This window comes from Chenopodium album, chromosome 3 (assembly GCF_948465745.1).
Source record: "Chenopodium album chromosome 3, dcCheAlbu1.1, whole genome shotgun sequence".
NCBI classification, from domain to species: domain Eukaryota; kingdom Viridiplantae; phylum Streptophyta; class Magnoliopsida; order Caryophyllales; family Amaranthaceae; genus Chenopodium; species Chenopodium album.
In genome coordinates this window covers 65,582,544-65,654,632 of record NC_137836.1, presented here as the reverse complement: position 1 = coordinate 65,654,632, position 72,089 = coordinate 65,582,544, and the positions used below count along the sequence as shown (strand labels likewise).

At 36.4% G+C, this 72,089-nt stretch overlaps 1 protein-coding gene and 2 long non-coding RNA genes across 3 annotated transcripts; all 3 read left to right on the top strand.

Annotated features, from left to right (window-relative positions):
- Window positions 1-24,378: 24,378 nt before the first annotated feature.
- On the top strand, window positions 24,379-25,806 carry LOC145614870 (uncharacterized). The gene is made up of 3 exons (XR_014107177.1): window positions 24,379-24,699; window positions 25,466-25,512; window positions 25,599-25,806. It is a non-coding gene; the product is annotated as an uncharacterized LOC145614870 (long non-coding RNA).
- A 4-nt stretch (window positions 25,807-25,810) lies between these two features.
- LOC145614875 (uncharacterized) lies at window positions 25,811-29,304 on the top strand. Its single transcript, XR_014107178.1, has 5 exons — window positions 25,811-25,867; window positions 26,123-26,237; window positions 26,338-26,382; window positions 27,346-27,419; window positions 29,122-29,304. It is a non-coding gene; the product is annotated as an uncharacterized LOC145614875 (long non-coding RNA).
- Window positions 29,305-40,908: 11,604 nt separating this feature from the next.
- Window positions 40,909-44,554, top strand: LOC145614860 (SAGA-associated factor 29 homolog A-like). Its single transcript, XM_081669927.1, has 4 exons — window positions 40,909-41,175; window positions 43,280-43,373; window positions 43,451-43,557; window positions 44,287-44,554. Exons 1-4 carry the CDS (start codon window positions 41,058-41,060, stop codon window positions 44,394-44,396), a joined length of 429 nt encoding a protein of 142 aa, XP_081526053.1. The 5' UTR covers window positions 40,909-41,057; the 3' UTR covers window positions 44,397-44,554.
- The last annotated feature ends 27,535 nt before the right edge of the window (window positions 44,555-72,089 follow it).

The window sequence follows — 72,089 nt, the reverse complement described above, 5'->3', positions numbered from 1 at the left end:
AAATTGTGTTTGATCTAGGGATAAACAATTGACGACACGTTTATTCCTCTATCAAAATGGCATCGTTGCCTGGGAATGGTGTCTATGTTTTAGTGTTTTTGATTGCTTGAGTCTAGGTCTTTGTATATACTTTTCTTATATTTGATTTTTGTTTGTTTCGTGAAAAAAAAATGGCATCTCTATCATTTCCTCAATTTGACAATGAGCCTTTTTGTGAATATTTCAATAGACTTGAGGGATTTTTGGACTATAATTGTTGTAGTCTTTGGGAGGCTTGTGAGATTTGTTATTTTGGTTTGAATGAGAAAACTAGAAATGAAGTTGAATGCATACATACTGGTGAATTTAGAGCATTGTCAATTGATGATGCTTAGGATTTTTATGTTTGGTTTGCTAGGGATGTTTGTAATAGGGTATTCATGGTTCTAATATTGATGTGCAATGTCTTGATTCTTCTAATATTAGCATGAATTCCCAAGATTTGTCACATGATCCCTTAAGTGAACCTAGAATACACGATTTCAACTTTATTTCTCCTTTTGTTCATGATGATGAAGTGCATGCTCAAGTTGATGCTTATGGTGTGTTTCAATATTCTTCATTATTTACCATGCCTTAAGGTGATGTTCTTCATTCCCTTGATGATGAATCTCATGTGTTTGATTGTGATCCCACTCCCCAATGCGATTTATATGCTCATGACCTTAATGCTGATTCTTTCAATCTTGGTTGTACTTCTTCTTCTTCTCTTGTTGAGACTGAACCTTCTACATCTTTTGAATCTCTTGTTCATATATTTGAGTCTCAAATTAGGTGTGTTGAGCTTGATAATGAGCTTGGGCCTAGTAAGGAGATGATTCTTAATTCTATTAGAGGTCAATTAGAGATAATGAAAAAGAATGAGGAGCATATTGAGGAGGAAAAGAGAAGAGGAGAAGAGTTAGAAAGCAAATTGTCATCCTTGATGCTTGTTTGTGAAAAATCCCAATTTAATGAGTGTGTTGAGGATGATGATGATGATTTTGAGCAACCAAGAGAGTGTGAGGATCCTATTGGTGAGCATTTGAATGATGGTGAAGGAGTTGAAAATGAAGAGATTGTTGATTTTGAAATTCCTAACCCTTCTTCATCTTGATGAGCCTCAAGTGCATGATTGTGATTCTTCTATCCATGAGTATTTGGACTCGATTGAAGTTATGACCAATGTGTTCTTTGAGTGTGATTCTTCTATCCATGATTATTTGGACTCGATTGAAGTTATGACCAATGTGTTCTTTGAGTGTTAAATGAAAACCCATAGCCTTTTGAGTGAGTTCATTAAGAATTCTTAATGGGAGAGAGATGAGTTTGAAATGAATTTACTTCCATTCATGCATAGCTTTGAGACTTTAGGCTTTAAGGAAGTTGAGGGAGTTGTTTTTCATGGTTGTAGTGAAGGGGATTATGTAGATCCTCTTGGAAGTTGGATGTTTGAGGGAGATGATGATCTTGAGTGTTCTTCTTTTGAGGAATATATGATTGATTTTCATGCTCTTATTGGTGATTTGAGGCATGGTGGTGAAGAAGAGTTCATTTGTGAGACCACAACCCCTATTCCCTCCTCTCATGTCCCTATTTCATGCAATTTCAACCATATTCCCTACACTCCTATATCCCTCCCTTCCTTTGTCAATGAGCCTATTAGGACCTCCCTTTTCTATGAGGATTTATATGTGGCTCAGTTGTCCCAAATTGAGGAAAAGGGTGATGTTGTCACCCAAAATTATTGTGAGGGGAGTTTGCCTTCTTCTTCTTTTTCTTTTTCCTTTTCTTATTTTGTTGAGTTTTCTTTTGATTCTTCTTCCTTCTCTTGGCATCTCTCTCCTCATAGGTGTGCACTAAGCTTTTTGCATGCCTTATTTTTTTCATGTGCACACTTGCTTTCATATGAAATGTTTAGTAGTGCATTTGACAAGCTCTTGTGTTTGTTGCAATATAAGCAAGCCTGGACCTTAAGCAAGCCTTTCTTGGGAAGTAACCCGTGTTTTATTTCTTTCATTTTCTTTTCTTTTTAGAATATATTTTATCTCATGGAAATGTTTGTGTGCCTTTTTCTAGGTACATGACTTGATATACTTTGGTGCTTCGATTTGGATCAAGAATCAAGGAAGATTGACTCCTATTTCGCTAGCATATGGAAAGCAAGGCTCAGTTCTTGAGGAAATTAGTTTTGAAAGGTTTAATTGGGTCATTTGAAGGTATTTACACCCACCTAATATCCGGTAATATCCTTCCTTGCTCTTTCTCTAATGGTTCATGCCATGTTGGACACATGTTGGTTGGTTGGATTGATCTCCTTGTTTTCCCCTCTCATGGATTATTTGATTTATGTTTGAGTGTATAGTCTCATTCAATCTTGGGGGAGGATATTATATCATGTTTGATTGGGTGTTGATTCATATATGCCATGCACCTTTGTATATGCTTTTCCATGTTCTTTTATTTTGAAAACTCCAAAAAGATTTTTGTTTCTATCAAGGCAAATTTGCAATGTGTCTTGTTTTGTTTTTGCTTTGGACATAATAACATTTTGACTTGTAAACTTGAATGCTTTTCTTCCTAAGTGGTAGTGGTGTGCACGGTTTGAGAGTACGCTTGGTTTATTCTAGGATAAAGCATGCTAAGGTAGTTGTCTAGAACTAGGGGGATCATGAAGCCGGATTCTACTTGTTTGTGGCATGTTTGGTAGTTGCTCCCTATCTTCGATTTGACACCCTTAGTGAGTTTTTGCTACATCCATGTGAGGTTCATTTTTTTTCAAGCCATCTACATTTACTTGCATGAGCGGCATGGATCCTTGACTATTGCGGACATAATCTAGAAACTTGACTTGTGGTTCCTAAGACCGAGACCGAACCACCTAGGGTGGACAAAGGCATCTTTTCGGGGAGGTATTTTTCCTTTTTCTAGGATAGTTTCCTTAATTTTACTTTTGGGTTTAGGGATACATTTGCCTACTTGCTAACCATTTGAGCCTTTTCCCTTTTTTTCAAGCCACTATCTTTAGAATCTTGAGCCTTTTTGTTTCATTTTCGTTTCCATTTTTGGCTTTGGTGAAGTAATTGTTCCATTTTTTTTTTGGAGTTTGTGGTGGAGGAGTTTGGATATTTGGTTCTCTTGAAAGCAAGTTTGTGTTGTGTATATTTTGTGGATAATGGCAAATGAATAAATGAAAAAAAAAGCCGTCCAAAGTTACAAAAAAAAAAAGGCAAGGCAAAAGCAAGTGCAAAGTTGTAAAAGCCGTCCAAAGTTAAAAGAGGCGAGGACAAAGCACTAATAAAGAAAAATGAAAAAAAAAAGTGAAAAATGAAAAAATATTTTTATGTGAGTATTCTTCCTTTTTGAGCATTGAGGACAATGCTCCATTTAAGCTTGGGGGGAAGCGTTCTCACGTTTTTTGTGTATATGTTTGTGATCTTAGCTTTGAATAAGCTTGGGGGTGTTGGTATTTTTTTTGGTGATTACTTGGTTATGGTGTAAAGAAATGTGCAATCTTTGCTTCACAATTTAGGTGTTAACCACCAAATTTTAAATTTAGCCTACCTTAACCCTTTTTGCCTTACGTTACAACCTTTGGAAGACCTTTTGACCTAGGGGTTGAGTCATTCATCGGTGCAGGGAATCATGGGTTATAGCCTAAGGAAAGGGGATGCGAAGTCAAGATGTCGAGTAGCCCAAAAATTTGATCTTTTTCCGGTTCCTTCGCGGAATCTATGAGATGCTCACTAAGGGGAGATATGAGATTAGTAGGGGGAACGCGGTAAGATCGTTTGGGATGAAAGTGGAGTGTGACAACTAGTTCCTATGCTTAGCATATTTATGTTTCAATCAACCTTAGGTATCTTATAACGTGCATACCATGATTAACTTTAGAAAGATTGTTATTCATTTAAATTATAGTCACTTTTTAAAGTCTATTTCACAAAGATTTTTTGATTAATTGTTTTTCAAAATTTGCTTTTTATTCTTGTATTTTGCCTCATTTTTGCTTCTTTTGTTTTGCTTAATAAGAGTTATAGGTTATCTCTAGGAAACCTTTACGAGAGCATCACTCGTCCTCTAGGGCGATCTAGGGGTTTAAATGGCTTGTCTTTTGTTGCTAAAATTGACCGTGATTCCTACGAAAGTGAGTTAGTGTATATTCTCACCTCCTTCTTTTTCTTTTTATTTTGAATAAGCCCTTCTTTTTCCTTTTTAGCCTTTGTTTTGCTCGGGACGAGCAAAAGTCTAGCTTGGGGGAATTTGATGAGTGTCATTTATGGCACTCATAGGGTAGTTTTTAGGATGATTTCATCCCTTTTTCATGCTTTCTTATCTTATTTTTGGTCCTTTTTCCTTTATTTCTTCTCATTCCTTCCACTAGGTGAAAAAGGGCTTTGGCAGCGGTTCAAACCCGATCTAAGGCACCGGTTTGAACCGCATCCTATGTGGGGGGTGCCAAATACCCTCCTTTTTAGCACCGGTTCAAAACCGGTGCCCTATACCTGATTTGGCATCGGTTAACCGGTGCCTTTAACTATTTTGGCCACCGATTAACCGGTGCCTAAAATAGTCTCCCGCCTTTTTTTGGTGGTAGCTAGTTTTGGCACCGGTTAACCGGTGCCTAAAATAGTCTCCCGCCTTTTTTTTTTGTGGTAGCTAGTTTTGGCTCCGGTTAACCGATGCCTTTTTACTCAATATTTTTTTTTTCCATTTTTCGTGCAATAATATTTTTTTAAAAAAAAATCCTGTTTCCAGCAATAATATTAACCTGTAATTCCAGCAATTATATTAAATAAAATAATTAATAATATTATTATTATAATTACTAATAATAATAATATTATTAAATATTATAATAAGATACAAAATAATATTAAAAACAAGAATTCATATATATATATATAGATATAAATATTCCCAAACACAATACAATAAAAAAAAAGTGTTATATATATATACAAATGATAGTAAGTAAATATATACTGAATTATAATATAGTTCAAAAGTTAACATAAATTTACAATTAAAATGCCATTTACATGTTGAAGGTGATAAAAGATGCCAACATGTCATGAACTTCATTAAGCTCCTTGATTGTCAACGGACGATCCTTTTGGACCTTGCAAAACTTGAAATACAAAAAAAAAAATTATGTTAGAATTAATTAATTAGGTAAAAAAATATGTATTTTATCAAATATTACCTATATGACTTCTATGTAGTCCATTTCCTACATTACTTATCAAATGAACTATTTCTTTCTCATAACATGTCAATGACACCTAGTTTTATGTGTTAAAGCCCTAAATTGAATCAAAAGAGCATTTTATTAAAATTTAATACGCTTTTTACTCAAAATGGCCCAAATATGGCCTATATGACTTTACTTTGCCCATTTCCTACATTTCTTATTAAATGAATTTTATTTATCTCATAACATGTCAATATTATCTAGTTATAGGTGTATAAGGAAAGAAATCACATCAAAAGAGCATATTAACACAAAATGGCCCAAATATGACCCATATGACTTCTATTCAGCCCATTTTCTACCTTTCTTGTCAAATAACCTTTTTAATTCTCATAATATGTCAATGTTGGGTAATATTAGGTGTCTAAGGCTAAAAATCACATCAATATATCATTTCAATAAGTTTAACAACGCATATTACTCAAAATGGCCCAAATATGGCCTATATGACTTTTATGTAGCCCATTTCCTACATTACTTATCAAATGAACTACTTATTTCTCATCATATGTCAATGACACGTAGTTTTATGTGTCTAAGCCCTAAAATTGAATCAAAAGAGTATTTTATTAAGGTTTAAGACGCTTTTTACTCAAAATGGCCTGAATATGGCCTATATGACTTTACTTTGCCCATTTCCAACATTTCTTATTAAGTGAACTTTATTTATCTCATAACATGTCAATATTATCTATTTATAGGTGTACAAGGAAAGAAATCACATCAAAAGAGCATATTAACACAAAATGGCCTAAATATGGCCCAAATGACTTCTATTCAGCCCATTTTCTACCTTTCTTGTCAAATGACCTGTTTTATTTCTCATAACCTGTCAATGTTGGGTAATATAAGGTGTCTAAGGCTAGTAACCACATCAATATAGCATTTCATTAAGTTTTAGGACTTACCTTATCAAGCTGTTGAGTGTCCGTAGAATGAGTCACAATGTCAAGCATGAATCTCATCACATACAAAGCACAATCAAGTCCATTTTCTTGTTGTGCGCACTAGCATATGACAAACAAATCACATCAGTGAAACATGCAAAGGAAATTAGCAAATATTTACTAACATAGATTTTGAAGATAATCACAATATCATGTAAAATACCAACGGTGACTTCCATGTTGGACCCTTTGGAGCACGACAATGTAGCTTCTTCATAACATTGTAGTAAATAAAGTACTGTAGGGAATGATTTCAAGCTTTAATCCCACTAGCTTGAACCCCACTGTGATCATACACTAAAGTACGGTGGCGTCCAAAAAGGAAAAAGATAGAGCAAAAGAGTCGCCAACAAGTTTTTTTAGGAACTTGTAAACCGTTCATAGGATGAAGGTTACACCCCTTAACGATCCAAGAGATCGTAAACTCCATAAGGTATAGACAAATAAGGGTTCGGGGATGACGGTACAAATCCAACCTAAAAGAGATTGAACCTGCCCTAATAATAGGCCTCTACTTTATTCTGATCGTATTCATGTGCGCTTTCTAATTAACATGCAATCAATAGGATTAACCCTAAACCTGTTTATCTATGTTGGTTGAATATTAATGTAGAAATAAATCTATTATTGGCGATCACTTGAAATTATAATCATAATTACCCTAACAAGATTATTAATATCTTATTAAGCGTGATTACAAGTACAAATTCCCTTTAAACATGCAATAAAGGCGTGATCAAGCAATAAATATAAAATAATCAAGCAACATAATAAATAATATCATGATAATAAAAATCATAATCATAATCATAATCGTCATAAATAAAATAATAATCAGGAAATTTTGACAATTACCACCTTCTGTTATGTCCATTTTAGCAATTACCACCTTGTATTTTTTTTTTGAAAATTACCACCTTCTACTTTCAAAAACATCAAAAGTTACCACCTTCTTGCCCCCCAACTATCACATGACTTCATTTTGGGCTCATTCTTTCCCTTCCCTCCCTATTTCCCTCACATTTCTCATTCTTATTTGGATTCTCATCTCCCCTTTCACTTTTTTTCCCCCAAACCACCAATAATTGTTCGTCAATTTTGATTTGGAGGAGTGAATTGAAGTGTTTTTGATTGTTTAGGGGAAAAAAAGTGAAAGGGGGGATGAGAATCGAGTTAGGAATGAGAAATGTGAGGGAAATAGGGAGGAAAGGGAAAGAATGAGACCAAAATGACGTCATGTGGTAGTTGGGAGGCAAGAAGGTGGTAACTTTTGATGTTTTTGAAAATAGAAGGTGGTAATTTTCAAAAAAAAAAAATACAAGGTGGTAATTGCTAAAATGGACTAAACAGAAGGTGGTAATTGTCAAAATTTCCTAATAATCATCATCATAAATTATAGTCATTAGAATCATAATCATGTTCATGTTAATATTAAAGCATAATAAAAATAGCAAGATCCTAGGCATGATACTAACAAGATTAATAACAAACCCTAGCATGTCACTAAGCAATAAAAATCAAATCTTTAACCCTAACATGATATTAACAATCATAAATATTAGGAAGAACATAGGAAGCATCGTAACAATCATATTTAATATTAAAATTACCCTAGACATGATACTAGGAATATCATAATAACAATATAAACATGACTTCTACATCATAAATCAATTAATCAATTAAAGTACTTACTTTGATGCTTCGTACCTCTTTCTAATAACAAAATACACACATTAGTAACTTCAAGGAAAATAATAATCAAATAATTAAATTAAATAATTGAAAGAGAGATTTGGGACCAAACCCTCATAAATTAAACCTTTCACGTCTAGGGCGAAGGCAACTTCGAATATGGCTAGTGTTTCTAGATCTTGCGAATGCGGAATTTTGTATGTGAAAACAAAGTTTAGAGGAAAAGATGAATAATTGATTAAAGAATTCTAATAATTGTAGATGAGAACTTGTGAATAAGGAGAATTGGTGAAAATTCGTGAATGGAAATGGAGCTTTCAATACGATATTTATAGAGAAAATTAGCCAAAAAGATAAAATAAACAAAACAGAGTCTGACGCACAAAAAACAGAGTTGGCGCCAACCCTGGCTAACTAGCGCCAAGCGCCAGGCCTGGTTCCGGGCGCCAGAGCCGGGGGTCAGGCGCCAAGCCTGATTTTAACACGTTTTCGAAAATCAGATAATTTTTCCACACTGGAGGATAAAATCATATAATTTCCTCAAAAATGCTATTTGATTTTAATTAAAACTCTGAAAAGTCAAAAAGTCAATTTATCAATGCTAATTGAATTAGGAATTAAAAGAACCTTCTACAAGAATCTAGAAGACTAAAACCATTCCTAATTGCATTAGGAATGATAAATCCGTATTAGGCCCTCCCCTAGATCATTGGGCCGCATATAAAGCTCAAAACGGGCTCAGTTTAGTAAATTGGCCATAACTTTTTCAATATTCATCGGAATTGGTCTTATAATATATCGTTGGAAAGTTCTTTTCAAGCCCCATCCAACTACACTACTATTGGACCCATATCATGGAACAACCAAACTGGATTGGCTGTTTTCTTAAAATAAGTTTTCAAAAACAGAGAGAAAAGAAAAGAATTAAAACTATCCGCAACACTAAACTTTCCACACTTTCGCTTCATTCGATTATGATTCGACGTGAAAGGTACTCATCACTGGGTTTGGTTTTGGGGAGACACAAATGGGTGTCTACAGAAGCCCCCACTTTGACTGAGTTTGGAGGAACACAAAATTCAAAAAACGAAAGCCAAAGTAGCGATAGGGACGGAGAATGATTCAGAATGTTCTGCGATCCTAAACAAATCTTGTAACGCTGATACCTACAAACTAACGTTAGTTAAACAGATAAAAGAGTTAAGAAACGCGTATCTTGCACCGTCGAGCACACGTCTCTGAAAGTAACCGATTGTTGTCGCTTTACTGTTGTTTTGATGACCTTCTGCAAGCTAGAGAATGTCATCCCGCCTGAAAACTGCTACACCTATAACTGCTTCCAATTTGGAAGATTGCTTCGCCCGAAACGATCCTCCTCCGCTATGATAATATTCCACATCCAAGGGAATACTGTCGAAGATTATTTCTCTCGGAACAATCCTTATCCGCATTGATAATATTCCACGTCCAAGGGAATACTATCAAAGATTATTTCTCTTGAAACAATCCTCATCCGCATTGATAATATTCCACGTCCAAGGGAATACTATCAAAGATTATTTCTCTTGAAACAATCCTCACCCGCATTGATAATATTCCACGTCCAAAGGAATACTATCGAAGATTGCTTCTCTTGAAACAATCCTCAGTTGCTTTTTGACAACTTTCCACAATCTATGGAACGCCATCTTGCTGCTTGTTTTGACGATCTTCCGCAATCTAGGGAACGTCGTCGATCAATGTTGCTACATCTTGAGCCTTTTCTTGAGTCATAGTGACAACCTTTCCAATCATAGCAAAAGTAGTCGAAGACCGCCTCATCATGAACCGCTCTTCTCATATCTTGGTGACAACCTCCACAATCTTAGCGAACGCCGTCGAAGACCGCCCATCTCGTGCTATCTTCTCAAATCTAGGGTGAAAACCTCCACAATCTTAGCGAATGTCGTCGAAGACCGCCCATCTCGTGCTATCTTCTCAAATCTTGGGTGACAACCTCCACAATATTAGCGAATGTCGTCGAATACTGCGCATCTCGTGCTATCTTCTCAAACCTTTAGTGACAACTTCCACAATCTTAGCGAACGCTGTTGAAAATAACTTTACTTGAAGTCATCCTCAGTTGTTGCGATAATATTCCGAAGAAAATTACCGAAGACCAACACTTGTCGATCCTTAAAGCTCGCTTGAACTTTGCTTCCGCTATGCCTGTACGTCAGCGCTTTCGTTGCTTTGAACCTATACGTCGGTGCCTTTTCTGCTTTTGAGCCAATGCTTAGGCGCTTTAAGCTAAGTGAGACGATCTTTCATCAGGTCGATCACTTATTTGCTGTTGTAATCAAAGCGACTACTGAATCATGTCAAATTTCTTATAGGGGCTAACTGGCGTACCAGGAACCCGAAATCGCTGTATGAGGTTGAAATAACTGCTCTGAGATGCTTCAATCTCTGTCGCTGCTGAGATATCTCTGGCGCCAAGAATTGACTCTGTCGCCGAACGTTGTGATAGGGTCTTCCCTATTCTGCGGCACCTGTATTTATTTTTTACTATAGAACTTTGCCAATCTCTTTAGCCATCTTAGGGTTGACCTAAGGCTTAATGTTGCTTGACTCATCGACTTGACACGACTCAAGGTACAAACTTGATTCACTGTGATTGACTGACTCGAGGTTGACTCGACTCGATGTGACTTGACACATGTGACTCGTGACTCGTGTGTGCATTGTAATGTGATTGTGCGACTCGAAAACGCAAAAAAGCAAAAATTTTCCGTCATTTTTGTGGAGGGTACCGACTTTCTCCCGAAAAAGAAAGACACGAAAAAGAAAGAAGCTTTCGAATGCATGTTGAACGAGCTTAGTCAAATGTCATTTGATACTATCTCTCAAGGTGCAAGGATTAATCCATCCTAGGCTATCTAAACTTTTGACTTCATGATGAAAGTATTTGGGTAACTTAGGCACGGAGGCTAAGCACTTCATACTTCGTGATTCAATGACAATTATGATTGATGAGTGATTTTGACATGACAAGGCATGCTTCAACGGTGTGTTAAGATTTCATGACAAAGGTTTCCTAAGGGAAGTATATTTGGTCATGTATCTGTGCAGTGTGTGAAAGTGACACTAAAGCTAGGCCACAAGAGCTAAGTGTGTGGAAAAATATGTTGAAAAGAGTCAAATGGTGGTGACTCTTAGGCTAGGTAAGCTAATAATGTAGGGATCAAGCCCCCAAATCTAGCTCTAAATGAATAGGGATGAACATTGGAGATCCCTTGATATGATCATGGTGTAAGTGTGTGAATGTGAATATGAATGCATGTTTATTACGGCCGCACCTTGATGTGAGGTTGCCTACGTATCCGTTAGGAATCAGGCCGAACGTAGCTCTAGCCGAACCTCGCACAAGTGTGTATACCTCAAAAAGGTCTTTTTAAGGGTTGTAACGTGGTTAGGCTAAAGGTGAAGAAGAAGGGGATAAAAAAAAAAAAACTCAAGACCCTAGATAAGCCCCCAAGGTGTGCAACCTCGCTTTTGAATATTTGTATTTTTACGCTTGAGGATTTTAACTCTTTTTTAGCTCTTTCTTTTGTTTTAGCATCTATTGTATTTTTATAAGTGTGGGCAATCCCGATCATGCGGTCTATCACTCACTTGGCATTCATGTTTCTCAGGTACGGTACCGAGCACTCGATAAGAGGCGCAATATGAGATGTGTTCTTATCAAAGATATTTTCATATCAAAGACATTGGAACACTTACCCTTTTGTACACTTTTATTTATTTTTTGCTTTTTTTGCTATTTTAATCTTTTGAATTTGCTCAAGCTTTCTTTAGAATTGCAAAAGTTGCACACCATCCCATCCCAAGGTTAGATAGATGTAGGTTGAAAAAAGAAAGGTCTATCGTTAGACGAGGCTCAAAGTGGTTTATGAAGAAAGGATTGCATATTTGAAAGGTGAAAGGAGATATGACGTGGCTACAAGGGGTGCCTTAAATCATTGGTATACCTTGTGTTTAATTCGACATGGATTTTTTTTTTTTTTAATGCAATATAATGAAATGATCATATGTAAGGAAATAAATGCTCATTTTTATTAAAAGAAAATATATAATGATCCTACAAAATAAATCTAAAGAGAATAAAAAAGGTGCCTATGCTAGACTTATTAGGGAAAAGGGTAAATAAAAAAGAAATAGAAAAAAGGAGGTCGCGAAATCTTGTCGTTGAAGCTCGCCTCTTGTCTTGTGTTGTTTCCTTTATCATCACTCGCTCTTCTTGTTAACTGGAGGCATGGGAAGCTTGTTATTATCAATCAAATGTTGGATAGCCTCCTTTAGCTTCCAACAGCTCTCAGTAGTATGACCCCTACCTTGATGGTACTTGCAGTGTTCGTCTGGATTCCAACTAGGCAATCTCTTTTCAGGTGCGGGATCTTGAATAGGTCCAATGGGAGTAATGAGTCCTTTGGCATGGAGTCGATTGAAGGCAGTATCGTAGCTCATCCCAATGGGGGTGAAGTCTTTCCTTAGTTGCTTCTTAGATCCTTGGTTATCTACGGCTAAAACTTCACTAAGATCAAAGGTACTAACATTGTTACTAGAGTGGGCGTTTTCGGAAGAAGAAGGATTGTCGCTCTTCTTTCCTTTCCAGCCACCATGGTTACTATTGTTAGTAGCTTTCTGCTTTGCGAGGTCATCTTCGATTTCGATTCCGATGTCATAAACGGCCTTGAAAGTATTCAAATTGTGTTGATATTTTAAATGCTTCGAATACTTCTCTTGGAGATTCTTGATAAACATCCTCACGGATTCTATTTCAGTGGGGACCTCAATCATCTTGGCGGAAGTTTCCCTCCACTTATTAAAGAAAGAAGTAAAACCTTCATTCTCTTTTTGTCTTAGCATCTCAAGTTGCCTATGGTCGGTTTCAACTTGGATATTGCACTTGTACCTATCAACAAAAGCGTTTACCATCGATTCCCAGGTAGAGGTTTTCTCCTTGTCAAGGGAGAAGTACCATTGTTGGCAAACGGTTTCAAGAGATAGTGAGAACAGAGAGGGAAAAACCTTCTTATCGATACCCTTTATGTTCATTATAGTTTCGAAAGCTCTTAGATGGAAGTAAGGGTTATCTGTTGCCTTGAATTTAGGGATGTCAGTGGCATTAAACTTATGTGGAAGAAGTTCCTTGTCCAGCGAGACCCCTTGTGAACTCATGCCCTGAAATTTATACTCACTAGATATCTTCCTCAAACTTTCTTGCATGAGGTTCATTTGTTGTTGCTTCAGGGGATCATCGATCTTGAATGCGAGAAGCTTCAGTGTCTCAGTTACGGTAGCCAGTTGGTTCTTAAGATCATTAACTTATTCTTGAGCTTCCATTATCTTTTTAGCCTTCCTCTTTTGACGAATCGGTTTATCAAAAAGTGAGACTTGAACAAAGAGGTTGTCCTTAATTAATCGACCTTCTCTCCTCGACCAAGTATTGTGGAAAAGGAATTTGGGGATATTCATTGTTAATTATTTGACTCAAACTTTATTCAACATGTAATGAATGGAGGAAGTGGATAAAGATTGGAATAGAATGTGAAAGAAGATTTAGATGGAGGGATATGAAGAATTAGGAATAGAATGTACCCCCCAACTCAAATGACGGAAAAGACCGACTCATGCATGAACCTAAGACATGGTCATGGTGATGTGTACTCAAAGTGTATGCTAAGACTAGTGAGTGTAGGTGACATGTTAAGACTCTTGTCATGACCATGTGGCTAGACTATGTGACTAGACTCAAGCAAAGACTAAGTTAAGACCTCACGTATATGCACTAAACTGGACAGACTGTGGTATTTTAGTCATAACTTTTTATCTGTGACTCTGATTTGGATGAAACCAACGCCAAATTAAATATAAAACTCGGGGCTGCAGATCCATAGGTTGTAAGACTCGTATTTCTTCCTAGAACTCCGGCTATGACCAAAACAAGTTGACGTTTGTGCAGTATACGGGAATAAAAATCCGGGTTAACTTAAAGGAACTATGACTCGATTTTATGTTTATTTATTAGCTCAAATTAATTAATTAAGTAATTAATTAAACAAAGTCCTTTACTCATTAATCAGTTAATTTAGTCTTAACACAAGTCAAACAAACGGTTAGGAAAAATCACATAGAGTATGCATAACAAATAATGCACAATTAGTCAAGTAGGCACAATATGATGCAATGAGTTTGCAACCTAACCATGGCTCTAGTTCTCTAAAGTTCGGGATATGGTTTAATCAATAGAGGGTCCATGGTTAATTGTCCGGATGCACCGCGCGGAAGCCTAACCGTGAAGGGTTGGCGCGAGTGGATGGGACACCGCGAGTTTTAGAAAAAAACTCGCTTCCATGGTTTGGTGAATTCAACATCTCGGATGTACCCTTTGTTGCACGGAGCGTTCAATTGGGTAGATGGAGCATGAATTCCCTGAGGGTTATGTCCATATGTATAACACATATGGGTTTCAGAAAAGTGAGAAAAAATTCAATCAGGAAGTAGGATTGAGCAAACAATACGAAAAATCAGTCGAAATTAGAACGCATATTTCTGGCTCGGTATTGGGGGAAATTGGCGCTAGCAATCAGAGAATGGCGCTAGCTTTTAGCTGTAGCGCCTGGCGCCAATGCTGGCGTCTGGTGCTACGGTTAAAATACTGGCACCAATGCTCTGGCCCCTGACGCTACTTCCCACATGCCTCAGCAGCTTTCTATGCTCGATAAAATTTTCCAGTTTCGCGCGGTGTTATTTCGGTCCTAGTTGTGAAAGATATTTCTCAAATTTCCTATGTGTAAAATCCTATGTTTTTAACTCATTACGAATGGTCTTTCCAATGAGATCTTTTTTTATGCATATGACAATAATGTTAATCAAAATTACGCACATGAAATACTTAGAGCGTTTCGAGTCTCATCCACTCATTCTTAATCATTGCCGAAACAAATTCAGGAATTAAAATAGAAATCCTCCCCAGTGGAGTCGCCAAAAAACTGTAGGGAATGATTTCAAGCTTTAATCCCACTAGCTTGAACCCCACTGTGATCATACACTAAAGTACGGTGGCGTCCAAAAAGGAAAAAGATAGAGCAAAAGAGTCGCCAACAAGTTTTTTTAGGAACTTGTAAACCGTTCATAGGATGAAGGTTACACCCCTTAACGATCCAAGAAATCGTCAACTCCATAAGTTCTAGAACCAAATAAGCGTTCGGGGATGACGGTACAAATCCAACCTAAAAGAGATTGAACCTGCCCTAATAATAGGCCTCTACTTTATTCTGATCGTATTCTTGTGCGCTTTCTAATTAACATGCAATCAATAGGATTAACCCTAAACATGTTTATCTATTTTGGTTGAATATTAATGCAGAAATAAATCTATTATTTGCGATCACTTGAAATTATAATCATAATTACCCTAACAAGATTATTAATATCTTATTAAGCGTGATTACAAGTACAAATTCCCTTTTAACATGCAATAAAGGCGTGATCAAGCCATAAATATAAAATAATCAAGCAACATAATAAATAATATCATGATAATAAAAATCATAATCATAATCATAATCGTCATAAATAAAATAATAATCATCATAATAAATTATAGTCATTATAATCATAATCATGTTCATGTTAATATTAAAGCATAATAAAAATAGCAAGATCCTAGGCATGATACTAACAAGATTAATAACAAACCCTAGCATGTCACTAAGCAAAAAAAAATCAAATCTTTAACCCTAACATGATACTAACAATCATAAATATTAGGAAGAACATAGGAAGCATCGTAACAATCATATTTAATATTAAAATTACCCTAGACATGATACTAGGAATATCATAATAACAATATAAAAATGACTTCTACATTATAAATCAATTAATCAATTAAAGTACTTACTTTGATGCTTCGTACCTCTTTCTAATAACAAAATACACACATTAGTAACTTCAAGGAAAATAATAATCAAACAATTAAATTAAATAATTGAAAGAGAGATTTGGGACCAAACCCTCAGAAATTAAACCTTTCACGTCTAGGGTGAAGGCAACTTCGAATATGGCTAGGTGTTTCTAGATCTTGCGAATGCGGAATTTTGTATGTGAAAACAAGGTTTAGATGAAAAGATGAATGATTGATTAAAGAATGCTAATAATTGTAGATGAGAACTTGTGAATGAGGAGAATTGGTGAAAATTTGTGAATGAAAACGGAGCTTTCAATACGATATTTATAGAGAAAATCAGCCAAAAAGATAAAATAAACAAAACAGAGTCTGACGCACAAAAAACAGAGTTGGCACCAACCCTGGCTAACTGGCGCCAGGCACCAACACTAGCACCAGGCGCCAAGCCTGGTTATAGGCGCCAAAGCCGGGGGTTAGGCGCCAAGCCTGATTTTAACGCGTTTTTGAAAATCAGATAATTTTGCCATACTGGAGGATAAAATCATATAATTTCCTCAAAAATTCTATTTGATTTTAATTAAAACTCTGAAAAGTCAAAAAGTCAATTTATCAATGCTAATTGAATTAGGAATGAAAAGAACCTTTTAGAAGAATCTAGAAGACTAAAACCATTCCTAATTGCATTAGGAATGATAAATCCGTATTAGGCCCTCCCCTAGATCATTGGGCCGCATATAAGGCTTAAAACGGGCCCAGTTTAGTAATTGGCCATAACTTCCTCAATATTCATCGAAATTGGGCTTATGATATATCGTTGGAAAGGGCTTTGCAAGCCCCATCCAACTACACTACTATTGGACCCATATCATGGACCAACCAAACTGGATTGGCTATTTTCTTAAAATAAGTTTTCAAAAATAGAGAGAAAAAAAAAGAATTAAAACTATCCGCAACACTAAACTGTCCACACTTTCACTTCATTCGATTTTGATTAGACGTGAAAGGTACTCATCACTGGGTTTGGTTTTGGGGAGACACAAATGGGTGTCTACAAGTACATTCAAATTTTATTAGTCATATGACTACTAAATTAGTTATTATTAGCAATAATCATCACTAGGTAGCTATATATATTTACTTTTGCAATATAGACTTCACGAGCCACTTCTCCGACGATCGAGCTGAATCAAGGTGATAAATTGTGTTATTGGAATTACAAATCACCATGAGGCTCCAATGCTCCCTACATAAGTTCACAACAGACAAGAAAATTAATATTTAGGAGTCAACATATAATGAGTCCAAATCGATTGAATTTGACATGGTTAGACTTACTCTTTATAACATGGGGCGAATATGAACTTGTCTCCCGCACGCGCTGATTCCTTGATACTTTGCTCAACATAGTACAACACGTAATGGGGGTTTCCTATGATTCTAGTAGTGGATAAATGCTCGGGGCGTAACCACCCAACTTTACAGGAGAATCAGTTTCAGTAAAGTGCTCCTGTAGTGCTCTGCGTGCATGAACATTGAATAATTAATCACATGTAGGATAATAACCATAAATTTGAATAACTTGAAAAAAGTGTAGATTATGTGGGCATTGAAGTACCTCATGAATGTTTGAATAAGGGAAATGTTAAGCTTTGCACCACGTAGAAATTCCTTCACATCTTCTTTGCTGATCCATACCCACGTAGAAATTCATTCACATCTTCTTTGCTGATCCATGCAACTGCATCCTCATCATAGTGGAACATTACCTTAGGAAGTGCAACTTCCATGGGATCAACCAAATGACAAGCACGGTTGTGAAGAAAGGTCATGTTAGCAGAGAGCGATTGAAGAACAATGTCTTCAACTAGTGGTGTAGGTTGCATGGGTGAACCTTTCGAAGAGTGCAAATTCGACGCTTGTTCACTCTTAGACCTTTGTTCACTTAGCTTCTTCTTAGGTTGATCAATGGTTTTAGGCTTGTCCACCCTCTTTCTCTTTGAAGTTTTTCATCCATGCAAAATATGAAATAGTTTGAGGAAGAATAAGTTTATAAGTTGAGAAATGAAGAAAATAGGCATATTATAAGTTATTTCGGCTTAAAATGGCTTTATTTAGATGAAATGGGCCCAAAAACTTTAGAACTTTGCTTCTTTTATGTAATTTCAACTCACAATCACTTATAAATATGTAATTATGATATGGTTTGAGAATGAATAAGTTTATAGGTTAAGAAATGAAGAAAATAGGCAAATAAGAAGCCATTTTGGCTCAAAATGGCTTTATTTTGATTAATTAGACCCAAAAACATAGAACTTAGCTCTTCTATGTAATTTCAACTGACAATTACTTATAAATATGTAATTACAAGATGGTTTTAGAATGAATAATTTTATAATTTGAGAAATGAAGAAATTAGGCAAGTGAGTAGCCATTTCGGCTTAAAATGGCTTTAGTTTGATGAAATGGGCCCAAAAACTAAGGATTTTGATTCCTTTATGCAATTTCAACTCACAATCACTTATAAATATGTAATTATGAGATGGTTAGAGAATGAATAAGTTTATAAGTTGAGAAATGAAGAAATTAGGCAAGTGAGTAGCCATTTCGGCTAAAAATGGCTTTATTTTAATGAAATTTGCCCGAAAACTTAGAACTTTGCTTCTTTTATGCAATTTCAACTCACAATCACTTATAAATATGTAATTATGATATGGTTTTATAATGAATAAGTTTATAAGTTTAGAAATGAAGAAAATAGGCAAGTGAGAAGCCATTTTGGCTCAAAATGGCTTTATTTTGAAGAATTGGACCCAAAACCTTAGAACTTTGCTTCTTTTATGTAATTTCAACTGAAAATCACTTATAAATATGAAATTATGAGATGGTTTTACAATGAATAAGTTTGTAAGTTGAGAAATGAAGAAAATAGGCAAGTGAGAAGCCATTTTGGCTCAAAATGGCTTTATTTTGATGAATTAGACCCAAAACCTTAGAACTTAGCTTCTTTTATGTAATTTCAACTGACAATCACTTATAAATATGTAATTATGAGATGGTTTGAGAATGCATAAGTTTATAAGTTGAGAAATGAAGAAAATAGGCAAGTGAGTAACCATTTCGGCTTAAAATCGCTTTATTTTGATGAAATGGGTCCAAAAACTTAGAACTTTGTTCTTTTATGCAATTTCAACTCACAATCACTTATAAATATGTAATTATGATATGGTTTGAGAAAGAATAAGTTGATAAGTTGAGAAATGAAGAAAATAGGCATGTGAAAAGCCATTCCGCCGTGTTTTTTTTTTTTTTTTTAAAAATTGCTCTTTTTTTTTAAAAAAAAAATATGCAACTTCCGCTAAACCGGAACACCCTAGGGAGCCGCCCTCGCTGCCGGAACAGCAAAGGCAGCCCGCGCCGAGGCCACAGCAGCCATGGCAGCCGCCTGCCGAGGCTGCAGCAGCCCATGCAGGGGCTGCCGAGGCTGCAGCAGCCCTGCAACCTGCTGCATGGCCTGCAGCAGCCCCGATAGTGGCTGCCTGGGGTGCAGCAGCCCCGGCAGCGGCTGCTGTAGCCAAGACAACCGGCTGCCGGGGCTGTTGCAGCCACTGTAGCCACTCTTGGGGCTGCGTGATTCCAATGCCGGAGCAGCCTCAGTACTGGCTGCCGAATCCGGAGCTGCCCGGGCAGAGGCTCCCAAGATTTGAGTTACCCGGGCAGCCGCTCCAGAGGCCGGAGCAGCGCAGGGAGCACCAGTCGAGGCCGCCGCTGCCTGGGCATCGGAGATGGGGGCCGGGGAGTCGTGCTATTTCGGCGGTTTTATTTTTAGAGTGCCTAACGGTTATTTAACACTAAAAAAATTGAGAAGAAATTAATTTACCTCCTCATTAATCAACTTGACCCACGCACGTGGCCAATTAACGAAGCTACCTACAGCTTGCCAAAGCTTTGTTATCTCAACCTCCTCTATCGGTACGGGTAGTGGGATGTCTTCGAACCCCTCAACCACCGAATCGATCCCCACCGAATAATGATCTGGCCCCGCCGTAGCACTGGTCGTCGCTTGGGCACTACCATACGCCACCCAACTCAACGCCATACTATTTGCATGCCCCGGGGCTAGAAGTGCACACCGGGTGTCTTCCTACACGAGTATATATAAAAAGAAGATAGTTAAATAGGACCTTTACAACAGCATAGATAATATAACAAAATTCATTAAGGTAGAGGGTTACAAATCACCTGTAACTCTGGATATTCATGCGGTGTTGGATTATCAAGCTCCGTCGAGTCCGCATGTGTAGGAGTAGGAACCTGCAACAGTACATCAATCATGCCACCTTAGATCTCAATTAACTCATTATTTTAAAACTTTTAATAACCCAATAGATTTTACCTCAGGTGGCACATCTTCACCACGTATCTCATCTCTTCCATGTATATCACCTTCTCCTTGTCCTTTTGGTTGAAAATATGAGTCGACTGGGGTACTCGCGAGGAACGGCAAAGTCGGTAAGTTCATCTGCTTCGCCCAAGAATTGAATTCACCTACTAACTCGTTGCGTACTTGTTCCTTAATTGATGCCACCTTGGCATCCAACTCCCCCGGTGAGTTAACACTAGCTCGAGATCTACCCGATTTCATATATTCTGGACCCATCACCTTTTTCCATCCAAGCAATGACCTTCCCGAACCTACTACTCGTCCTGGATGGTATGGCCTTCCCAAAGCCATGGTGAAAGGGTCATTCTCCATACTTGGTTCAAATTTTCCCTCCACCAGCTCTTGAGTGTGCTCAAGCTATAGCAAAAGGAAAAATGAGGTCAGTAAGACAGTTAATGGTTTGTATAGTGATTTAGATGCAAAAGTGACTTAAAATTCAACAGTTCATAGGTAACTTACAAGCTTATCTACCATTTTTTTTGGTTTTCGGACCCTTGATGACCCATTTTTCGGTTTCCTTATCAAACGTATGGAGAGAACAAAAGAAATCACCAGCACGATTCACCAAAGTAGTGATCGTGGAAATAGAGGGTTCCTTCGATGCCACTAGAAGCAATTTGGGGTATAAACCCTTATCGACCCACTCAGGTCTCTTTTCAGCAAATGTCTTAGGCCCCATACGATGGACGTATTCTTTCATATCTGCATTCTTTTTATTTTGCTCTCGAAGTTCCTACATAAAAACAAATGTTAGTGTCATTGCAACAAAAAGAGTCAAGCTATTATTCAATTGAGATCAGATTTACACAAACTTACAATGGCTTTCTTTTGAGTCTTCATTCTAACGAACTCTTCCCAGTCATCTTTTGACACGGTCGGCCATTTTTGCCATGGGAGAAGGTCATCCTCATCAGCTTTCTTCTTATTTGATTTCTTCTTCTTCTTGTAGATCCACCCATTAGTCAAGTTGGTCTTAAAGCCTCTGAATCTTTCTGCTAATAAAGATTCAAACACCCTTCTATTCTCGGGATCATTAAGAATAGAAAACAGCCTCTGCAAGCACAAATTAAAACCGATTATTAGTTTCTATTTAGTAACAACCATAAGGTTAAGGTTTCTTAAATTGTCTAAATGTGCTAAAAACACACTTACCCCTGTATCATCCCAAAATGTTTGAATCAAACCCGGAGGTACTTCCCGCATTACAAGTGTAATGGGGATTTTCCGCGCACACATGCAAACCTGATTAGCATATTGTCGACGCCATTTGGGCCCGGGTTGGCCGTTGTTCTCATACTCCAAGACCATGGGACCGTCCGGTTTATTAAAACTTCTCGTCGGACCCCTTCCCTTTCTTTGAGCCAGTGCCTTTACCCCCCCTCCACCACCTGTGTTTTTTTTTATCTTGTCCTTGGCCATGAGTTTCAGGAGTCGGGTTCTCACCAACAATCTCATGTGCTGTATTTTCAATAGGCGGTGCACGTTCAGCTGAAATTTTAAATTCTTCAAGCCTACGCTCGAACTCATCTTGAGCCTGATCCTCTGGCTCACCCAAGTCATCCTCCTTATTTACATCATAAGGCTCATCATCGTCCTCGTCCTCATCCTTGAACTCGTCCTCATACTCATCATCGTCAATGTCTTCTACACAATGAGGGTCATGATCGTCCGCCATGAGATATAAGCACCTGTCAAAGCAATCATAAAACAATATTAGTGTATAGTAAAGTATGAGTGCAAATGAGTACACTTATGCAATTTCAAACTACAAACATGTTAAATATAATGAATATAGGTTGTTAAAATGAATAAATGTTAGTTCATATACAAAACAAAGGAGTTGGGTTAAGTAGAAGCTATTTAAGGCATTTTCACCTACTTATGGTCCTATAACCTTGTATATTCATGATAATGAGTACACTTAGGCAATTTCAAACTACAAACATGTTAAATATAATGAATATAGGTTGTTAGAATGAATAAATGTTAGTTCATACACAAAACAAAGGAGTTGGGTTAAGTAGAAGATATTTAAGCCATTTTCACCTATTTATGGTCCTATAACCTTGTATATGCATGATAATGAGTACACTTAGGCAATTTCAAACTACAAACATGCTAAATATAATGAATATAGGTTGTTAGAATGAATAAATGTTAGTTCATACACAAAACAAAGGAATTGGGTTAAGTAGAAGCTATTTAAGCCATTTTTTACCTACTTATGGTCCTATAACCTTGTATATGCATGTTAATGAGTACACTTAGGAAATTTCAAACTACAAACATGTTAGTTTATTGTCATTTTTGCCTACTGATGCTCCTATATACATGATAACTAAACTATATTTGCAATGAAACCATTACTAACTTTTAATCAAACTACCTAAATCTGAAATTCCTTCGTTGTGGTCTGATCGCATATAACCTGCTTCGTTGTCTATGTCATTTAGTACAATAGGTCTAGGAACAGTGAAAGGTGCTGTATCATCAAACGCATCATATTCTTCCTCATCCTCAACATCTCCAATGCCTAGGATTCTTCTTTTGCCAGCTAGCACTATACACCATTTTGAATCCACTAGGTCAGTTACGTAGAACACTTGCTTAGCTTGAGATGCAAGGATAAATGGTTCCGCACTATCATTCAAGTGGCCAAGATCTAAAAGAGTAAAGTCCTCATATTTGACGTTACGCCTGATATTATCAACCCACTACACTTGAAAAGAGCAACCGTGAACTCACAATAATCAAGCTCCCATATTTCTTGAATTCGACCATATTATGACAACTCTGCATCAACAGGTGATTTATCCTTAGAACTTGCAAACTCCCTTGACGATGTCACAAGCGTTACACCACTGTTTTGGGTGGAGGAAGATTTCAAATCACAACCCTCGGTCCAAAAAGTGTACCCATTGATGTCATATCCCTCAAATGAACGAACATCATCCCTAGGACCGTACACAAGCCACCGTACTATGTCGGTCACATTAGTATCATCCAATCCACTCATTACTCGATCACGAAACCAATTAAAAAACCTCTTATTATGCAACTACATAAGTTCCCTTTCACCTTTTGATGGAAATTCATCACGCAAACTAGCCATGTGCTCGTCTAAATATTGGTGCACATCTAAAACATGGTGCAACACATAAAGGTATGCTTGTAAGAACTGATCTCGGTCTGGTGACATTTGTTTCGACCCAATTGTGCCATGACCATCAAGTCTACCTTCATGTCGAGAAGTAGGAAGACCAATAGGTTGATCAAGGGCTATGTAGTCCACCACAAAGTTACCTATCTCCTCACCCACAGTCCCTTGCATCATACTTCCTTTAGGGTGAGCCCGATTCCGTACTTTATCTTGTAATTTACCCATGTCTCTTTCAAAAGGGTAGCACCACCTCATGAACGCTGGACCGCACAACTTAATCTCACGCACCAAATGAAGAACCAGATGAACCGGTTCAGGCCAAACCGGTGCCATATCTATTGTTCTAAAATCCCTCCCATTACTAGATCGGTTTTGGACACCGGTTTGGCCTCAACCGGTGCCATATGGGGGCTGCCTATTGTTATTTTTCTACTAGTGTTCTTTCTTTGTGTTTTTCGTGTTTTCTTTGGCTCTTTTTCCCTTTGATTCCTCTCCTTTGTTTGTTCTTGTAGGTATCTAGGACACTAGTGGAAAAAAATCTTATTTGTAACAAGATATTCGTATCGGACATATGATTTTCCATTACAATTAAGTCATTCGTAACGGGCAAATTCAATGTTCGTTACAAAAAAGTTGTGAATTGGGCAGGAAAAGGGTTATTCGTAACGGACAAATTGGTGCCCGTTACGAATAAGTGGTTATTCGTAACGGACAGATTGGTGCCCGTTACGAATAAGTTGTTATTTGTAACAGGCATTATTCTGCCCGTTACGATTAACTAACTAATCGTAACCAACAAATATTGCCCGTTACAAATAGAAAAGTCAACAGAATTTTGACCTTGTTATTTGTAACTAACATGGGGTGTCCGTTACGAATAAGGTTTTAAAGTAAGCCCTAAATTTTTAATTTCCCCTTTCTCACTACCCTCTGTCAAAAAATTTCCTCTTTCTCTCTCCAATATTGAAGCAGCTCCCGCGCGCAAGGTCGTCGTCCTCACCTCCCTCAACTCCATTGAAGGAGCTCCAAGCTCAGTTCAATCTTTTGCTCCTCTCATTCTCACTCTTCTCCTCCATTGAAGCGCACTTTGAGTTCTCCATTATTGAAGCGCACTCCGAGTTCTCCATTATTGAAGCGCACTCCGAGTTCTCCATTGAAGGGCTTTTTGAGTTCTCCATTGAAGCGCTGTCTGAGTTCTCCATTGAAGCGCTCATAGTTCTCCATTAAAGCGTACTCTTTCTCTCTCCTCCCCCAATTTCGTAACCCTTGTTTCAGTTTGCTTAATTCCAATTACTTAATTATAGGTTTTATTTTTTTTTTCCCCAAATTAATTGATTGATTTTACTTTTTTCCATTTGTTTTGGGTTTTATTATGTTTTAGTTTAAAAGCCTTTGAATTTTGAGCTAAGTATGAATTAATTGATTGATTTATGAGGGGGGGGGTTATAAACAATATTTGGTACTTTGGTAGATATGAGAGGTTTTCTCAACGCCATTGCTCTGTGAGAATCTGTTGAGACAGGTTTCATCAAATTTGTTTTGAGTGTTACGAGGTTGAAAAAGGATTGAAGAAGATTGCATCTACAAAGTGTGAGCAGCAAGGCGGACAATTACTAGCTTGTGTCTAATGTTTTCCGAAGCTGTCTTGTTGCCATTGTACTTGCAGATTATGGACTTGTGGTCTTCCAATAATCTTAAATGCTTCTGTATTATGCTTCCTGCCGGAATTTTAATAGTTGATCAGCTGATTGATTTTATGCATTTTCTCCTACATTGTCCTTTGGTATTATATTTACTCCCTCCGTTACATTTTACTCGCAACAAAGGGGTATTATTTGTGAGACATAAAATATTCCTTTGTTGCGAGTAATATGTAACGGAGGGAGTATAATTATTCCATGATGTTTCAATGTTTTCTTAGCTTCCTACAGATCCTACCTTTTAATCAGTGTTTTATTCATATCTTTGAGTTGATTTTGGACAAATTTAATGGCAGGTCATGTAAATCACTCTATTTTCTGGAAGAATCTTGCTCCAATTAGTGTAAGTGTCAATACTGAGATATTATTGTTATCTAGTTTGTGTGAAATTAGACAGATGATGTAAATGATATCATGACATTATTGCAGCAAGGAGGTGGTGAGCCTCCAAAAGCTTCACTGGGTTGGGCAATTGATTCAAACTTTGGCTCTCTGGAAGCTCTTATCCAGAAAATGAATGCAGAAGGAGCTGCCTTACAAGGTTCTGGATGGGTGGTAAGTTTCAGTCTTAGAAACCTTTAGTTGACCTTTCTTCTTTTACCCCTTCTTAACTGTGTGATAATCTGAATTCATTGGAGCAATGGCTTGGACTTGACACACAGTCGAAGAAGCTTCTTGTTGAAACCACTCCAAATCAGGTGAATGCCCAGAGGCCCCAGATTGTTTTCTTTAATTAATAGAAGCAAAGCTTGAAATTTCTTGTGTTTCTAACGTGATGTTCTTAGAAGGAAATTCCTTTGTACTCAAATTAAGACAGAGTTATACTGTGATAGTATCCTCTTTCATTTGCATGTTGGCTGTTGGGTTTTCTAGTCTGTATGGTTGTGAATTTGTGATCACATTTTCTTAACTAGTGATGATTTATGAGTGTGTTATCATTTCCGCGTATGTAGGTTTAAAGGAAGTTGTTCAAACAGACAAGGTCCTGCGGCATTGGGACCATATTCTCAAGCCATTAAAGCAAACAACATGCTCTTTGTATCTGGTGTTCTGGGTCTTGTGCCTGAGGTTTGAGTTTCAAATCTGATTATTTCCAGCTAATTTTGTCAGTTTGTGCTCTTGTAATTGTTCTTGCTTACTAATGTAAACAATACCTGTTTCAATGCAGACGGGAAATTTTGTATCAGAAAATGTGGAGGAACAAACTGAGCAGGTAATGAAAATTTTTGCAAACTAACACGGTAACTTAAAGATTTGTTATAGCTCTACTATCAGGAAATCATTCTTTTGTACAAGTATGCTGGGGGTCTAAAAGTCTTGTAATTGTGAAGGACCCGTGATGACTCAATCACTGGATAGTAGATGGACGGAATGATGGATTTATGAGTGTAATTATATATTTATATACATTTAATAAAGGAAGTTTTGCCTTGACGAGCTTGTTAATGCATCTCCTATTTCGCTGCTAACTACTCTACTTGTGCAGCATTCTTTTGGTTAGGATGGGAGACTGGGAGGTGGGGTACTGTTTGCCAAAGAAAAGTTCTTTAAACTATCTTGTGATGATAATATATGCTTAGTAAAGGCATATCTCAATGCTCTACAACGGGTCATTTGCTTATTCCTATTAATCAATATTAGCTAAGACAAATATGATCCTCAATGAGTCAAACTGTCAAAGTGCCCATATTAAATTCGCTTCAGTGGCTGAGTAGTATCAATTTATCAAATGCTTGTCACTTGTCTGCATTGTAAACCCAAATTTTGTTTTTCTGTGCTCAATGAAATGCCTAAAACTGTAGCAAACTGCTGGTTTAAAAATACTGCTTTTGATGTGAATAAGTTGGTCGGCTTTCATTTGCCATGAAGATAAACATGTTCCTTTTACAAACTGTAGTTTGATGTATGCAAGTGAGCTATTTGCAAATTGCCAATTACTGCCAAACATGCATTTAGATTATCATTTTGAATGAACTTTTAGGCATTCTACAATTATTGTAGACCTCTAGTGTTCTTGCTTCCAGCACAGTATCGAGGTAGGGGCAGTATATGGTTCGTGAGTTTGGCATATCTAGACTTTCAACTTTTATTTCACTTAGTTCTTTTTAAAAAAATCTCATATTTTGGGCCCTAAAGTGATAGAGGTGTTAATAATTCAAGTCATCTTACATTTCAGGTTCTCAAAAACATGGGTGAAATTTTGAAAGCTACTGGGGCAAGCTACTCTTCTGTAGTCAAAACAACCATCATGTAAGTGCATTTGCTTCTCAAATTTCCTCCTTGAAACGCGTATTTGTATCCCTTTACTTGGAGTGCAAAGGTGTCTTAGAAGAGGTTAGTAATTTTTTTTTGCAAATTTTGAAACCTTTTTAGCTCTATACGCTCTCAAGAGTAAGATAATGGTCAATTGTTATTGATTTCAATTCATAAAAACCAAAATATAAGGTAATTAAGGATGTTTACTGTTATATTGTGTTAATTTGAACCAATACATGAAAGATAGGAAAGGTAGAAGTCCCTCAGGCAATTTTGAAGCCTTTTTGGCTCTATACGCGCCTAAAAGTGAGTAAATGGTAAATTTTCATTGATTTCAATTCATAGAAATCAAAATATAAGGTAATTAAGGATGTTTAGTATTATATTGTGTTAATTTGAACAAATACTTGAAAGATGGGAAAGGTAGAAGTCCCTTAGACAATTTAGAAGCGTTTTTGGCTCTATATGCTCCCAAGAGTGAGATAGTGGTCAATTTTCATTGATTTCAATTTATAAAAACCAAAATATAAGGTAATTAAGGATGTTATGTGTTTTATTGTGTTAATTTGAACAAATACTTGAAAGATGGGAAAGTTAGAAGTCCCTTAGGCAATTTTGAAGCGTTTTTTGCTCTATACGCTCCCAAAAGTGAGATAATGGTCAATTTTCATTGATTTCAATTCATAGAAACCAAAATATAAGGTAATTAATGATGTTTAGTGTTATATGTGTTAATTCACCAATACATGAGATGGGAAAGGTAGAAGTCCCTTAGGCAATTTTGAAGCCTTTTTGGCTCTATACGCTCCTAAAAGTGAGTAAATGGTCAATTTTCATTGATTTCAATTCATAGAAACCACAATATAAGGTAATTAAGGATGTTATGTGTTATATTGTGTTAATTTGAACAAATACTTGAAAGATGGGAAAGGTAGAAGTCCCTTAGACAATTTTGAAGCGTTTTTGGCTCTATAAGCTCCCAAGAGTGAGATAATGGTCAATTTTCATTGATTTCAATTCATAAAAACCAAAATATAAGGTAATTAAGGATGTTTAGTATTATATTGTGTTAATTTGAACCAATACATGAAAGATGGGAAAGGTAGAAGTCCCTTAGGCAATTTTGAAGCCTTTTTGGCTCTATACGCTCCTAGAAGTGAGTAAATGGTTACTTTTCATTGATTTCAATTCATAGAAACCAAAATATAAGGTAATTAAGGATGTTTAGTATTATATTGTGTTAATTTGAACAAATACTTGAAAGATAGGAAAGGTAGAAATCCCTTAGGCAATTTTGAAGCGTTTTTGGCTCTATACGCTCCCAAGAGTGAGATAAATGTCAATTTTCATTGATTTCAATTCATAGAAACCAAAAAATAAGATAATTAAGGATTTTATGTGTTACATTGTGTTAATTTGAACAAATACTTGAAAGATGGGAAAGATAGAAGTCCTTTAGCACAATTTTGAAGCCTTTTTGGCTCTATACGCTCCCAAAAGTGAGTAAATGTTAACTTTTTATTGATTTCAACTCATAGAAATCAAAATATAAGTCAATTAAGGATTTTATGTGTTTTGTTTCTATATTATGAGTTTTATTTCTATAATTTGGTTCATCACATTTATTCTAATGATTGTTTTTATTATGGATTGTTTTTATTTTGTAACCTCTTTCATAAGTTTTTTTTTTCAATAGGATTTTTGTCCAAGGACCGCCCCGTATGATGTTGACGAGTTGAATGTGGTTCGAGAACAATGGGCGCAATACTTTAGAAGTAAATATTTATTGAATGCATAACTATTAGCTTAGGTAGAACAACGTAATATTTTTAGTGTTGTTGTATATGTTGGATAAATTTATACAAGTTTTTATTTGTAATGTGTTACTACTTCAGTTTTTATATTACGTCGTATTAATTTTTACGAAAGATTGTTCGGTATAATTGCTTATTTACAGGAACAGGTATATTATAACAGGTTTTAATTAATATATATTAATTATATATAAATACATGCTGTCGAAATTAAATAAAATGAAAATTTAATTTAATAATTATTCGTAACGGGCACTTTTGTTGCCCGTTACAAATAAGTGTTAAATTATATACAATAAAACTCTATTCGTAACGGACATTTAAGATGTCAGTTACGAATAATCACTTATTCGTAACAGGCGTTTTAGGTGCCCGTTACGAATAAGGACTTATTCCGATACAAAAAAAATTTATTCGTAACTGACATTTCAGATGTCCGTTACGAATAACCCCTTATTCGTAACTAACATTTAAAATGTCCATTACGAATAATGAGTTATTCGTAACGGACATCTAAAATGTCAGTTACGAATAATTGGTTATTCGTAACGGACATCTGAAATGTCAGTTACGAATAATGAGTTATTCGTAACGGACATTTGAAATGTCCGTTACGAATAACAATGGCCATCCGTAACGACCGCATACGTAACGGACGCTGCCCGTTACGGATGGCCCCTTTTTGCCCGTTACGGATGAGGATTTTTCCACTAGTGGGAGTAGTCTTTGCAAGGGGATCAAGATGAGCTATATTGACTAAGCAAGGAGTAAGCAATCTGCTTGAAGAGGGCTCAAAGAGGGCTTGGAGAGGCCTTAGAGAGGGCATTAATTCTTGCCAGGTTATTGCGGGCGTGGGTCCTGAAGGCCGCGGGCGCGGGCTCGATTGCACCAAATTAGCCAAAATCAACCAGGAACTCTCCGCAGTCTGGCCGCGAGCTCCCCGCGGGCGCGGGTAGATTGGAGAGAGCGCTCCAGATTAGAGAGACCGCGACCCTCTGATTACTCTTTGGGAGTAGGGGATTCGTCGCGCCCTTGTCGCAGGCGCGGGCTAGAAGACCCGCGGGCGCGGGTGTTGCCCAGACAGCCCGCGGAGTTTGTTATGGGTTCCGTATCCATTTCCCCGCGGGCGCAAGATTTCTTAGAGAGGACGCGGGAATCCTGTTTTCCTTCTTTGCCTATAAATACACATGTAATTCCTTTTTAAAAACTAACTTTTAGATAATTTTCATTACCTTAGTTTTAGAGAGATAATTTAGAGAGAAGTTAGAGAGAAGTTCTTGGTTTTGGATTTATTTCAACATTGGATCAATTGTGATTGGATTTCTTCATCTTCAATCATTAATATTAGTGAGAATATCTTCTTTTAGTTCATCTCTTCACTTGTTTGTTTTAGATTCATGTTTGATTGTTTGATTTCCTTGGATTTGAATTTGATATTGTAGTTGATATTGTTTTCTCTTGATTTTTATTAGAATGATGATCAATGCAATTTGTAGTGATTTGTTCTTGAGTTACACCATGATTAGTGAGTAGATTAGTTGCTAGGGAGATTGGGAAGCATGCTTGATTGATAATTTGTGCTAGTTGATGATCATTGATTGATTGAGTTGTTGCAATTAAATTGGTTGACATAGTTTTGCATGTGATTAATTGTATTAGGAGTGATCAACCTATAAGATTAATCTAGATTGCATTGCAATTCTTAATGACATGAACCATCAATTTGAGAATTGTTTTAATTGATTGAGTTTGATTGTGAATTTCCTTGATTAGCCATTCATAGTGACCCCTAGCTTGGCCTCTAGGAGATAGCTCTTGAATTCTTTTGATTGCTACTATTGTTTGTCCTTTACAATGCTTGAATCAATCGAATGAACTATCATTTAGCATGATTATGAACTTGCATGTGGAGCCTACATCCCTAGTGTTTAATTTCTTGAATTACTTGATTAATCTAGCTTTGTTACCATAGTACCAACCATTTTCTCACTACAATCTTCAAAGTAGCATGATTTAGGCTATAGTTAATACCGACTCACTCCTTCGGGTTCGACCCTATACTTGCCTTATACTTGTATTAGGTTTGTTTAGGTTTTTATAAATTGTGTTTGATCTAGGGATAGACAATTGATGACACGTTTATTCCTCTATCACTACTCTAACATCATCATCAAATCAACTAACATCTACAGAAATCAAGAATCAACAATATATGAAGAACAACTACACTAATCAAGCAGCAAACATCAAAATCAATCCAAACAAACATGAATATTAAACAAAGCAATATAATGAGATAGAGTTAAGAATTCTCATTGATAATAGAGAATATCTTCAACACAATTGTCATCATTGAAACTTCAATCTCTCAATCACATTTGAAATTCCTCACTTTCTCTCTCTAAAATCTACTCCTAAACTAACCCTAAAACTAGATAGAGTAGCTCTCAACTAAGCTAAGAATATGATCAAAAAATAGAATAATAATTCTTCTAAACTTACCCCAAAAATCGGGTGACAATGACATTTATAGAGGGTGCGAAAACAAAAACCGAGCAAGCAAATACCCAGGAAGGCGCGCACGCGCTGCAGCGGTGGCGCGCCCGTGCTTTGCGCGCTCTCGTCTCTCTTGGTTTCTTCGGTCTTTTCGAGGCTTCGTGCGTTCCCTAATGTCGCACGATTATGATGATGATGAACACTAAGAGAGTCAGTCCCAAAAACACTTGATTGTGGGTTCAACACCCTATCTTCATGAGAGCACGACTTGAGAGCGCAAGAGCTAGAACTTGGAGAATCCACATCATTGCATCTTGAGCTTCCCAATTTCCATGAAGAGAAGATATGATGAGCTTATTCAAACAAACAAAAAGAAGAGAAGAGACAAGAATATACATTAACTCACTTTCGTAGGAATCACGGTCAATTATAGCATATAAAGACAAGCGATTTAAACCCTTAGATCGCCCTAGAGGACAAGTGATGCTCTCGTAAAGGTTTCCTAAGAGATTAACCTATAACTCTCATAGTAATACAAACAAGGCAAAGCATGAAAAAGAAACAAAAATACAAGAAAAGCAAAAAAATGTTCATGAAAGGACTTTTCCAAATGTACAAGCATAAATGAATGCAAATTTTTCTAAACACGTAAGGGAGTGCACGTTCTAAGATATCTAAGGTTGATTAAAACATAGGATATTCTAAGCATAGAGAACTAAAGAAACACAATTCACTTTCATCTCAAAACATTTTAGCACATTCTCCCAATTCAATTAGCTTCAAATCTACTTTGAGGTTTCTCGACACCTTGACTTTGCATCCCCTATCCTTAGGCTTTAACTCATAATGCCCTCCCTCAATATGTGACTCAACCTCTAGGTCAAAAGGTCTTTCCCAATAGTTGTAACGTAAAGGCAAAAGGTTGAGGGTAGGCTAAAATTTAAAAATTTGGTGGTATCCCTAATAGTGAAGCAAAGAACGGGCCCTTTCTTAGAATCACGATCATGTAGTCACCAAACAAAAACAATCTAACACCCCCAAGCTTATTCAAAGCTATACTCACAAACATATATACAAAAAGCGTAAACGCTTCTCCCCAAGCTTAAATGAAGCATTGTCCTCAATGCTTGAAAAGGGGAAAAGAATCACATCAAAATATTTTTGAATTTTCTCATTTTTAACTTTTTTTTTTTTTGCTTTTTATGCATATATTCAAAGCAATTGTCCTCGCCTCTTTTAACTTTGGACGGCTTTTACAACTTTGCATTTATTATGTCCTTGCTTTTTTTTTTCTTTGGACGGCTTTTTCTATCATACATTTGCCATTATTCACAAAATATACACAAAACACAAGCTTGCTTACAAATAGAACCAATATCCAACCTTATATACCACAAAATCCAAAAACATGACCATTTGCTTCACAAAAACCAAAAATGGAACAAAAAGAAACAAAAAGCTCAAAATTCTAAAGATGTGGCTTGAAAAGAAAGGAAAAGACTCAAATGGCTAGCAAGAAGGCAAATGTGAACCCAATAACTAGAAATAAAGAAGATTAAACCTAGAAAAGAAAAATACCACCCCGAAAAGATGCTATTGTCCTTCCTAGTTGTTTCGGTCTCGAGTTTGAGAATTATGAGTCAAGATTCAAGATTAGATCCGCAATAGTCAAGGATCCAAGCCACTCATGCAAGATATGTAGAAGGCTTGAAAATCATAAAACCTCACAAGTTTGTGGCAAAAACTCACTAAAAGCTTCAAATTCACCAAAAGGGAGCAATTGCAAATATTCAAAAACAAATAGAATCTGGCTTCAAGGTCCCAAAAGTTCTAAGCGACTATCTTAGCATACTCTATCCTAGAATCAACCAAACATACTCTCAAACCGTGCACACCGTTACCATTTAAGAAGAAAAGCATTCAACTATACAAGTCCAAAAGTATTATGTCCAAAACAAGAACAAAACAAAGATACATTGCAAATTTGCCTTGATAGAAACAAAAATCTTTTTAGAGTTTTTCAAAATATAGAACATGGAAATGCATATACAAAGGTTCATAGCATATATGAATCAACATCCCATCAAACATGATATAATACCCTCCCCCAAGCTTGAATGAGACAATACACTCAAACATAAATCATAGAAACTATGATAGGGGAAAACAAGGAGGTCAATCCAACAAACCAACATATATCCAACAAGTCATCATCCACTTGATAAAGAGCAAGGAAGGATATTACCGGATATTAGGTGGGTGTAAATACCCACAAATGACCCAATTAAACCTTTCAAAGCTAATTTCCTCAAGAATAGAACCTTGCCTTCCATATGCTAGCAAAAATAGGAGTCAAACCTCCTTGATTCTTGATCCAAATCGAAGCACCAAAGTATATCAATTCATGTAACTATAAAAAGGCACACAAACATTTCCATGAGAGAAAATAAATTCTAAAAGGAAAAGAAAATGAAAGTAATAAAACACGGGTTACTTCCCGAGAAAGGCTTGCTTAAGGTCCAAGCTTGACCGCTCTAGTAAAATAGGATTGCAACGATCATAAGAGCTTGTCAAATGCACTACTACACATTTCATAGGAAATTAACCATGCACATGACAAAAAGAGGACATGCAACAAGATTAGTTCACACCTATGAGAAGAGGGATGCCAAGAGAAAGAAGAAGAATCAAAAGAAAATTCAACAAAATAAGAAAAGGAAAAAGAAGAAGAAGAAGAAGAAGAAGAAGAAGAAGAAGAAGAAGAAGGCAAACTCTCCTCACAATATTTTTGGGTGGCAACATCACCCTTTTCCTTAATTGGGGACAAATGAGCCACATACAAATCATCACAGATAAGGGGATCCCCAATAGGCTCATTGACAAAGGAAGGGAAGGATATAGGAGTGTGGGGGACATGGTTGAAATTGCTTGAAAAAGGGACATGAGAGGAAGGAATATGGGCTATGGTTTTGCAAATGAACTCTTCCTCAGCACCATGCCTCAAATCACCAATAAGAGCATGGAAATCAACCATAGAATCCTCAAAAGAAGAACACTTATGATCACCATCTCCCTCAAACATCCAACTCCCAAGAGGAACCGCATAATCTCCTCCACTACATTCATGAACAACAACTCCCTCAACTTCCTTAAAGCCCAAAGTCTCAAAACCATGCATGAATAGATGCAAATTCATTTCAAAATCATCTCTCCCAAGAAGAATTCTCAATGAACTCACTCAAAAGGCTATGGGTTTTCTTTTGACTCGTAAAGAACTTATTGGCCATAACCTCAAACAAGTCCAAATACTCATGGATAGAAGAATCACAATCATGCACAAGAGACTCATAAAGATGGGTGGGAGGGTTAGGGTTTTCAAATTCAACACTCTCTTCATTCTCAACTCCTTCACCATCACTCAAATGCTCACCAATGGTATCCTCACAATCTCTTGGTTGCTTAAAATCACCATCATCATCCTCAACACACACATTGGGTTTGTAATTTTCACACACAAGCATCAAAGATGACAATTGGCTTTCTAGCTCTTTGCCTCTCCTTCTTCCCTCCTCAAGATGCTCCACACTATTTTTCATTACCTCTAATTGACTTCTTAAAGAATTAAGAATCGACTCCTTTTTTAGGCCCAAGATAATCACTAAGATCAATATGCCTAATTTGAGTTTCCAAGGATGCAATAAGAGATTCAAAAGGTGTAGAATATTGATGCTCAACAAGAGAAGAAGAAGTACAACCAAGATTGGAAGAATCAACATTGAAATCATGAGCATATATATCACATTGGGGAGTGGGGGAACAATCAAACATATAAGATTTTTCAACTTGAGCATGCACCTCATTATCATGAACAAAAGAGGGACTAAAATTGAAAGCATTTGTTATAGGTTGACTAATGGGATCATGTGACAAATCATGGGAAATCATGCTAACATTAGAAGAATTAACACATTACACATCAAAATTAGAAACATGATCACCCCTATTATATATATCCCTAACAAACCAAACATAAAAATCACAAGCATCATCAATTGACAATGCTCTAAATCTACCATTATACATACATTCAACTTCATTCCTAGTTTGTTCATTCAAACCAAAATAACAAATCTCACAAGCCTCCCAAAGACTATAATAATAATAGTTAAGAAATCCCTCAAGTTTATGGAAATATTCACAAAAAGGCACATTATTATACTGTGGAAAATATAGACATGCCATTTTTATACAAAGCAAACAAAAATCAAATCAAAGAAAAGTATATACAAAGGCCTAGACTCAAGCAATCAAAAACACTCAAACATAGACACCGTTCCCCGGTAATGGCGCCATTTTGACGAGGGGTGGAACTAGGTCGTTGAATCTAATCTTCCCTCGATCAAACTAAATTTATAAACACTTAACAAACCTATATACTAGTATAGAGGCAAGTCAAGGGTCGAACCCAAAGGAACGGTAATGTTCAAGCGCTCTCAATTATGCGCCTAAGCTATGTCGAAGGCATAGATAAAGAGAGAACACTAACCAACTACCAAATAAAGAAACCAAACAAATAAAGCACTAGGAACGGGGATCAACAAATATCATGACAATTGTAGCAACTTAGAAATACATGCAAGTCAATGGTTGTGAAGACTAATGGCAAGCTCAATCAAAAGAGTCAACAAGCTATCTCCTAGAGGTCAAACTAGCGCCAACTACGAGAGACTCTAACTAACAACATCACTAATCAAGCTCAATCGAAAATTGCATTTCCTAAATCAATGGTCCGTATCATTAGAAACTACAATGCAATCTAGCATAATTCTCAAGGCCTAATCGAATTACACACATGCAAACTTCCATTAATGTAATACCCCGTATTTTTAAATATTTTATAAATGAAATTTTATTTTATTTATAATATTTATTTGTACTTTTCCGGAATTTAATTACAAAAGTTTCAAATTATTAATATTGGTCAAAAATTATTTTAGCACAAACTATTTTATGAACCTATGTTCTACAATTCATGATCATACAAACAAAGCCTAGTCCATTTCATTTACCTAATTGGCCCAATAATTTTATGAGGCCCAATCTTCTTCCTTACCCTACAACATTCTCTCCTATAAATACCCCATTAATCCCCAAAAATTTCCCACACCAAAAGGTTAGTCTTATTTTCTCTCTCCTTTGTTTATTAATTTGTATAATTATAATTATTGATTTATGGATTTTGATTTTATTGGTTGAAAGTAATTTAATTAGTATCAAGTTGTATTTTGATGACTAAACTTTATAATTTCAGATTTTATAAGTATCATAATTTTCAGATTTTGTAAATTTTATAACCTAGGGTTTTTAATTATTGAAAATCGTGATTTTAGAGTTTTTATGAACAATTGATTTAGGGCTTTTATAGTAATGATGTTTTGAAATTTTGGTGATTATAACTAATGATTAGTTTAACTTAATTCCAGATTATTTTGAACATGTAAATTCGTGTTTTAGTTTTTAGATTTTCGTTCGTTAATATTAATCCCGTTTTAATCCCGATCAGATTCTGAACTCATCCGATTTTGATGAAAAAATAGTGTTTTCCATGTGGAAACAACGTTTTAAAAAAGACTCACTACTATGGTAGTGAGCACCACCCTCTCGTAGCCAAATTCAGCCTTTAAATATGATTGTCGGGCAGTTTTTGATTTTAACGAAGTTTTTTTTTTACTTAAAATATTATCCTTGAGTTTGATTAATAAAATTAATTATGTTTAAAGTTAATTAAACATAAATATATGTTTTTATTGAAGTTTTAAGTGTTGGAAATAGTTTCTAAGTACTACTTTTAATGTTTTATAAAGAGGGTTTAATCACCCATTAAAAAGGGAGATTTTTAGGGGTTTTTATATAATTTTCAGATTTTTATTAGACTTTGAACTTGCTGTAATTTCATGTATAAGAGTGTATTTTAAGGTTTTCATGAAGAAAATTTAAAGAACTATATATAAGCCTTTAATTTTAACTAAAGGGAAGGTTTTAAAGTGTTGTTTGATTTGGATTTTGAAGGTTTTAAAGTAAGTTAGTATTGCTGTAAATTTGATTGATTGGGTATTGATTGAGATGTTATTATTTGGCTTAGGAGAGGAGTTTATTGAAGATGATTTCTAGTTAGTAAAGTGGCATACCAATTCGTTTGCTCAAGGTACGTACAAGTTACGAAACCTTTCTTTTAGGTGCATGTTTAAGGACGACGGATCGAGAACTTAGTATCATGTATAGGGATGACTGAGTTAAATTGTTTGGTTATACATTGTGAATTTCGTATAACGTGCACTATTTTATATTGCAAGTATTATTTGTGCTCTAATTATGCAAGGTGCGCTTAGAGGCAAAGGTATATTATTGGTGTAATGATTAATTTATTACTCATTCATGATTATGCAAGCAGGATGAGTAAAGGAAGAATTTAAGTCTTCTAAGACGAGGTTAAGGTTTTGGGGTGCCTTATGCACTCAAGGTGTTTATACACCGAGGTAGTAAAGGAATAAATAATAAATGTTGCTTGCCACTAATAAATCAAGAATTGAAATTGAAAAGTTGTTTTACTTGATTGAATTGATATTGGATTGATTGTATTGTTATCCATATGAGTCATCACCAAGTCTAAACCTGTAAATCACGTAAAGTGCAAGATGGATGAGCAATAAAACTCTGGATTGGTGCACTTCTGGAGTAATGACAATCAGAGGTTGGGGTACATGGGGTATTAGCCGTGTACTTTTCTCGAGGCCGTCTGATCTACGAGTCTCTTATTTCAAATATTTTTCAAAACTAGGAGTTAGGTGAGATCTCATACTAACTACGGTCACGGAGTCGCGCCCGTGGTCGTTGGATGTTTATTGATGTTTCCGAAAGGAGGCATGGGGTTTTTCTTTTATTGATGTTCCAAATGGAGCATGGGTTGGACAACCTTGTCTATTGCGTAATCCAATGAATAAAAATAATGATTTACCTATTATTAATTAATGGAGTCTTAGTAATCTAAATAGTTGAGTCGTGTGTTGAGTCTATAATTTAATGATGCATGATGATTGATTATTAGTAGCATGTTATGGATTTCTTAATTTATTTTGCAGCTTGTATGTACTCAGCTTTGCTGATTGCGTGCTTTGTGTGTCTTTCTTTGGTCATGGCCTTCGCCTTTCAATGACCCTGTGACGATCCAATTTTTACACTTGTAATATTGGGGAGCAGAATTACCACAGGTTCTTACACACGCAGCATTCATCAGGGTTGTGGGATCTTGAGTAGAGAGTTGATTGTTTGCATTTTATTTCTTTTGCAAGTTTGAATTTATTTTAATTCGATTTTATTTGACACTAATTCTTTTGGGTTTGAATTTATTCGAACACTGGAATTAATCACTTACTACTTTTATTGGGTTTTGAATAAGGGCCTTAATGGTTCCAAGTTGTATGACTTAATTTGGTTTCATTCGTTGGTTTTGAAACTTATTTATAACTGATTTAGTTTTTCCGCTGCTATTTTCTGATAAAGCTTTAACGTTTGAACACGTGGCGGTAGCACGCCAGTAATTCTCTTGAATGTTGTTCAGGGTCCTCACAAGTTTAAAGAGAGAATTATTGGGGTGTTACAATTAATCACTTTAATCTCAACAATGAATCAACACAATCCCCAAACCACAATCAATCAATCATACAAGTTTCACCCAATTCCTAGCAAACAACTACTCTAACATCATCATCAAATCAACTAACAACTAAAGAAATCAAAGAATCAACAATATATGAAGAACAACTACACTAATCAAGCATCAAACATCAAAATCAATCCAAACAAACATGAATATTAAACAAAGCAATATAATGAGATAGAGTTAAGAATGCTCATTGATAATATAGAAGATCTTCAACACAATTGTCACCATTGAATCTTCAATTTCTCAATCACCATTGAAATTCCTCACTTTCTCTCTATAAAATCTACTCCTAAACTAACCCTAAAACTAGAGAGAGAAGATCTCAACTAAGCTAAGAATATGATAAAAAACTAGAATAATACTTCTTCTAAACTTCCCCCAAAAAACTATAAAATCTACTCCTAAACTAACCCTAAAACTAGAGAGAGAAGATCTCAACTAAGCTAAGAATATGATAAAAAACTAGAATAATACTTCTTCTAAACTTCCCCCAAAAATCAGGTTACAATGATATTTATAGAGGGCGCGAAAACAAAAATCGAGAAAGAAAATACCCAGGAAGGCGCGCCCGAGCTGCAGGGGTGGCGCGCCCTCGCCCGCGTCTTTCTAGGTATCTTCGATCTTTTTGCGGCTTCGTGCGTTCGCTAAGGTCGCCTGATTATGATGATGATGAACACTAATAGAGGCAGTCCCAAAATCACTTGATTGTGGGTTCAACACCCCATCGTCATGAGAGCACAACTTGAGAGCGCAAGAGCTAGAACTTGGAGAATCCACTTCCTTGCATCTTGAGCTTTCCAATTGCCATGAGCTTGTTCTAAAAGCATCTCCCACCTTATTAATTGACCAATATCAAGACACGATCCTCGTACAATACCTACAACCACGAAAATAGAGCAAATAAAGGAGAAAAGAGTAGAAAAACCAACAAAATGCATAAAAGCTACAAAATAAGAAAGGAAAGGTAAAATCAAGACCAAATGCATAAAACTAAGCATTTATTAAGCATGAAAGCCATGAAAAGAAGGTGAAAACAACCTAAATGCTCATCAAATGGGTGCCAATTATGACACTTATCAGTAATATCAAATTGTTTAATCATTCAATTAATTAATTATTGATCGTTAATATAATTTCTCATTATAATTTAGGGTTCGTTTAAGGTATATTATTGGATTATTGGTTATAATTAATTAATTATTACTGTAATAATGAAATGTTATAATTATCGTGTTTTTTTTTATTCATGTCCGTAATTATAAAAATTTATTGGAATTTCCAACCCTACATTTGAAGTTAAGTCAAATTTGGTTGCTTATTATGTGATTTTGTTATCCTTTAATGTTTTGAAAGAATCATGTAATTATGTAATTATGGAAGAATATATTTTTGTTTGGTAATAAATCAATTCATAATCAGCCCTAATTATTCTTGATTTTTTCCCAATAATTTACAATTAATTTTTTTCCCTTTTTTGTCAATTTTATTGATGATTTATTTCATTATAAGTTGTAGATTGTGTTGTTTATAAATTCGATCAAATGAAAAAAATACAAAAGAGAGGAAGTATAGTACAATTGCAAGGAGATTTCACCAACAATGTCTACATCGGAAATTGCCAGCATTCTTGACAACTCGAAGGAGCTCGACCGCCTTCGGAAAGATCAGGAAGAAGTGTTGTCTGATATTAATAAGCTTCATAAGAAGCTCCAAACCAGTGTGTTATTATTCTCTCCTTTTAATTTCAGTATATGATTAAATTTTTGTAATTTTAGCTTTTTATTTTATTTTGATTTGTTTTATGTATTTTTTTTCAATATTGTATTGATCAATTTCAATTTGATTTATTTTATTGAATTGTAAGGGTAATTATTAGTAATTGTTTTGTGCCGCTTAATTTCTGATTGAAATTGAAAAGCTTGGTCGATTACTCGAATATGGTATTATAGAGTGGCCGGTTAGTATGGTTTTAAAGCTGGAAAAATAGTAATGTGATCAACTCCTATGTGTTTGGTTTGGGCTTAAGAATTATGTTGTACTGTTGATGGTGGTATTATTTTCCAATATTTGTTTGTGTCTAGCATAGTTACACGTTTAAGTGTCAAACTTTTTTTTTTTTTTTCCGGGAAATATATTATATGATTTTGGCTTTTAATTGGAGTGTCAGAGTTCCTTGAGATATAATGAAAAGTCTTATAATTCCCTGTTGGAGGATATCTTAGAAATTTGTGATATAAATCCTTTTGTGGTTTGATGGATACTTGTTAATAGTGAAGCATAACTGTTTATTCTTCATAATTGATATTTTTTTCAGGTCTTTTTTGGTCGAGGAGGCTCAGATACCAAATGCCTTAAACATGTTGTGATATTGCTTTGGCTAAATATGTGAAATCATGAGAAGTATTTCATAACATATGAAAATTCTCTTAGGATTTTTGGGGATTATCCTTAGAGGGTTTCTATAATATTTTCTTGTGAAAATGATTTGAGATTTTTTGGTCTTAGGGAATGGTATAAGGAGAGGTCAAGGTGACATATTAAGATTTATTTATGGAGTCTTTTATAGTGAGTTATTTTATATACTTTGTATAGAGGTCCTTCTGGTTGCAGCGAGTAACCTTTAGCTGCACAATGAAGTTGTTTGTCATATAAATAGACCAATGGAACTTTTTGGGAGCATGATACAAGAGGTAAAGGCCCCGTTTGGTTTGATTTAAAATGTTTTCATGGAAACTGATTTTCCTATTATTTCCCATTTTCCTTTGTTTTGGTTTTTGAAGGGGTGGAAAATAATTTTCTCAATGGTGGAAAATTGCATGGACAATGGTGAAAATATTTTCCTTAATAAAGCAAGGGAAGCCACATTTTCCTCCCTTCTCCCTATCTCCTTTTTACTTTCCTCTCATCCATCTTCACATTTCCACCCCTATTTAAATTTCTCTTTACCTTTTCTTGTAAGAACCAAACAATGGAAAACTATCTTGCAAGTGTTGTTTTCCTTGAATTATTTTTTCCATGAAAACTAATTTTTCATTGAAAATGTTTTACATCAAACAAAAAGAGGCCAAAGTACAAACACATGGTCAGGTTCATTTATAAGCTCATTGGTGTTAACTTCATTTCACTATTTTGTAATTTAGTCTTTTATCCTTTCTTTTACTAGTGTAGGAAAATTTATAAGCTCATGTGACCTTATATGACCTCAATGTGTAGAGTTATACATGATTGATTGGATGAAAGCTTTAGTCATGTATCAGTTTCACGTTTAATCCTATCTTTGCATTTTTTTGTTGCTGTTGAGTTAGCTGTATTTTCAGTCTCTTGGAATTGTTTTAACAAATTGGAATGGGTTTGCGGTTGTGAGCAAGTATATTGTCCATCTTATTTCGATATTATTAGAATAAAAACTATTGGAAAATCTAATTGTTGTTCAAGTAGCTTAATGCAATAGACACTCCATTTGTAAATCCCCGACAGATTCTACACTCTTGTAAATGATGTAATTAATTATAGGTAAAAAAAATACTGAAGTAGGAGTTTCATATAAAATTGTCGACTACACAATTTATACAGATCCCAAAGAAAGTGGTTTTAGAAATCGTAAACAGCAAATTGCTTCTATTATCAAATGGAAAACGCTTAAAAAAAAGGTAACAATGTAAGAGTGTAATTTGAAATCTTATTTTTTATTTTTACTAAGCTACTTGTTGATGTGCTTTAATTGAAGTTAAAATACTATTGAAGGTGTTTGGTTTTGTTAGTGAAAAGTTTGAACTCAGGACATTTTATTCAAAGAATAAATGGTGATTACTTTGGTGCAGATCCTGAAGTAGTTGAGAAGCCCGGGGACACATCTTTATCGAAGCTTAAGCACTTGTACACCCAAGCGAAGGAACTAGCTGAAACTGAAGTGAGGTACTTATCATTAGCTATATGTTAACAAGCATTTTGCCTAAGCTTTAGTATGGAAGTTTATTTTTTGATATTTTTAGGAGAGTTGATTATATGGTTAAACCCTACAGAGTATCAAATGTTTTACTAAGTCAGCTGGATGCTTTGCTCCCTCCTGGGCCGCCTGGGAAGCAACGAAGAAGAGTAGGTGTGTATATTATTCATCTATAACAGCTTGGCCTTTTCGCTAAACATCACTCTTTAAAAGCCCTAATGTGTGTCTAAAGCAACAATTTAATGTAAACTTTGAAAAATGAAACAACATAGGATAGGACTAGGACATGATATGTTTTGACTTGATTTTTTTTTTTATTAATATTCCTTTTCAGTCCCCAAATAAATGTCCTAGTTCACCCAATAATTTTGTCCCCCAATAAAAAGTCTCATTTCCTTATTTTTTTTCCTATTGTTTTGGTTTCCTATTTTATTCTTCCTCTGAAATTCCCTTGTGAATTGTAATTTATCTTTTAAAAGGATGATTAAATTTGAATCATGCCCGATTTTTTTTTCTTTTTAAAATTTCTTATTATTCACCTTTAATTTACCAAACCTTAAGTGTTTTGCTTTTGGGACTTAGCGTGCGGTTTAGGTGTATGTATTTTCTTAGTTTTCTCCCGAGTGGGTGTTTGTATTTTATTAATTTTCTCCAGAGTAGGTGTTGGTATTTTTTTAGTCTAAGAATAAACTTACCCAAACAAAAGGTTGGCATACTTGAATACTAGTTTACAAGAGACTTGTCAATTCTAAAAGCATCATATAGTATAACTCATATTTTGTCATAGAAATAAATTTACTTTTTGTTTAGCATTAAGTATTCATTTTGTTAAAAACCAAAAAAATAGAAAAATGTTTCCTTATTTCCGATTTTGAGTTGCAGAAAGTAATGAGCAGAAGAAGACACAGAAAAAAAATGATTCTGATATCCCAAGGGTCTCTCCTTCCTTGAGAAACCAACTTGATAACTTTGCTAGTTTGAAAGGTGAATAGGTATATATCCGTTTTACTTTCTACTGTACATTGAATTTTTAGTTTTAAATGATTTTCTTCTAAGATCTTAGTACTGGGCTGATGTGTCTTCAGGTAGCAGCTAGGGTTGCAACAAATGAAACAGAGAAGGATGAGTATATTGTGGTTAAAGTAATGCATTATGACAGGGAAACAAGAGACTAAGTTAAATCTTACTTATAATACCTTGTTTTTGAATGATCTGTTATTTGCCTTTGCTTAATTAAAAGTATATATTTTTCCATATTGTACAAGTTTTGGATAAGCTGCGAAAGCTATTTTGTTTCTCTGTAGATAATCCACAACTAATTTAGGAGCAAAGATTACCATAACTCAATATCTTTTGAGTGAGCACCTTGGCATTTGGGCATGGTGTCTCCATTTACTTAATAAGCCCTCTTGAGAACTATGTTTGGGCATAATATCTTGGTATTCATTGTACCCTTGCACAAGTGTTCAATTAGGAAACATATATGATGTTTTCTCGATTAGAAGTAACACATGATTTCCCAGTGAGATTGAATGAGCTATGGATGATTCATATTGTAGAGGAGAACATTTCTCATGATTCTATAGGTACATGGCAATGAGAAGAGAAAACTAAGAGTGAGATGCTAACTAACTCAAAATATATCTTTGGTAGTTGGTACATAGAGGAATGGGAATGGATTAAGGGGACAAAGTGAAAGCCAAAGGCCTTTATCCCCAATATCCTCCTTTGGGAGGAGGCAAGGTTTTGAATAGAGATTTTCTTGTAAATATGTAATCACGATGATGATTATGCATCATGTTAGTACTATATCACAGTGTTGTTTAAGTGGTTGCAATGAGAGTGAAAGAGTACTCTACCAATTTCAAAGAGTCTTGAATGCTTTGCTTATTTTCTCACCTGACCTATTAATGAAGAATTCTCAGTTTCTTTTCCTAATCTACACTTCTCTGTCTTAGGCTTCCATCACTTGCTTACTTATATTATCTGGGGTAAACTTATGGCAGGAAGGTGCTTAGGTGGATGCAGTACACAAATTTCTTGAATAAAATTTAAATGAATTACAGCATAGGCAACTTAAAAATTATTGTAGCCTTGTAGTTGATATGCTAACAAAAAATTTTTTACTTTTTTTAAGGAAATGATTAGGCTTATAAAATATATTGTAGGATCTTGACATGACACTTGGTCTTAGTAGCTAATTCCATTAAAGTTTTCTGTGATTGCTTCCACTTAGTCATTTTCAACACTTGTTGCTCGTTATTGTCTGCAGTTTTAAACAATCCTCTACACCTATTTCACCATAATCTAATTCTCCATATTCCCAATCTTAGATTTGAAGTGCTTGATGAGGAACCTGGTGACGATGAAGAGGGTGGTGTCCAAAGGTAGCCCACTTCATATTTGTTCCTGGTTGGTTTGATATGGCGAATCATGATACTTCACTACCTTCATGAATGTCGGCTTTTACCATTCTACATGATGGGGAATGTGAACGGATTGCATGCCTTTTTTTGGTAGATAAAGATTAAAAAAGGACAGGAAAATTTATTTTCTATCACCATCGTAGCCTACACAGACTACTCGTTGGATTCACAGTATGTAGTATTATGATATCAACCATTCTATATCATGGGAACTCGTTACTTTTGGGAGATACTTGTTGAAAAATTCCCTGGAAAATAGGATGTTTTTGTTGAACAATGCATAAAAGTCAAGTTATAAAGATAGTTGAAAGTTAAAATAACGGACTATTGCAAGAAAATTTAGGTCCCATTTGGTATCATTGCCAACTTATGGTACTTGTATTATTATTATTATTTTTATTATTATTATTATTATTATTATTATTATTATTATTATTATTATTATTATTATTATTATTATTATTATTATTATTATTATTATTATTATTATTATTATTATTATTATTATTATTATTATTAAAATTGAATTGATATAGGTTATATTTTGAATTTTATTTAGTCATTCTTCACTAAAAAAAATCGAATAATGTCCCTAAAGTTCCATTTACATTATTCCACTGTTGCACTTGTCTTGCAGAAACTTGTTCAATCTAAAATCTTTCATTTTGCCAATATTGAAGGAGATATCTAATGATTTTGTACTGACTGAAAAAGGATGATAAACTCCAAGAAAATTTATATTTCTAAAATACCTTTAAATGCCTTTCTTTTCAGTTGGGCACAGTGGGAAACTGTGGTCAATCAGGGAGCTTGAAATATCAATTTCTTGTGCTGCTCTTTTTTTTAGTGTTTGAGTGGTTTTGTTAAGTATTACATATTGCATCTGCAATTGGGATAAGTGATATAGTAAACTATCAATGTCCATTAAAACATACTCCCTCCGTCCCAAATTACTTGCAACGGTTTGACTTTTTGCACTATTCACACATCTCTCTTTGACCATTTTTTTCAACTATTATATGAAAGTCAATGTAATCATATAAGATGTTGTTGGGTCTATTTTAATGTATAGTTTCTTAATATAAACTTTTTATAACTTATATAAATGTATAATAAAAGATATCAACGGTCAAATATGTGCATCGACAAGCGTGTCTAGTCAAAATGTTGCAAGTAAATTGGGACAGAGGGAGTATTTTTCATGTTTTTAGAGCTCCTGATTTTTATAATTTTATTTAAATTCTAAGTCATGTTATAGTGCTTTAAAATCTACCCTAGTAAAAGGTCATTGTTTTGAGGTAGGCATTCAATGTCTTTTTTTCAATCAATAGATAATTATAACTCAGTTTTGCTGTGATTTTTTAATACTGAGATAAGTAGCTGAATCTCAATTTTGCAATTGAATTACACACACATTATTGAAAGAAGATTCTACCACAATTACCATAGAATAATGATGTTTAAAATGTATTTTGATTGATTACTTATGAAGTTGATTTGGCTAAAGATTTATTATGTAATATGATTATTGGACAACACTGTATATGTGGTGACTGTCATGTTCTATTGCGGTGCTGAATTCATGTTAAAAGACACCATAACGTCCCAATAACATTACCCCCATGCTCTCTACAAATGCTCCTGATTTTTTTTATTATTTATTTATTTTGTAGGCTGGTGTTGTAACTGTTATAACCATGCTACTGCTTTTAATCAACCCTTAATTCGATATGTATCCTAATTTTAAAATGCTAAGAATTTAGATGTTTTAACCATCATATCATGTGGCAATAGAAAACAGTTGATTGTGAACAAAACATTATTGTCACGGATCAATATGAATATTTAGTCCTTAAATTTATCAGGTGTTAAGCATCAATGTCAACAATGTATGTAAAATTAAAAAGGGACTAGAAATAATCATTATACTCCCTAAAATATAAAATAATTAACAAATAAAAAAGTAGCGCAAGATCAAGGTTACTAGACGTAGGGGCAGACCTAGAGGCCCAAGAAAACAGGCTGCAGCAGACGCACCCCAGTCTGGTGGATGGTGATATCTACAAGAGGCACCAAATTTACAACTCCTGGTCTTCAAATAGTATAGACACTATGGTTGAACTGGTCTCTCTAGAAACTTATGTTCTGTGACTGAATTCCCAGCAGAAGATGTAAGAGGAGCATAAGATCCAGCTAGATCAGGTGTAGAAGGTGAAAGTGTGATCACTCCATGTACAGAACCTCCACCAGCAGCAGGTTGACCACTAGGCGATAAAACGGGACTTATAGGACCCTGCAGCAATTAAGCCAATGGATCACCCAAAAGGCCAAGAGTTTATCAACATTGTAAAAGAAGACTTGAAGAAATAAACACATAAATACACATTGAATGAAAGTAGAACGGATAAGTACAAATTGGTCATAGTGGGTAACCATGGATATTGGCGCATTAGTCAATGATCCACCAGCATTTCGTGGTTGATTAAACTTGCAAGTAGTACCAAATATACAAGTTCCAGTCTTTAGATAATACTGCACGAGGGGCCATAATACTAATATATTATTAGAATAAAGCATTAAAAAAAAACTCCATAACTGAAAACATTGAATACAAAGTAACATAATAGCATTTCACTTGGCATATAGGTTCACTAGGACATTCAGGGTACTCTCCTCCAACTAATCTTGCAACTGCAATAGCCTGGACAATATTGAACCAGAATTGCTAGAAGAAAGAATTAAACTTAATTGTGTTTCTTAAACAAGTTAATTTCACATCAATGTTTTCTGATCATATAATAAACTCAAAAAACAGATCAATAAGCAAGTTGTGCATTATTCCCACAATGCCTCCATCTATAGCAAGGTAAAGGGATGTCAAATGTACACAAAACCACAAATAAACTATCCGAATTCCATAAAATTTGAGACAGTAAATAATGTTGGGGTTTGGTAAGTCCAACGTACCGCAAAAACGACCCCGACCCAAAGAACAACTCGCAATTAATAAAACCATAAAGCATAACAAATAAACATAAAAGGATAAAATCGAAATTTACCTTTGACGCGTGCTTCGCCCGACCTAATGGGCTCTTACTTGAAAGCTTTAGCTCCGAAAATACTGAACCTCCAACGGTATCCACCCACAAAGGACAAACACCGACTTTTAGGTCCGCTACCTTGGAGTTAGCAAGGTCCGACCAAAACCCGAGTGATTAAATGAGTTCAAAGGTTTTTACAATGGTGATGCCTTTTTCAACTCTCACTCAAGTGATTTTCCCAATACCCTAACTTGGGTATTTATAGGGAAAACAAGAGAGTGAAAAAACTCTCCCATCAATGTGGGAGAATTTGATTTTTCCATTTTATTTTAAAGCTAAAATAAAATAAATAATCAAACTAGTAATAAATCAACAGGTGGCACGCTAATGAGAGAGATTAGGTGAGGACCATTTGGAGGAGGGGGAAGCAAACTTGCTCCCCACTCCCTCTCCGAAAACTGGCCAACTCAACCCTCAAGCTTCCTCTTACAATGCGCCACATGGCACCACACTTAGGCACCAAGGCACCCAAGGTGGACTGCCATGTGCATCGGCCAACAAGCCGCGCATCAAGGATGCGAGCTGCTGCTGAGTGCCGATGCTCCTTGCGCGCGATTGCCAGAGATGCTAGCATTGGTGCGCTAGCACGCACCAGCCAGCCTAGGCTCGGCTTGGTGCGCATGCTAGCCACCATGCTATACCAAATGCCTCTAGCACTCGGTTTGCTCAGGGCATATCGATGCTAGGGGTATTTTGGTCTTGTTGATTTATTATTTTCGTGTCTCGTCTTTTATTATTTTGACTCGACTTCCGACGCTCGATTTTGACTCTCTAAGCTCGAATTTCCGACGTCTAAATATTTAATACTCGGGCGACGAATTAATTTCTTCCGAATTAATTCGTTGAGTCGGTTCGTATATTTGCTTGGGTGTGACCCGAAGGGTGCAGTCAAGATTAACCTGTAATATTAATTATACATTAATATTACTGATCGGAAGTGACCTCCACCCAGGCATTCTGATCACTTGACCTTGCTGAATATATTAGCTTTCTAATAATTCTGAACCCGCTATCAGAATAATACACTTGTTCGAAGTACACCATTCCTTTCAATCTCCCACTTGTCCTTTCGGACAAGTGATAATTTAGTGTATAGCCTTTTTCCTATGTCTCTTCATGAACTATAAGGTAAGATTATTTCGTCATCCTTATTATGTCTAGAAGTGTTTCTCTATTCCAAGTCTAACTGTCAATAAAAAGATGATTTCTAAAATCCATCCGAGCACGACCATGCATTTTTACAGTCTCGCTCTACGAGAGACCTTGTATACAACTAAGATATCTTCCCTATTTTAGTAGGGGGACATTCCTAGTCTTGTAATGTAACTCCTCTTACTGAGAGGACTTAGCCGTCCGAGTCTTGCCGTTATAATCCCCTATTACGGCAGACGTTTGACAACATCAAAACGGACTAGTACTCAAACAAGAGAACTCACAATACTCATGGTCAAGGAAATAGGTTCCGGTAGCCATAATGAGAAGTATACTTCATGACGATCTTTAATTTCTTTAAAGTATTCTCATAGGTCGATCCAGTATGGTTCTAAACCAATACCTGTGCAAATGATTTATGACAATCATGTCCTCGTAGCACAAGAAATAGTGCTATAAATCAAACTACACACTAATCTCAATTGGTCATTAATCGTCCATCATTTAAATGACCTCGATTAAGGACAATTTTCGATTATAATATTCAATGTTCACTTAATAGGTGTTTCCTTATCAAGACTGATCTTGATACCCTATTTTGAATATTCCAAGAATTAAATGCACTCATTATTTAATCCTAAACCACAATTAAATAGCAAACAGAGTAATAAAATATTTCATGACATTTATATTACTCCAAAACTTGAATGAATTTTCTTAGTGTCTTACATAAAATGTTCAAAATTTAAATAAAACACTAAACAGGGAAATCAAAGCCAGTGTCCTACATGCCTGATTCCCATTGCCTCAACGTGCTTGTTGTGCTTCACTTGAGGCAAAGGTTTAGTAAGTGGATCGGCTACATTGTCATCTGTTCCAACTTTGCAAATTCTGATTTCACCTTCCGATTTCCATTCTTGAATCATGTGAAACTGTCGTTTGACAAGTTTGACTTTCTGATGTTCCCTCGGCTCTCTGGCCTGAGAAATAGCTCCATTGTTGTCACAATAGAGGGCTATTGGACTCTTTATGGAGGGTGCAACATCAAGTTCACCAATGAACTTACAAATCCAAACAGCCTCCTTAGCCGCTTCAGCAGCTGCTAAGTACTCTTCAGTTGTAGAATCTGCAGTTGTACTCTGCTTGGCACTCTTCCATTTGAACGCTCCTCCATTTAGACTGAACACATATCCAGATTGCGATTTGAAATCGTCTCTGTCTGTCTGGAAGCTTGCGTCGGTATAACTTTCAACAACTAATTCTTCTAAACCACCATATACCAGGAATTTATCCTTGTTCCTTTTCAGGTACTTTAGGATATTCTTGGCCGCAGTTCAATGGGCCTCTCCTGGATCTGATTGGTAACGGCTCGTAGCACTCAAGGCATACGATACATATGGCCTAGTACATATCATGGCATACATGATTGATCCAATAAGCAAAGCATATGGAATCAGATTCATTCTTTCCCGCTCATCAGGTGTCTGTGGACACTGCTTCTTGCTCAGGGTTATGCCATGTGACATTGGCAGGTGACCTCTCTTGGCCCCTTCCATGCCAAATCGAGCAAGTACCTTATCAATATAAGTACTTTGACTCAATACAATCATCCTTTTTGATCTATCCCTATAGATCTTGATGCCTAGTATGTACTGAGCCTCTCCTAAGTCTTTCATTGAGAAACATTTTCCAAGCCAGGCCTTTACAGACTCTAACAACAAAATGTTGTTTCCAATGAGAAATATGTCATCGACATATAAGACTAAGAAGGTGATGTCACTCCCACTGACCTTCTTGTAGACACAAGATTCATCTGGATTCTTGATAAAACCAAACTTACCGATGGCTTCATCGAATCGTAGATTCAAACTTTTGCTAGCTTGCTTTGTTCCATAAATGGACTTCTTAAGCTTACAAACCTTCCCAGCCTTGTTTTGGTCGACAAAACCTTCAGGTTGTGTCATGTACACAGTTTCTTCCAAAATGCCATTTAAGAAGGCGGTTTTGACGTCCATCTGCCATATTTCATAGTTATAATATGCAGCAATCGCTAGGAGGATCCGAACGGATTTAAGCATTGCGACTGGTGAAAAGGTTTCATTGTAATCAATACCATGAACTTGTCTATAACCTTTTGCCACCAATCTAGCTTTGTAAATGAGTACATTTCCATCTTTGTCAGTTTTCATCTTGAAAATCCACTTACATCCGATAGGTGTGTAACCTTCGGGTAAGTCAACCAAGTCCCAGACTTGATTTTCAAACATGGAATCCATTTTAGATCTCATGGGCTCATGCCATTTAGCAGAGTTGGTGCTTTCCATCGCTTTCTTGTAGGTTGCCGGTTCATCTCCATCCATAATTAGGACGTCCTCTGATATCTCGATTAATACTAAACTAAGATATCTATCAGGTTGAGATCTCGGCCTCTAAGACCTACGTAGGGTAATGGATTGAGCAATTGCATTGTCGGTTTGAATTTGCAGATTTTGATCATTTTGACTTGCGTCAACAGATGTTGTTTGAGCACTTTGACTGTCGTTCTGATTTTGTTTCTCATCCTCACGAACTTCGTCGAGTTTGATTTTCCTCCCACTTGTCATTTTGGAAAGGTGTTCCTTCTCCAAAAAGACACCATCGCGAGCAACAAACACTTTGCTCTCCGATTTGTTATAAAAGTAATACCCTTTGGTTTCTTTTGGGTAGCCCACAAAGTAAAACTTGTTAGATTTGGGATGAAGTTTATCAGAAATCAATTTCTTGACATATGCTTTGCATCCCCATATCTTTAGAAAAGACAACCTAGGAGGTTTCTTTGTCCATAATTCATATGAAGTCTTTTCTACAGCTTTTGATGGTGCACAGTTCAGTGTTAGTGCCGCAGTTAGAAGTGCGAGTCCCCAGAAAGAGATAGGAAGATCACTAAGACCCATTGTTGATCGTACCATGTCCAACAAGGTTCGATTTCTCCTTTCGGATACTCCGTTCCATTGAGGAGTTCCTGGAGGTGTCAATTCTGAAAGTATACCTTTTTCTTTCAGATGGTCATCGAATTCTTGGCTCAAGTATTCACCACCTCGATCCAATCGAAGGGCTTTGATTTTCTTGCCAAGCTGTTTTTCAACTTCACTCTGAAATTCTTTGAACTTTTCAAACTATTCAGATTTATGTGACATTAGGTAGACATAACCATATCTACTATAGTCATCTGTAAAGGTGATAAAATATCAGAGTCCATTTCTTGTGGTTGAGCTCATTGGTCCACATACATTCGTGTGTATTAGACCTAACAAGTCTCCTGCCCTGTCTCCTAGCTTGGAGAATGGCTGCTTAATCATCTTGCCTAATAAACATCCCTCGCAATTCTCAAACGGTTCTAAATCGAAAGAGTCAAGAACGCCTTCTTGTAGAAGTCTCTTGATGCGTTTGATGTTGATGTGGCCAAGACGACAATGCCACAAGTAAGTTTTTGGTTTGACTCCATGGTCTTAGCTCATTTGGTAGTATTATTCACATTATAAACTTGTTTGTCTAGATCAAGCACATCAACACCATTTTCAGAATGTGCAATACCATATAAAACATTATCGAGATAAAACGAACATTCATTGTCTTTTACTCGAAATTCAAAACCCTTGGCGTCCACGCAGAAATTGAAATGATTTTTTTGGTAATGTTGGGAACATAATAAACATTATCTAGTTCTAAAACAAGCCCGGTGGGCAAAGACAAACTGAGAGTTCCTACGGATACGACACTAATTTTGGCTCCATTGGCGACCCGAAGTTTAACCACTCCCTTCTCTAGCCTTCTAGCGCTCCTTAGTCCTGAGAATTGGAACAAAGGTGTGAGCCACATCTGGTATCTAATACCCATGATGCTAAGCTAGTGAAGTTAAAGTCTATAACGAATATACCTGATTCAGAAGAAACGGTTCTGTTCTTCTTATCTTCCTTGAACTTGAGACAATCTCTCTTCCAATGTCCCTTCTTTTTACAGTAGAAGCATTTGGAATCAGATTTAGAAGATGCTACCTTTTTCTCTTTTTTATCCTTGGTAGCTTTAGACTTAGGCGGAAAGGTTTTCTTCTAGCCCTTCCCCTTAAAGCCTTTCTTCTTCTTGCCTAAGAATTTGAACGGCTTGCCCTTTTTTATCATGAGCATGTCATGCATTCCCTCATCCTTGAACGTTAGCTCTGCTTGATTCAACATACCATGAAGCTAAGTGAGGGTTTTCTCCATGCTGTGCATGTTATAGTTAATCTTGAACTGATCATAGCCTTTGCGCAGCGAGCGGAGAATGATGTCAATTGCCATCTCGGTTGAATACGCCGCATCAAGCCTTCCCATGTTCTCAAACAATCCTATCATTTTGAGTACATGTGGGCTGACTGGCTCTCCTTTCTTGAGCTTGCTCTTAAGGATCTGCCTGTGGGTTTCAAACCTTTCAGTTCGAGCCTGCTCTTGAAATATATTCTGTAGTTCAGAAATGATCTCAAAATCTATCTCCTTCTCAAAGAAAGTCTTTTGAAGCTCCGGAGACATTGTGTCCAACATGATGCATTTGACATCTCGATAGGCACTTTGCCATCGATTTAAGGCAGCCTGAGTCACCTCCTCATTTAGAGCCTCGGGCCTTTCCTCATCAAGGACATATTCCTTTTGCTCTTGCATGAGAACAATTCGAAGTTCCTTTGCCAGTCAAGAAAATTTGGCCCACTCAACTTCTCCTTGTCGAGAATTGAGCGTAACGAGAATTGGTTGTTTGAGTTATTTGAAGACATGATTCTACAATTAAAAGAATTTGAAATGAAAAAAAATTCATGAAATTTAAATAAGATTGAATTCATGCATTTTAATCAAACTTATTTAAAACGTCTTATTCACACATTTAAAGTTATCCCCAATTAGGTGAGAATAAGTCGATTCCAAGATCCGAAGAAACAAAGAGTGGTTAAGCATGCTTTGGCTTGTCTTAACACTCAATCTCCTAAGGTAAGCAACGCTTTGCTAATGGCTCCAAGCCACTCTTGGTTGAATAAATCGTCACATCTAATACTCTCTCAACAATTTATTCACTTTTCCACGACGTGTTAGGACTCCATCACTCATATTGTTGAGTACAACCAAAACCAAATTGCATACCCGGTATGCCTTACTTCCTAGGAGAGGTAGTGATGCCTTGCTTTGGCGTAGCCCACCACTACCCTCGTTCGGCCAGTAAGTGTTGTTTTGGAATGGCAAGTTTTTACTCAATATTTAGGGACCTAGGGTTTCTATGTTGGTTGATTTAAGTGAACTTAATTAATCATCACAACATTCAAAATCCTAAACATGCATCTAACATATAATTCATATACATAAACATAAATATATGTATCGAAAAACATAAATATAGATGCATTTGGCAACTAGCATGACCCCTTGAGATCTTCAAAAGGTCTTCATTACAACTTCATGGCTACGTCTTCCAAGAACCTCCATCTTCAAGACTTGACCATAATTAAATGCAACTACTAGTATGTACAATTAGGACTAATCTAAATATTAAGGTACAAAAATACTCAACGATACGCAGACCGTATTTAGATTTACAAAAATACTTCACGGATCAAAGTCCGTATTTTCTATCCTAATCGGACCCACTAGTTGCCATTTCATAAAACCTGTGAGAGAATATACATTCCATTCATCCATTCACTACTTGTGAATGGCCCATGCATTTTACAACGATAAACAAGTAACAATGCATAAACACGCGTGAACTAGTAACTAATCTAGGTGGTTAATCCAATTAACACGCCTAATGAAAACTAGTCAAACTTGTTTTAACCACTTATGTAAATAAGCGCAATTTAACATTTGAAGCTCCCACTAAATTCCGCATCCAACTTAATTAATTCAATTAATTAAGCCGGTAATTCCCAAAATTTGTCAAAATAAATTTTGCCAATGCCGCTCAAAACCGAGGCCTAGCCTCCAAAATTTAATAAAATAATTAAAATAAATTAGATCAATAAAATAATTAGAACGACATTTATTAAGAAAAATACGTAGTTCAAAATGACTAAGTGCCTAGCACTAAGACACGAAGTGCTTACATTTCGCACGACCGTTAGATGCTTAATGAACGTTGGAGTGGACCCGATGTCGCTAAGCGTTACACCGCCCACATCAGCGAACTTTCACACATCAAAACGTGGCCTTTGATGGCCCATGTTGAACGAATTCATTGCACTACATTGCCTCACAAGTAACGTCTACGCATACCCCTAATTACATGATGCATGCACCAAGTCCAAACGATGCACCATGAGCTCGTGCACCACATCACTGCACCACAGCAGCCCCAAGTACACGTGTAGACACCCATTTGTGTCTCCCCAAAACCAAACCCGGTGATGAGTACCTTTCACGTCGAATCATAATCGAATGAAGTGAAAGTGTGGAAAGTCTAGTGTTGCGGATAGTTTTAATTTCTTTTCTCTTCTCTTTGTTTTTGAAAACCTATTTTAAAAAAAGCCAATCCAGTTTTTTGGGTCCATGATATGGGTCCAATAATAGTGTATTTGGATGGGGCTTGAAAAGAGCTTTCCAACGATATATTATAAGCCCAATTCCGATGAATATTGAGGAAGTTATGGCCAAATTACTAAACTGGGCCCGGTTTGAGCCTTATATGCGGCCCAATGATCTAGAGGAGGGCCTAATATGGATTTATCATTCCTAATGCAATTAAGAATGGTTTTAGTCTTCTAGATTCTTCTAGAAAGTTCTTTTCATTCCTAATTCAATTAGCATTGATAAATTAACTCTTGTTGACTTTTTAGAGTTTTAATCAGAATAAAAGAACGCTTTTGAGGAAAATACAATTTTATCCTCCTGTACGGTTAGTTTCTATCTAATTTTAGAAAACGCGTCAGAAATTTAATTAGCGCCAAACACCAGCATTAGCGCCTGGCGCTAAGCCTGGTGCTAATGTTGGCGTCTGGCGCTAACTCTGTTTTTTCACGTCAGAACTCTGGTTCGATTTTCTATTTTTTTGGCTGATTACCTCTGTAAATAGCCTCCTAAAAACTCCGTTTTCATTCATCTACAATCTACAATCATCAACTATCTCTAAGTAAAAGTTCTCTCTCTCTTTTCTAAACCTACCCTCTTTTTACAAAATTTTGCATTCACAAGACCTAGAAACACCTACCATTATTCGAAGTTGTCTTCGCCCTAGACGTGAAAGGTTTTAAATTCTGAGGGTTTGGTCCCAAATATCTCTTTCAATTATTATTTAATTTAATTGTTTGATTTTGTTATTTACCTTGAAGTTACTAACGTGTGTATTTTGTTATTAGAAAGAGGTACAAGGCAGCCAAGTAAGTATTTTAATTGTGTACATTGTTATTATTATGTAGAAATCATGCTTAGGTTGTTGTTATGATTCCTAATTTTATGTTAGGGTGTTTTTATCTTCCTAGTATCATGTCTAGGGTAACTTTAATATCAAGTATGATTAAAAGTATGATGCCTTTTATGTTCTTTCTAATATTTATGATTGTTAGTATCATGTTAGGGTTAAAGCTTTGATTTTTATTGCTTAGTGACATGCTAGGGTTTGTTATTAATCTTGTTAGTATCATGCCTAGGATCTTACTATTATTATGCTTTGCCATGATTATTGATTATAATTATTATTTGATTATATTATGTTGCTTGGTTATTTATTGTTATTGTTTGATCACACCTTTTATGCATGTTTAAAGGGAATTTGTACTTGTAATCACGCTTAATAAGATAATTAATAATCTTGTTTAGGGTTAATTTGATTATAATTCAAGTGATCGCCAATAATAGATTTATTTGTGCATTAATTCAACCAACATAGATTAAACAGGTTTAGGGTAAACCTATTGATTGCAAGTTAGTTAGAAAGCGCACATGAATACGATCAGAATGAAGTAGAGGCCTATTATTAGGGCAGGTTCAATCTCTTTTAGGTTGGATTTGTACCTTTATCCCCGAACTACCAGTCATGGTTCCAGACCTATTGGAGTTGACGATCTCCTGGATCGTTAACGGGTGTAACCTTCACCTCGTGAACAGTTTACAAGTTCCTAAAACTTGTTGGCGACTCTTTTTCTCTATCTTCTTTCCCTTTGGACGCCACCGTACTTTAGTGTATGATCACAGTGGGGGTTCAAGCTAGGGATAATGCTTGAAATATTCCCTACAATTTTTTGGCGACTCCACTAGGGAAGATTTCTATTTTAATTCCTGAAATTTATTTCGGCAATGATTTAGAATAAGCGGATGAGACTCGAAAAGTTCTAAGTATTTCATGTGCGTAATTTTGATTAACATTATTGTCATATGCATAAAAAAGATCTCATTGGAAAGACCATCCGTAATGAGTTAAAACATAGGATTATTACACGTAGGAAATTTGAGGAATATCTTTCACAACTAGGATCGAAATAATGCTGTGCGAAACTGGAAAATTTTATCGAGCACAGAAAACTGCTAAGGCATGTAGGAACTAGCGTCAGGGAACAAAGTCTAGCGCCAATTATTTGACTTAAGCGCCAAGCGACAGCTACTGTCGCCAGGCGCTAAAGCCAAATTGTGGCGCTGGCCTCTATTTGCTGGCGCCAAGTTCTTCCAATACCGAGCCAGAAATATGCGTTCTAATTTTGACCAGTTTTTAGCACTGTTTGCTCGATCCTACTTCCTGATTGAGTTTTTCTCACTTTTCTGAAACCCATATGTGTTCTAAATATGGACATAACCCCCTGGGAAATCATGCTCCATCTACCTGATTAAACGCTCTGAGCAACAAAAGGTACATCCGAGAATGTTGAATTCACCAAACCATGGAAGCGAGTTTTTCTGAACTCACGGTGTCCCATCCACTCGCGCCAACCCTTCACGGTTAGGATTCCGCGCGGTGCATCCGGACATTTAACCATGGACCCTCTATTGACTAACCCATATCCCGAACTTTAGAGAACTAGAGCCATGGTTAGGTTGCAAACTCATTGCATCATGTTGCGACTACTTGACTACTTGTGCATCTCTTACTTGTGCATACTTATTATGTGACTAAACTAACCATTTGGTTTGACTTATGTTTGTAAATAAGTGTTAATAAACTGATTAATGACTAAATGAATTTGTTTAATTAATTAGTTAATTAATTTGAGCTATTAAATAAACATAAAATCGAGTCATAGTTCCTTTAAGTCAACCCGGATTTTTATTCCTGTATACTGCACAAGAGTCAACTTGTTTTGGTCATAGCCAAAGTTCTAGGAAGAACTACGAGTCTTACAAGCTATGGATCTGTAGCCCTGAGTTTTATCTTTAATTTGGCGTTGGTTTCATCAAAATCAGAGTCACAGATCAAAAGTTATGACTAAAATACCACAGTCTGTCCAGTTTAATGCATATACGTGAGGTCTTAACTTAGTCTTTGTTCGAGTCTAGTCACATAGTCTACCCACATGGTCATGACACGAGTCTTAACATGTCACTTGCAATCACTATAAAGCACCTCCCACTTTGAGTATATATCACCATGACCATGTCTTAGGTTCATGCATGAGTCGGTTTTTTCCGTCATTTGAGTTGGTGGTACATTTTATTCCTAATTTTCCACATCTCTCCATCTACAGGCTTTCTCGATAACACCACCCTCATTTTTCTACCTTCTTCTATCCATTGCATGTTGAATAGAGTTTGAGTCAAATAATTAATAGTCGATATCCTTAATTTCCCTTTCCACAGTACTTGGTCAAGGAGAGAAGGGTGATTAATCAAGGACAACACCTTTATTCAAGTTCAACTATTTGATAAACCGATTCGTCAAAAGAGGAAAGCTAAAAAGATAATGGCAACTCAAGAAGAAGTCAACGAACTTAAGAATCAATTGAATACCGTGATTGAGGCGTTGAAGGCTTTAACCCTCAAAATCAATGACCCTATGAAGCAACAACAAATGGAGCTCATGCAAGAGAGCTTGAGCAAGCTATCTATTGACTACAAATTCCAAGGCATTAGTTCACAAGGGGTCTCGCTGGACAAGGAACTTCTTCCGTATAAGTTCAATACCACTGACATCCCTAAATTCAAGGCAACAGATAACCCTTATTTTCATCTAAGAGCTTTTAAAACAATAATGAGTATTAAGGGTATTGATAAGAAAGTGTTTCCCTCTATATTTTCTCTATCTCTTGAAACCGTTTGCCAACAATGGTTCTTCTCCCTTGACAAAGAGAGAACCTCTACTTGGGAGTCAATAGTAAATGCTTTCATTGATAGGTACAAGTGCAATATACAAGTTAAAACCGATTATAGACAACTTGAGATGCTAAGACAAAAAGAGAATGAAGGCTTTACTTCTTTCTTTAATAAGTGGAGGGAAACTTCCGCTAAGATGATTGAGGTGCCCACTGAAAAAGAATCTGTGAGGATGTTTATCAAGAATCTCCAAGAGAAGTATTCAAAGCATTTAAAATATCAACATAATTTGAATACTTTCAAAGCCGTTTATGACATCGGAATTGAAATCGAAGATGACCTCGCAAAACAAAAAGCTACTAACAATAGTAACCACGGTGGCTGGAAAGGAAAGAAGAACGACAATCCTTCTTCTTTCGAAAACGACCACTCTAGTAACAATGTTAGTACCTTTGACCATAATGGTGTCTTAGCTATGGATAATCAAGGATACAAAAAGAAACCCAGGAGAGAGTTCACACCCATTGGAATGACCTATGATGCTGCTTTTGATCGTCTCTATGACCGAGGGTTAATCAATCCTATTGGCCCTACCGAGGATCCAACGCTAGAAAATCGATTTTCGAGATGGAATCCCATCTCTTATTGCAAGTACCATCGAGGAAACGATCATACCACTGATGAATGCTACAGGTTTCAAAATCTCATTCAAGATCTCATAGAAGAAAATAAGATCCCATTGCCTCTAGCTAATGAGAAGACTGGGTGATGATGAAGCAAACGACACAAGACAGAGGCGAGCTTCAACGACGAGATTTCATGACCTCTTTTTTCTATTTTTTTTTATTTACCCTTTCCCCCAATAGGTATAGCATAGGCACCTTTCTTTTCCCTTAGATTAATTTTGTAGAATCTTTCTTTTTCCCTTTTAATAAAATGAGCATTTATTTCCTTGCATATGATTATTGCATTGCATTACATTGCATTTAAAAAAAAAACAATCCATGTCAAACTAAGCACAAGGTATACTGATGATTTGAGGCACCCCTTGTAGCAACCTCATATTACCTTTCACCCTTCAAATTTACAATCTCTTCTTGATAAACCACTTTGAGCCTCGTCTAACGACAAACCTTTCTTTCTTCAACCTACATCTACCTAACCTTGGGATGGGGCAGTGTGCAACTAGTGCAATTTAAAAAAAAAAAGAGCTTGAGTGATTTCAAAAGATCAAAATAAATAAATAAGCAATAATAATAATAATAATAATAATAATAATAATAATAATAATAATAATAAAAGTGTACAAAGGGCAAGTGTTCCAATGTCTTTGACATAAACATGTCTTCGATATGAACACATCTCAGATTGCGTCTCTTAGCGAGTGCTCGGTACCGTGCCTGAGAAACATGGATGCCAAGTCAGTGATAGACTGCATGATCGGGATTGTCCACGCTTATAAAAATAAAATAAATGCTAAAGAAAAAAAAAAGAGAAAAAGAGAACTAAAAAAGAATCAAAAGCCTCAATCATAAAAATATAATGATTCAAAAGCAAGGTTGCACACCTTGGGGGCTTATCGAGGGTCTTGAGCCTTTTATCTGCTTATTCTATAACCTTTAGCCTAACCACGTTACAACCCTTATAAAGACCTTTTTGAGGTATACACACACTTGTGCGAGGTTCGACTAGAGCAACGTTCGGCCTGATTCCTAACGGATACGTAGGCAACCTCACATCGAGGTGCGGCCGTAATAAACATGCATTCATATTCACATTCACACACTCACACCGTGATCATATCAAGGGATTCCCTATGCTCATCCTTATCTACTTAGAGCTAGACTTGGGGGCTTGATCCCTACATCATTAGCCTACCTAGCCTAAGAGTCACCATCATTTGACTCTTCTAAAAATAATATCTTTCCACACACTTAGCCCTTGCGGCCTAACTTTATTGTCACTTTCATACACATCACAAATACATGACCAAATATACTTCCCTTAGGAACCCTTTGTCATGAAATCTTAACACAACGCTGAAGCATGCTTTGTCTCATCAATCATAATCATCATTGCATCACAAAGTATGAAGTACTTAGCCTCCGCGCCTAAGTTACCTAAATACTTTCGTTATCAAGTCAACTAGGATAGTTCAAGATGTTACAATCCTTGTACTGTGAGAGACAACGTTAACGGATTAATCTCATTCAACATGCATCTTCAGAAAAACTTTACTTCGATTCTTTTTCGTGTCTTTTCTTTTTCGGGAGAAAGTCGGTACCCTCCACAAAAATGACGGAAATTTTTTGCTTTTTTGCATTTTCGAGTCCCACGATCACAATACAATGCACACACGAGTCATGTACACGTTGAGTCATGTCATGATATCACCTTGATTTGAGTCTAACACATGTGTCAAACACTTTGAGTCGAGTCAACCTCGAGCCAGTCAATCACAGCGACTCAAGTTCATACCTTGAGTCACGAAAAGTCAATGATTCAAGCAACACTAAGTCTTAGGTCAACCCTAAATAAAGATAAGCAAAGTCCTATGGTCAAAGATATAAATGCAGGTGCATCCCAGCAAGCGAGGACATTCCCGGTTTTTTTCGAAAAAACCGCAAATATGCCACATGAGATTCCTCCAAGATAAGAGGAGTTACATGGATCAGTAAATTAGAGATGAAGAGCTTTAATTTACAATATATTTTAGCGGATTTGGTTGAAAGGAAACGACCAAGCTCAAAGTTCGGAGCAAAACCAAGCAACAACAGCAGCAAGAGCAGAATAGGGAAGACCCGACTCCAGCACCAGACGACAAGGCTGTCGTCTGGCAACAACATCTGGCGTCTAGTAGCAGAGTTCAGCGCCTGACTCTAGATCCCAACGTCTGGAGACAGAGCCAAGTATTGGCGCCAGAGATATTTCAGCAGCGACAGAGCTCGAAGCCTCTCAGAATGGTTATTTCGACCTCATACAACAATTTCGGGTTCCTTGGTACGCCAGTTAGCCCCTATAAGAAAATTAACATGATTAGTAGTCGGCTTGATTACAATCGTAGTAAGTGATTGACCTGACAAAAAATCGTCTTACTTAGCTTAAGCGCCTAAAACACTGGCTCATTACAAGCACCAACGTATCGGATTAAAAGCAAGCACTTAAACGACAATATTTCCAAATACGGATTGTCGCGCATTCTTCTTCAACGACAATATTTCCAAATATGGATTGTCGCACATTCTTCTTAAACGACAATTTTTCCAAAAATTGGATTGTCATCCCTAACTGACAATATTTCCAAAAATGGATTGTCGTGCATCATCTTCAACGACAATTTTACCAAGATTGGATTGTCATCTCTGGCAAAGTTTCCAAGCGTGGATTGTCGTGCTCCTTCTTTGTTTGGAAATAGTTTCCAAGTTCGGATTGTCATCGCTGGCAAGTTTTCCGAGATTGGATTGTCATACACCTAGTTCCCTATGGAAAAAATTTCCCAAAGGATTGTCGTAGGTCTCTACTCATCATAAATTTCGGCAAAGGTTCCTCAACGGGGATTGTCATTCATTTCATTAAGTGGCAAATTTTCCCGAAGTGGATTGTCGGTCGACTCTTTTTTGCAAATGTTCCAAGACGCGGATTGTCAATTGTGGCAATATTTTCCTAAAAGGATTGTCGCATAGCGTTGGCAAATTTCCAAGGTGGATTGCTTTCAAGAGTTATATTCCAAGATGTGGATTGTCGATCGTAGCAAAATTCTTATGACAGATTGTAACGAAGCATTGGCAACTTTTCCCAAAAAAATGGATTTTGGCAAATTTTCCGAGATACGGATTGTCGCTTCATTGTGGCAACATTTCCAAGGATGGATTGTTACGAAGCATTGACAACTTTCCCTAAATCGGATTGTCATACATCATACAAGAGAGTTGTGTTGGAAGCTATTCCTAAAGAAAAGAGGATTGTCAGCACAACAAAGGCAGCGACATACAGGATAAAAAACAGCAAAAGCGCCAACCTACAGGCATAGCGGAAACAAAGTTCAAGCGAGCTTTTAAAGATCGACAAGGGTAGGTCTTCGGTAATTTTCTTTGGAATATTATCGCAACGGATGAGGATAGCTTAAACCGAGGATATCTTTGGTAGCGTTCCCTAGCTTGCGGAGAGTTGTCACAAATAACTAGAGGTCGTTTCAAGCGAAGCAATCTTCGATGGGGTTCTCTAGCTTGCAGAAGTCTATCATAGCGGAATTGGAGACAGTTATAAGCATGGCAGTCTTCAGGCGGCATTCTCTAGCTTGTAAAAGGTCGTCATAAATACAAAAGTACAGGAATACAGCAGCAAATCGGTTACTTTCAGAGACGTGTGCTCGACAGTGCAAGATACGCGTTTCTTAACTCTTTTATCTGTTTAACTAACGCTAGTTTGCAGGTATCGGCGTTACAAGAATGATTTAGGATCGAAGAAATCATTCTCCATCCCTATCGATACTTTGACTTTTGTTTTCGAAACTTGCGTTTCTCCAAACTCAATCAAAGTGGGGGATTCTGTAGACACCCATTTGTGTCTCCCCAAAACCAAACTCGGTGATGAGTACCTTTCACATCAAATCATAATCGAATGAAGTGAAAATGTGGAAAGTCTAGTGTTACGGATAGTTTTAATTTATTTTCTCTTCTCTCTGTTTTGAAAACCTATTTTAAGAAAACAGCCAATCCAGTTTGGTTGGTCCATGATATGGGTCCAATAATAGTGTAGTTGGATGGGGCTTTAAAAGAGCTTTCCAACGATATATTATAAGCCTAATTCCGATGAATATTAGGGAAGTTATGGCCAAATTACTAAACAGGGCCCGGTTTGAGCCTTATATGCGGCCCAATGATCTAGAGGTTGGCCTAATATGGATTTATCATTCCTAATACAATTAGGAATTGTTTTAGTCTTCTAGATTCTTCTAGAAGGTGTTTTTCATTCCTAATTCAATTAGCATTGATAAATTAACTCTTGTTGACTTTTTAGAGTTTTAATCAGAATAAAAGAACGTTTTTGAGGAAAATACTATTTTATCCTCTTGTACGGTTAATTTCTATCTGATTTTAGAAAACGCGTCAGAAATTTAATTAGCGCCAAACGCCAGCATTAGCGCCTGGCGCTAAGCCTGGCGCCTGGCGCTAACTCTGTGTTTTCAGGTCAGAACTCTGGTTCGATTTTCTATCTTTTTGGCTGATTTCCTCTATAAATAGCCTCCTAAAAGCTCCGTTTTCATTCATCTAAAATCTACAATCATCAACTCTCTCTAAGTTAAAGTTCTCTCTCTCTTTTCTATACCTACCCTCTTTTTACAAAATTCCGCATTCACAAGACCTAGAAACACCTACCATTATTCGAAGTTGCCTTCGCCCTAGACGTGAAAGGTTTTAATTTCTGAGGGTTTGGTCCCAAATCTCTCTTTCAATTATTATTTAATTTAATTGTTTGATTTTGTTATTTTCCTTGAAATTACTAACATGTGTATTTTGTTATTAGAAAGAGGTACGATGCATCCAAGTAAGTATTTTAATTGTTTACATTGTTATTATTGTGTAGAAATCATGCTTAGGTTGTTGTTATGATTCCTAATGTTATGTTAGGAAGTTTTTATCTTCCTAGTATCACGTCTAGGGTAACTTTAATATCAAGTATGATTAAAAGTATGATGCCTTTTATGTTCTTTCTAATATTTATGATTGTTAGTATCATGTTAGGGTTAAAGCTTTGATTTTTATTGCTTAGTGACATGCTAGGGTTTGTTATTAATCTTGTTAGTATCATGCCTAGGATCTTACTATTATTATGCTTTGCCATGATTATTGATTATAATTATTATTTGATTATATTATGTTGCTTGGTTATTTATTGTTATTGTTTGATCACACCTTTTATGCATGTTTAAAGGGAATTTGTACTTGTAATCACGCTTAATAAGATAATTAATAATCTTGTTTAGGGTTAATTTGATTATAATTCAAGTGATCGCCAATAATAGATTTATTTGTGCATTAATATTCAACCAACATAGATTAAACAAGTTTAGGGTAAACCTATTGATTGCATGTTAGTCAGAAAGCGCACATGAATACGATCAGAATAAAGTAGAGGCCTATTATGAGGGCAGGTTCAATCTCTTTTAGGTTGGATTTGTACCTTCATCCCCGAACTACCAGTCATGGTTCCAGACCTATTGGAGTTCACAATCTCCTGGATCGTTAAGGGGTGTAACCTTCACCTCGTGAACGGTTTACAAGTTCCTAAAACTTGTTGGCGACTCTTTTGCTCTATTTTCTTTTCCTTTGGACGTCACCGTACTTTAGTGTATGATCACAGTGGGGTTCAAGCTAGGAATAATGCTTGAAATATTCCCTACGAAACGCGACACAGCGCACACGCACGCATGCACATGGCAGTGTGCTGCGTCGCTTGTGCTGCTGTTGCTTGCGGCCGTGCGCACCAGCCACGCAATGGCTGCATGCACAGGGCATGGCAGCCACATGCGGGCTGCTATGCAGCCCGGCTAGCCAAGGGGCGTTCATGCCTTGTTTTGCATGCCATTAGCCTTGGGATTTGATCCCCAAAATTTTGCGTGACTTTCGAAATTAATTCCAAATTAATTTTAGAACTAATTTAATGAGCAAATTTAAAATTTAAACAAGTCTAACTCAAATAAAATTAAAAAGTGCATGCAACCAAAATAATTTCCAAAAACCATTCTTTAATTAAATTGGTTTAACTTGGTGCAACAAAAATAATAGGGCAAATACTGACTATTAATTTAATTAATTTAAATTAACTTTGAGTTTTTGACAAAATAAGAGAAAGTTGGAAAAATGAACATAAATTCAATAAAGATTCGAACTTTAATACTTGTGAATCCTTGAAAAATTATATCTTCCAATATGAAGATAAACAATTTTTCTATCACAAAGTTTCAAACTTTATGATTCCAATCAACTAAAAAATGATTAAATCAATAAAGTTTAACAAAAAATCATGGAATTTAGTAATATAAAGTTTCAATTACTTAACATAATTAAAGATTGAATCTTTAATACTTGGAAGCCTCAAAGAACAACAATTTCACACTTAATGCAATTAGTTTGCAATTATGTGAAAAAAAATAAAACCAAGCATTCAAGCACAAATTACTACAAATTAACCATGCCTAAAGAGGTTTAAAATTGCATATAAAATATGTATTGAACGAATTACATAACCACCATAAATATGCAATTAATTTTCAAGGTTAGAAAGACTTAAAATTTTTCGTAAAAACGAAAAAACCCTCGAAAATAGCATTTCTGGTCGTTTTTTGGCCAAAAAACCGCCCTTTGGAAGATTAAAACCATTTCCAGAACACATTTTCCACCCAAAATTCACTATTTTTGGGTCGAAATCTAGGTTTGGGCTGAAGGTAGCTTAAATACAAGGTTAAAATAAATAATACGAGCTACTAATCTAATTAGCAACTTAAACCAGAAAAATTAAGCCGTAAAAATCGCCTTGAAAAATATTATGATTATAAAAATAAACGAGCGTGGCTTCGATACCGATGTTGGGGTTTGGTAAGTCCAACTTACCGCGGAAACGACTCCGACCCAAAGAACCACTCGCAATTAATAAAACCATAAAGCATAACAAATAAACATAAAAAGATAAAATCGGAATTTACCTTTGATGCGTGCTTCGCCTGACCTAATGGGCTCTTACTTGAAAGCTTTAGCTCCGAAAATACCGAGCCTCCAACGGTATCCACCCACAGAGGACGAACACCGACTTTTAGGTCCGCTACCTTGGAGTTAGCAAGGTCCGATCAAAACCCGAGTGATTAAATGAGTTCAAAGGTTTTCACAATGGTGATGCCTTTTTCAAATCTCACTCAAGTGATTTTCCCAATACCCCAACTTGGGTATTTATAGGGAAAATAAGATACTGAAAAAGCTCTCCCATCAATGTGGGAGAATTTGATTTTTCCTTTTTATTTTAAAGCTAAAATAAAATAAATAATCAAACTAGTAATAAATCAATAAGTGGCAAGCTCATGAGAGAGATTAGGTGAGGACCATTTGGAGGAGGGGGGGACCAAACTTGCTCCCCACTCCCTCTCCAAAAACCGGCCAACTCAACCCTTATGCTTCCTCTTATAATGCGCCCCATGGCACCACACTTGGGAACCAAGGCACCCAAGGCGGGCTACCAGTAGGCCCAGCACAAGCGTGCGGGCTGCTTGGCGCTGCTGGCCAGCAAGCCCAGCACGACTTATGCGGGATGCTCGTGCACTCAGCCAACAAGCCGCGCATCAAGGATGTGGGCTGCTGCTGAGTGTCGATGCTCCTTGCGCGCGATGGCCAGCGATTCTAGCATTGGTGCGCTAGCACGCACCAGCCAGCCTAGGCTCGACTTGGTGCGCATGCTAGCCACCATGCTATACCAAATGCCCCTAGCACTCGGTGTTCTCGGGGAATCCCGATGCTAGGGGTATTTTGGTCTTGTTGATTTATTATTTTCGTGTCTCGTCTTTTATTATTCGGCTATTTCACCAAATGCCACTGAGCAATTTAAAAATTCACCAAATGCCATCGGACTTTTCAGAATTCAACAAATGCCACCCAGTTTTTAAAAAATTCACCCACTGCCATTAATGACCAACGGTCGTTAACTCCGTTAGTAATTAGGGGTTAATCATGACACGTGTCATGATATAATTGACCATTTATTTTAATTCATAAAAATTTAAAAAAAAAACCAAAAAAAGTTAAAAAAAATACAAAAAATAAAAAAAAAAAAACAAAAAATAAAAAATAAAAAAAAAAACCCAAAATTTTCCCAGCCACCCCCACCACCGCCAAACCCTAGCCCCTCCCCTCATCTCGCCGGAAAACGGCCAGTCACCACCTGAACCACCTTCACCGCCATTCCCTATCCCTCTCCCCTTCCCTTCACGCAACTCACCTATCCCCAGCCCAAAAACTAACTTGCCGGAGTTAGGATCACCCGCTGTCGCCGACCCCCACCCATTGTTACTCTGACCTCCCGACGCGCCACCCATCCAATCTAACCTTAACCCACGAAAACCACAACCAACCTCCACCTTCACGAGCAACGGTTCTGATTCAACCCCTTCCCGACCACTGCAGCCTCTAAACCACCCCCTCCCCTATTTTCCGGCTCCTATAAACCCCATCCCCTCACCTTAAACAACCAAAAATCAACTTAACCTAGAAAACCCGAAACCCTAGAAAATGGGATTTCTGGGTTGAACCCGAAACCCAAATGGGTTCTGTAGTGGTGGCGGTGAAGTGGCGGTGCATCGGGGTTGAGGATTTAGACCAATTGGTGCGCGTTGGAGCAGCGAAGGGAGCTGGGTGGTGCTAATCGTGGCTGATGTGGTGGTGCGTGTGGGTGTAGCAAAGGGGGCAGTGTGGTGCTTGGAGTTGGAGTTGTTGTGGTGGCAGTGAGGGAGCAGGGTTTTTGGGTCGGGACGAGCAGCGTGGGTGGTTTTAGGGGTCGGCGGTGGGTCAGGTGGGGAGCTACATGGTCGGCCGGCCGATTGTTGAATTGGTGGTTCCGGTGGTGACCAGCCGTTATCCGGCGAGATGAGGGGAGGGGTTAGGGTTTGGCGGTGGTCGGGGTGGCTGGGAAAATTTTGAGGTTTTTTTTTTAAATTTTTTTTTTTTTTTTAATTTTTTGTATTTTTTTTTAACTTTTTTTGTTTTTTTTATTTTTTATTTTTATGAATTAACATAAATGGTCCAATTATGTCATGACATGTGTCATGATTAACCCCTAATTACTAACGGAGTTAACGGCCGTTGGTCATTAATGTCACTGGGTGAATTTTTTAAAAACTGGATGACATTTGGTGAATTCTGAAAAGTCCGATGGCATTTGGTGAATTTTTAAATTGCTCAATGGCATTTGGTGAAATTTCCGTTTATTATTTTGACTCGACTTCTGACGCTCAGTTTCGACGCTCTAAGCTCGAATATCCGACATCTAAATATTTAATACTCGGGCGACGAATTAATTTCTTCCGAATTAATTCGTCGAGTCGGTTCGTATATTTACTAGGGTGTGACCCGAAGGGTTTAGTCAAGATTAAGCTGTAATATTAATTATAGATTAATATTACTGATCGGAAGCGGCCTCCACCAAGGCATTCCGATCACTTGACCTTGCTGAGTATATTAGCTTTCTAATAATTCTGAACCCGCTATCAAAATAATACACTTGTTCGAAGGACACCATTCCTTTCAAATAAATTAAACTATTCAAAATCAGTTAAATAGCATTCTCAGCCATCAACATGATAAAAAATTCATTAGATCCTACAAACACTCTCAGCTTAATCATCCATAAACTCCATAAAAATTTCCCTGCTCAAAGAGGGAATAACAGCCGATCGATGCCGCTCTTATCTTGATGAAGGGAGGAATAAACCGGTATAGCAACACAGAGGTTGGGGTGCGCCCTAAGCGGTTTCTTTCAACCAATCAACTTTGTTTATAGCAACAATAACTTTAGCGCTACTTCCCAATGCACTACACATGAAAAATCAGTAATGTATTAAATACAAGTAATAATCAGTAATTTATAAATGAAACAAACACTTGTCAACTAACTCACTCTCCAATTATATGAAGCCACCTAGGCACTCTCTGGAAGGAATTTAGATTGGTTACATCACAAACAATTACAACGTCGTAAGCCCCGGCCAAGTACCGATCAAAGAATTCCTCAGCTGGAATCTCCCAAATTTTTAAACCATCTTCCACTACATCAGTGACATCCTACGTCGCTGTATACATAAAATTGTTACAATAATTTTAAAAAATAGAATAACAGATTTTTTTTTTTAAGTGCAAAAACCTAAAATCCCTGCGAATAAAATCCCTGCGAATAAAATTCTCTTCTTTCTCTCAATTTGCGAAAACCTATTTTATGAAAATAGACAATCTAGTTTAGTTTGGTCCATAACAAGGGTCCAATAATAGTGTAGTTGGATCGGGTTCGAAAAGTGATTTCAAACGATATATAATAAGCCCAATTCCGATGAATAATGAGGAAGTTATGGCCAAATTACTAAACTGGGCTCGGTTTGATCTTTATATGCGGCCCAATGATCTAGAGGAGGGCCTATTATGAATTATCATTCCTAATGCAATTAGGATTGATTATAGTCTTCTAGAATCTTCTAGAAGGTTCTTTTGAATTCTAATGATTAGCATTGATAATTGAGCTTTATGAGTTTTATTTTGAATAAAAGAAGTGTTTTTAATGAAATTACGATTTTACCCCTTATACGGACTTTTATGCTTAATTTTATCAAAAAATAGAAAACGTGTGGGAAAATCACCTGCAACGCCGCACAACAAGCTGTCGCGCGGCGACAGAGGCTGTTGCGGCGCTAGCGTTGTGTTTTATTCTTCTTGAAACTTCGATTCTTTTTTTATCATATTCCGGCTTATTTTCGTTATAAACAGGGTCCTTAAACGTCCATTTTATTTTACCAACTCTCATCAAGAAATTCTTGATATTCTCTCTCTCTTTATAAACCAACCCTTTTTACAAACAAAATTCCGCATTCACAAGATCTAGACACACCTAGCATAATTCGAAGTTGCCTTCGCCCTAGACGTGAAAGGTTTGATTTCTAAGGGTTTGGTCCCAAATCTAGTATAAACTTTCTTTATTCTCTCTTTTAATTATTTAATTTAATTCTTTGGTTTTGATATTTTCCATAA

Excerpts from the sequence above, each read along its gene's own strand:
- LOC145614860 (XM_081669927.1), top strand. The coding sequence starts at position 41,058 with ATGTCTACATCGGAAATTGCCAGCATTCTTGACAACTCGAAGGAGCTC. Across the intron at positions 41,176-43,279 it reads TCATAAGAAGCTCCAAACCA|ATCCTGAAGTAGTTGAGAAG; the intron begins GTGTGTTATTAT and ends ACTTTGGTGCAG. Across the intron at positions 43,558-44,286 it reads GAAGCAACGAAGAAGAGTAG|AAAGTAATGAGCAGAAGAAG; the intron begins GTGTGTATATTA and ends TTTGAGTTGCAG.